General features: G+C 43.0%; 6 protein-coding genes and 1 long non-coding RNA gene across 18 annotated transcripts in view; 5 read left to right on the top strand and 2 right to left on the bottom strand.

The window, feature by feature from the left end:
- Window positions 1-2084: 2084 nt before the first annotated feature.
- Window positions 2085-13945, bottom strand: slc2a3b (solute carrier family 2 member 3b). Of its 9 annotated transcripts, none has more exons than XM_080471398.1 (12): window positions 13795-13945; window positions 13090-13234; window positions 9640-9744; window positions 8671-8831; window positions 8106-8346; window positions 7836-7998; window positions 7522-7709; window positions 6519-6623; window positions 6318-6419; window positions 6023-6226; window positions 4854-5034; window positions 2085-3392 (listed from the first exon to the last, which is right to left on the bottom strand). In XM_080471398.1, exons 2-12 carry the CDS (start codon window positions 13111-13113, stop codon window positions 3361-3363), a joined length of 1506 nt encoding a protein of 501 aa, XP_080327524.1. In that variant the 5' UTR covers window positions 13114-13234; window positions 13795-13945; the 3' UTR covers window positions 2085-3360. The 9 variants fall into 9 exon arrangements, with proteins under 9 accessions (XP_080327524.1, XP_080327523.1, XP_080327525.1 ...); XM_080471397.1 differs by lacking the exon at window positions 13795-13945 and adding an exon at window positions 13370-13450; XM_080471399.1 differs by lacking the exon at window positions 13795-13945 and adding an exon at window positions 13370-13442 and having other exon boundaries at window positions 3231-3392; window positions 13090-13209.
- LOC308114501 lies at window positions 4090-4362 on the top strand. The gene is made up of 2 exons (XR_013935616.1): window positions 4090-4230; window positions 4332-4362. It is a non-coding gene; the product is annotated as an uncharacterized lncRNA (long non-coding RNA).
- Window positions 13946-24755: 10810 nt separating the features above from the next.
- On the bottom strand, window positions 24756-27278 carry cox6b2 (cytochrome c oxidase subunit 6B2). The gene is made up of 4 exons (XM_080471863.1): window positions 27214-27278; window positions 26644-26783; window positions 25450-25550; window positions 24756-25158 (listed from the first exon to the last, which is right to left on the bottom strand). The coding sequence occupies exons 2-4, from the start codon at window positions 26747-26749 to the stop codon at window positions 25105-25107; spliced, it is 261 nt and encodes an 86-aa protein (XP_080327989.1). The 5' UTR covers window positions 26750-26783; window positions 27214-27278; the 3' UTR covers window positions 24756-25104.
- Window positions 27279-29095: 1817 nt separating this feature from the next.
- rasip1 (Ras interacting protein 1) lies at window positions 29096-39046 on the top strand. Of its 2 annotated transcripts, none has more exons than XM_080471864.1 (16): window positions 29096-29417; window positions 30807-30928; window positions 31238-31689; window positions 31866-32126; window positions 32217-32458; window positions 32540-32704; window positions 33254-33458; window positions 33565-33863; window positions 33977-34138; window positions 35488-35528; window positions 35781-35935; window positions 36108-36220; window positions 36501-36792; window positions 38055-38218; window positions 38301-38442; window positions 38538-39046. In XM_080471864.1, the coding sequence occupies exons 2-16, from the start codon at window positions 30807-30809 to the stop codon at window positions 38714-38716; spliced, it is 2994 nt and encodes a 997-aa protein (XP_080327990.1). In that variant the 5' UTR covers window positions 29096-29417; the 3' UTR covers window positions 38717-39046. The 2 variants fall into 2 exon arrangements, with proteins under 2 accessions (XP_080327990.1, XP_080327991.1); XM_080471865.1 differs by having other exon boundaries at window positions 29139-29417; window positions 32217-32428.
- A 13337-nt stretch (window positions 39047-52383) lies between these two features.
- On the top strand, window positions 52384-55980 carry il11a (interleukin 11a; the record flags this gene model as incomplete). The annotated part of the gene is made up of 4 exons (XM_080472462.1): window positions 52384-52554; window positions 55245-55340; window positions 55469-55630; window positions 55801-55980. Coding segments are annotated over 4 exons (609 nt in total), but the record flags the coding sequence as incomplete, so codon positions are not given.
- A 2193-nt stretch (window positions 55981-58173) lies between these two features.
- Window positions 58174-67161, top strand: znf628 (zinc finger protein 628). Its single transcript, XM_080472463.1, has 9 exons — window positions 58174-58297; window positions 58863-59389; window positions 59909-59981; window positions 60077-61015; window positions 63089-63259; window positions 63395-63728; window positions 63927-64081; window positions 64480-64722; window positions 64841-67161. Exons 2-9 carry the CDS (start codon window positions 59004-59006, stop codon window positions 66884-66886), a joined length of 4347 nt encoding a protein of 1448 aa, XP_080328589.1. The 5' UTR covers window positions 58174-58297; window positions 58863-59003; the 3' UTR covers window positions 66887-67161.
- A 728-nt stretch (window positions 67162-67889) lies between these two features.
- LOC308114376 (putative N-acetyltransferase 14) overlaps window positions 67890-70000 on the top strand; it is a 7890-nt gene continuing 5779 nt past the window's right edge. The window contains exons 1-5 of one of the 3 annotated variants that reach the window (XM_080471217.1): window positions 67899-68099; window positions 68324-68405; window positions 69025-69162; window positions 69288-69593; window positions 69688-70000. The exon at window positions 69688-70000 is cut by the window's right edge and continues 422 nt beyond it. In XM_080471217.1, coding sequence (XP_080327343.1) covers window positions 69082-69162; window positions 69288-69593; window positions 69688-70000 — 700 coding nt within the window. In that variant the 5' untranslated portion in view covers window positions 67899-68099; window positions 68324-68405; window positions 69025-69081. Of the gene's footprint in view, window positions 68100-68321; window positions 68406-69024; window positions 69163-69287; window positions 69594-69687 lie in introns of those variants that run through there. The other 2 variants (XM_080471218.1, XM_080471219.1) reach the window with 2 other exon arrangements.

Consider the following 70000-nt stretch of genomic DNA (forward strand, 5'->3'; position numbering starts at 1 on the left):
ACACACACTGGGCAGGCCTTCTGATCCGTGCACGCCCCTCGCTGGTCGGCCTGTGGTACTGCAGCTGCTTGTTTGGCTTTCATGCCCCAGTTCACTGCAGTGATCCAGAGCTCGCTGGACTCTTGCAGGAGATGTGCTGTATTGGCTTGACACAGTTAGATGGCCCCATTCCCAGCGGGCCAGCCGGGGGCCCTGCACTCTGCTTCAAGGGGCAGAGGTGCCCAATGAAGACTTCAAACTTGTTCTGTCGTTTGCTTGTTTTTGTTTTTTTTATCTAACAGCTGAAATGGTGCTTTCGCATTGCACACACAATTCCAATAAACAAATATGTTATTATTAGCTCCATTTGCTTCATTTTTACCTCAAATTCTTTTTTTTACATCTTCTGTCTGGAGGTAGAAACTGAAAGTACAAATACTGTTGCCTAAATTGTTCTTTAATTATAAATAAAAAATAAATCTACCGGTTAATATTGCTTCCCAATGTGTGTTTTTTTTACCTACTTCCCCTACATTAACATCAATAAGCTTTCATTTTTCTTCATCTGTCTAAAATATGTACATTCAAACTATGTAAAGATTGCACTGTGGTAAGACTGAAAGTATTTAGCAGGATTTTGTTTCCCCCATTAAAACAATAAACCTACCGGCTACATAAGAAGATGAAAGGGTTTAAACATTAGTTCACATTGTGGACAAAGTAGCAAAGAAGATTAGGCCACATGGTGTAGAATAGATTCTAGTTAAGTGTGAATGAAAGAGCTTAAAACAACAGAACCTCGAAGGAGAATGGCATTTTAGTTTCAGTGAAGCAAGTTTCAGCAGTGTGTTACTTCCTGTTTTTATTACTTTTAGGGGTTTCATTGTGATGAAAAGTAAGACCCCTCTCTCTACCCCCTAATTAATTTACCCTTCTTACTAATGAATATTATTCAGTTCTTCTTACAACCTCAATATTGAAGTTTGTATTAGATATTACAGGAAATATCAAAAGCCTTTCTATAAAAGAACACAGAGATTGTAAATGGCTTTAAGAAGGTGTTTGAAGCTTGAGGGGAGGGTGTTTCTCTTGAAAAACCTACCAGCACAAATAAAGAACGTTCAGATAACAGGAAGCCATCGAGCAGAATAAACACAAAGAAAGCAGGTTTAAGGAGTCAACGCTGAGTTAAGTTATTAACAGTGTGGGAAGAAGAAATATGTACATGGAAATCTTCTATTTCTCTTATATGTGTGTGTGTTTCTTTTTTGAATTAAAGTGTAATCTGCTCAGAAGTCTTCATTGCTCCTTGATTCACAAAAAAAAAAAAGAAATCTTTATAAACTGCCCGTGAAATGCATCATTGGATGTTTCAATTGCAGCATTTAATGATGCAACAGTGGTGGAGAAATGTGCACGAATGCTATGAAATATAAAGTAGAGGTCCCCCAATAGAAAAGAAGTTGAATGAGTGGAAATATTCTGCTGAATGTTGGACGAGTAGCTTTTTGCCTCAGATTTGTGTAAATTGACATGACTGATGAATAAAGCGTGTTTTCACTGCTTCTGGAGTCTAAATGCGTTTTACAAGAGTATTCAAGTTCACCTATATGCTCACGCAATCATGTGCACACAATCACGCACCAGTGATGACGGCTGCCGGAGGTTCAGCGTGATTCCCAAGGACACTTCGACATGTGAACGGGGCTCAATGTGAGATTGAACCGTGAACTGCAGGACGACCCACCAGCCGCTCCATTGGAGGTAGTGAACGCAATAAAGTGATGCATGATATGGATGGATGTTCAGGAGCAGCCACACAAAAACTGAACTCTTGGCTCGTAGCTCTCGTGTGCAACCGCACGACTAACTGAGGTTTTTCCACAGTACACAGAGAGAAATGAAGCAATCGCAGTGCTGAAGCGGGCACCAGGCAGAAACTCTCTCTGAGTCCTGCATTGAATATTAATGATAACAAGCTTACTGCAGTTTGGACATAACAATATGTTAATGCTCGGAAATCACGTCACACAAATTTCTTTTTAAAGCTAAAAAATATTTATACATTTGCCCCTAAAAACAAGTGACATACACACACACAGCATGACTGTACCATTGTTTATTTACACAAAATACAATCAAACAACAACAACAACAACAACAACAAAAAACAAAAAAACTGCACTTTAAAAAAATTTTATATTGTGGAGAACTGCATAGCGACATGACATTCACCCGGCCAAAGAAGAATCAGAGTGGAATTAATTCAGATTCAACAAGATCCATGTACCGTATATTTCTTACACTTGCAATATATTTACATGTAACAGAAAGCCATAATGCAATCATTAGAAGCTATCCTAAAGTGCAAACAAGACGCTGCCAAGCTCAAAGTGCTTCCTCATCAGTGTGCACACACGCACCCAGACAAAGACACAACTGTACAAACAATATTATGCAACAGCTACTACATCAGGTGATCATCGTGTAGTAACCTGCAAGTTCACACCCACGATTTCAGCCCAGTGAAAAACTGATATATTTGAGAGCTGTTTTGTGCGTTAACGATTGAAATAAATAGAATTAATTTAGTGTTTTAACTCAACACCGCCACAACACAGCGAAAGACTCATTGTATGTTGTGTTTAAATACCAGCAGATAATACCTTTATATTCAAGAGAGCAAGCACTTTAAAACTGTGTTTTAGAGATTGTAATGCATTTTTGAATGAAGATATAAGAGGGTGTTTTTAAGAAAAACACTTTGAAGTACATTATTATTGAATGTATTTTCAGTGCCGAAACAGTTTGAGTAAACTAAAAGACTGAACCACCTGGTTTTTTTTTCAATCTAATTGTTGCAACGTCAGCTATAAACAGCTGCATCGAGATGTTTTTTGTCATTCTGGTTGTTCTGTGCAGGTAAATTCTAAAACGTACAAAGGTTAGCTCATGTTTTTTAAGACAATAAAATACAGTGTGTGAGGAACTTTTATTCAGGCTGAGCAGTGCTACATGTGTCTCTCTCATCCTAATAAATAATTGCATAATAGGCAGACAGTGGAAACATACTAACCTGTCCTTGTCTTAAATCTTTATCAGTACAAACATAGTAATATCCAAACAGCACAAGACAGACACTTTCTGTACTGATTGTATTGGAGTTATGTTCTTAACACCTAACCCTTACACACTCTTCAGGTCCGGGTTATTTTAACGACAGAAGGCAGTGAAAAGACCTAAAATGTGAATATTTTACTCTGAGAGTTCATGGCTTTCCCAAAACGAACCAAAATACACAAATATTTTAACACTGAAAAAGTTTATTCTTTGCACTGGTACTACAAAGTTGTGCGCTCTTCGGCTGCTCTGGGGGGAATTTCACCCGCATCTGTCAGATTTCAGATCCACCACTGTGGGCCAAATAAGATAAAATGATTCATTTAGCTGTGCTCAAACTTTACAATTACCTGTTGTGTTTTCACATCTTATCCAAACCAGGGCACATTACAAGACGATGGTGGACGTTTTACTCCATAAACACACGTTATAAAAGCTAAAAACGGTTGACCTGATTGAATTTGCTTTGAAATGGTTCCTACCTGGACAAAGGAGAATATGCATAGACTTACCCTCGCTTTCGCAAACATTTCTTGAGGATTAATAATCTGTGATGGGCTTGTTATGATCAGAAAAGTAAACAAGATATTTGACCACTGTGGAAGAATTCTTGGCCAGTGTCAAAATTGACCTTGAAATACTGTGAAGGAGTGAAATACGAAGAGGATGTACAGTAAGGCCCCGTTTCCCCAGTTCCCCTTGATACCGGTGCTGGTCAGGTGGGGGTTGACTATCCGTAACCAGACCCGTATCAGTGCCGCGTTTCCATTACACGGGGTTCGGTTTGAAATGTAGGCAGGGTTATGAACGGTTGCGTAATCATGCAGGATGTGACGCCATAACGGGAGGACATTTTCAAAAAAGTTTCCTGATTGCTGCCGAAGAACTGATTGGAAATGGCTGCTTGCTGGGAGAACAGCGGTTGTCACGGACCAATGAGCAGACGGAAGTGTTGAAGCTCCTCCCCCTCATATCTGGCACATTGTGCCTGGTACCCCAAGTGGAGAGGTAGCGAGAAATGGTTACCAATGGTACCGGTTGGTAACGGTTCTGAGTCAGTGGAAACGCACAACAACCGGTTCCGACCTGACCCGTACCGGCACCAAGGGGCACTGTGGAAACGGTGCTTAAGTGTTGTTTGTAAGTGTTTTTCCTTGTTATGCACCTTTATCGTAGAGGGACTCAGACCCCCCCCCCCCCAGCAAAACATGGCACATTGGACCGGCAGGAAGGGCAAGTCAGTCTCTTTTTTGGGTCAAACTACCAGGCTCCAAAACCAGCTTTTCAAGCTTGACCTCAATACCCCCAAAACCCTAAATCCTGCAACCTTTTAACACTGATGGGCACTGAGGACCTGGGACTTAACACTGAACATATGTTGATCCTCTTACACGGCAAAATGAGTGGCGTTGGCACGGTGCATGTCAAAATAACATTAAGTTCTGGTAATTCATTTAAGTTTGACCCGTGTTGAAAGCAGGATTAAAGAGATTTATGTCAATTAATAAAAACCTATCTTTTTTATTTATTTTTTTTAATGGCACACTGGAAATATGAAATAAAAACTCTAAAACACGCCCTGATGCTCTTTCGTCATCGGTGAGTTATTCAACATAACTCTGACAAGTGCCGTATGCTATAAACACGTTCATTTAACTCATGTACACTGCTCTCACAACACACTCATTGTTTATCCGAAGACATATCCACCATGGAAAACTTCTCTGTGGGAGACATGGGTGCAGGCTCTTTACCGTCCGGCTGGCCAGACACAACCGAATCAGGCACCAGCGAGTGGGACGATTTAGAGACGAAGCCTTGCGCGATGTCATCAAAAGTTCTGCCTTTTGTCTCGGGAACTCGGAGGAAGGTGAAGATGAAGAAAAGGATGAGGAGCACCATGAAGATGAGGAAGACATAAGGACCACAGATTTCCTAGAAAAAGATTGAAATGTTTGTTATCGGGCAAAGATTGTAAAGGTTGCAAAGTGCGTCACTCCTCCGTAGAGGCGGAGATACAAAGAGCAGAGGTACTAATTCAAAAACTAAAATCGTGAAAGGAGTAGAAATTAGGCTTTAGAGCAGGATTCTGCAACTTGCGGCTCTAGAACCACACGTGGCTCCTCTGTAATAGAACCCCGTACATTTTTTTTTTAATATGTAATGATTAAAACATGTGTTTATCCTATGTATATTTTATTTGCACATCACGCTATTTTTTCAAAGGACTCTTGTGGCTAAAAATGCAACAACGACACTAAGAATCAAAGCAGTTAAAATGGGTCAAATTTCTAAAACAACTAAACACAGTGAATACCTTGAAATGTTAATGAGGAAAAATACAAGTAAAACTGCAAAAAAAAAAAGCCAAAATAATGAAAACTGCGAAATCGACTACAACGGCTAATGTGACTAAAACAACTAAACATGACTTTTTAAAAAAAAAAAAAAGATACAACTGATAAAACAACTATGAAGAAAATATGGCCGCCGTTCTATATTGTAGTCATCAAACATCAGGTTAAATGTTGGCTCCTCACATATCTTATTTTGTAAAAAAGAGAGCCAAAGGAGCTATTTGACCCAGAAAGGTTGCAGACTCCTGCTTTACAGTCATTTGGAAGATATAAATTATAATTATAATTATGGCAGACATTTTCACAGCAAACACCACAGTAATACTATTATGTTGAATTAATAATTGAAGACTTTGATGAGTGTGTGTGTGTTTGCTATCGAGTGAGGGCCTGCCCTGCGTTCGCCCACAATCAGCCGGGATCAGCTGCGTTGTTGTGAAAACGCAAACGGTAAATACTGTTGATATGCTTTATGATAAATAAATAAATAAATACAACAGTAACGTCCAGATATCTAAAAATGTGACACCGAAGGTGTAAAAAAATGTAAAAGTTTTTATAGTTACCGCCAGGTGGGGGAAACCAAGCCCCACCAGGAAGTTGGCGGTCCAGTTGGAGCAGCCAGAAACAGCCATGGCGGCGGGTCGAGGTCCCTGGGAGAAGAGCTCAGCCACGATGAACCAGGGTATTGGACCTGGACCCATCTCAAAGCTGGCCACAAAGCCGAACACCGCCACCATCGCCAAATAACTTAGAGAACTGTTTTGCTTCTGCTCAAAGACACAAACAAAACGAGTGCGTGAAAGAGGTGCACAGGCGTTGACGTTTCCTTCCAAACGATTTGAAAACTCATCCACTCACCACTAAAGCCAAGGAGATGGTCATGAGGAGGGCACAGACGGCCATCCCACCCAGTCCGATCAGGTGCAAAGTCCTTCGCCCGGCCCGTTCAACCAGGAAGAGCTGGTGTGCAAAAAAAAAAAAAAAAAAGACGCTTTCATTGACAACGAATGCAACGTGACACATGGACAAAGCTGCAAACTGATGTTGTCAGACACTCACAGAAACAACAGTAAACACGGTGTTGACGACCCCGGCTCCGATGGTGGCGTAGATGGGCTCAGTGACACCCGCAGTGTGAAATATGCCTGTAGAGTAGTAAAAGACCTAAAAAATAAAAAGGGGGCAAGAGGCAGAAAAGTTTAATTCTGGAAATGATTAGACTTGACGTGTATGTATTACATTTATCTTCAGACAAACGTCTAACAAATCATTTCCAGTTTAGCTATTTGTGTTTTTTTTATGGCTGCAGTTCAGTTATCACTAACTCTACATGTAAATATGTGAGTTTTTAGCAAACCCCCAGTCCCATGGGGGGGTTTCTATCTGCTCACTGGAGCTACAAACTAAAATAACTGTAGTGGTGAGAGCATAACTCTTAAAAGATGAATCATTATTTTATGGATTTGATAATAATTCACATTACAAAGTTCTTCACAGGCAACATAAGCTATATAAACTAGAGTAATATAGCACAACATTTGCAATTAAAACTATTAAAAAAAATTTTAACAATGTAAAACAAGGGACCAGCAATTTATTTCAATGTCATGTAACACATTTTAATCATATCCATAATTTTTCTGGTATATGAATACAGTGAGCTCTAGAAGACCTTATTATTCAAAGTGTATTAAGTGGAAATGTTCTCGCTGCTTGTGGGTGAGCGATATGAGCATTAATGTGGCTGTTCAATCGATGCCTGTCGCTGCAGGCTGCTGCTGCTTTACTGTGACTGTCAGGTCAGACACAGCAAGTGTTAATGAATTTATTCAGTCTGGCTTCATGACCTTATTAGCAAAATATCTATTAAATAATTCTGCACTTGTCTCGGTCTTTTGACCCCCAGAGACTTCAATTATTCCACTCAATCTAACACAAACCTGAAGCCACAGGCCATCCCCCCGGTCATAGACTTGTAAAGTCACGGCCAAATCATTTTACGGAATGCTCCTTTAAATGTTTACGTTTGAGGAGAAAAGTGTGGGTCGAGTCACGGACTCACAGCGTTGATGCCAGACAGCTGCTGAGAGAGTTGGAGGATGATGGCGATAACGATCGGCTGGCGATAGTTTGGAGAGCGGAAGAGTTCCAAGATGGTCACTTTCTTCTCCATGGCCATCTTCATCCCTTCTTCCTTCATCTCTTGGATGTCGTCGCTCACATCTTCCGTGCCGCGCAGACGCACCAGTGCTGCGAGGGAGGGGCGGGGCCGATGGATAGCGGCGAGGAGATTAATTACATTAATGTGCCAATGTAAGGACCAAGCCTCCAAAATGTCACGTAACACGGTGAGATTTTATTGAAAACATAACTAACCTTTTCTTGCCTCCTCCTCCTGGTTCAGGTTGATGAGGAGGTAACGGGGGCTCTCAGGGCAGAACGGCAGCATGACGGTCTGCAGTATGGCGGGCAGGATGGTGAGGGCGAGCAGCACAGGCCACAGAGTGTCCGAGCCAAGCAGGAACTCCAAACCAAAGATCTGCAACACGCGCCGTCCACATTATCCATTACAAATCCTCCACTTTCCCGCAACCTAAAAGGCACGTAGAAGTAATTACCATATTGTGATCGACCATGATGGTGTACCTGCGCCACCAGGATGCCAATAACCACCCCGAGCTGGTGGAGTGTGCCGAAGGCTCCTCGGACCGCCGTGGGGCTGATCTCGCCCACGTACATGGGCGTCAGACCCGTGCACATCCCGCAGAACACGCCGATGATCAACCGGCCGAGGATGACCATCTCGTAGGATCGACTCACGGTTGACAGGCCCATCAGTCCGCCGCCCAGCAGAGCCAGGACGTTAGTTATCAGCATCGACTTCCGTCTAACAGACACAACGACAGTGAAGGAACAAAAGTAGTACACAGAATAATCTGTCACTTATATTGGACAATTTAGAGAGACAAACTAATGGAAAACCCGTGATGTTGTTTTGAACTGTGTGAGGAAAGAGCCCTGACCCATTACTAAAACATTTCTTTTATCATATACGGTATGTATGTTTCAACTGGAAAATAAATCTCTCTCTCTCTTTGACAAACATTGATTATTCTCATGTTTACGATCTCAGACAGGACTCAGTTGATTTACTGCCTCATAACCTAATCTGGCCTCACGTTCTGATTTAAACAACTCTCGGTGTTCTCACCTGCCAAAGGTGTTGACCATGGTTCCAACAGAGAAGGACCCCGCCATGCCCCCGACACTGAAGATGGCCACAGCGAAGCTCCACACCATTGTGTTTGCCCCCGGGCTGAAGGGCTCCTCGTACCGCTCCATGGACACATTGTCAAAGAAGGCTCGGAGTTTCTGTCAGAAGAGGTGAAAGACTTTGTTTCGAGGGGGTTTCAGTCCAGAAAACACATGTTTCAAACTACCACTGGGGGGCACTGTTGTTTATATTATTGTCAGGAGAACAGTAGAATTTACTTTAGGCCATTCCTCCTGCATCATGAATGAAATTACAGACTGAACAGGGCAACTGGAGACACAAGATGGATGAAGATGATAAAAGTAGTGTGAAATTAAGGCAATCAAAGCATTTAACTATGTGTCTTTACCCATCACAATTCAACAGGAATGAGAAGCGTCGGTGGCAGAACTTTAGTAATCTGATTGTCATGTGCCCCATAATTTTCTTTCGCTTGAGGTGAATTCCCAGAATTAATGTGAGGGTGACACCGCATTTCATGAAAAGGAAATAAAACTAAAACCTGAAAATATTTTCAAACAGGAAGTGTGACACACGCTCACTTAGGGGAAATTTTTAGTTTTCATTCATGAAATACTGAAGTAAATGTGATAAACTATAATGCTGACACTTCGGGTTCTGTTGGGTAGTTTACTAACTGCACAGCAAGTGTAGAAGAGAATGAAATAAACAAGTCAACATATTCAACCTCACATTAATGTTAACAGAGGAAAAGGTTATATCCACCTTAAAAGCTAGAAGAAGAAATAAACTAACTTAAAAGATTGTATTTGTCCAGAGTGTAAATATCAAATGGAGGTGCCTTGTGTCTCACACACACACACACAAACACACAGAAACACACACACACACACACACACACACACACACACACACACACACACACACACACACACACACACACACCAGTTCAGGTGCGTTGATGACTCCAGTGTTGTAGCCAAACTGCAGAGAGCCGATGACGGCCGTCGAGACGCAGTAGAGAAGATAAGCCGTCACCTTCTTCTTGGGCTGTTGGAGTCAGAAGAAGACAGAGAGTCAGGACACACTGATGTGCAGGTGGAGTTTGTGTACTAATTATTCCCACAGTCTAAGCGGGGGCCGCGATCTGTTCCTGGCTGGACAAAGCCCTGGTTGTTTACAGTGACACTGACGACTTCACACAATGAGCCTTTCTACATCCACTCGTCCACTCTCGCCGCTCGTTTGCGGATTGCCGCAGCCTCGCAGAAATACTGTTGAAACCAAATGTCGCAACACTGCGCAAGAACGACGATTTTGTTGCGCGGGGGGGGATATTTTTCAGATAAAGTAACTAAAGACACACTGAGAGAATAAGTCTGGAGCCCGTTGTGAATGTTTTCTTCAGCCGGTTTCAGAATTAAAAAGGACTTAGAAGCAAGCTAATACGCTGGATGTTAATCCTTTACACGGCAGGGTTTACCGGGGAATTACATTTGCAAAAAGGTAAAGCATCCAGCCAAGCAGAATTTAATGCATTAACCGGCGCACAATGGAAATCCCCAATCAAAGTTTCACTCTGACTTAAAAAGCAGATCTAAAGGCCACGTCAGGAATTCTGTTCTGCATCTCTGAGAAACTTAGCAAAAGTTTTGCTTCAATTTGGACTCTGTTGGGCAACAATTAACATCCCACCATGCTCAGTAATGGAAGGAAATCCATTTTAATCGTCCCGTTAAACCCATTTATTTACAAACCCGGCACTGTGTGATTAGTTCGTGTTTCAACACTAACTCTACTGAAAAACATCTCAGTAACAATCAGGGTGTAAATTAATAGGCTGTTGTTTGTTCATTCCCGTTGCCCTCAAGTCAAAAACATTTTCAGACTGTTCCTGCTGAATCGCTGACTAATAGATAAAATAAATGATCATGGACTCCTCTAAAAAAAATAATAAAATCACAAATAAGCAGGTTAAGTGGGGCTTGACTTGTACCTTGCACACACACACACACACACAAACACACACACACACACACACACACACACACACACACACACACACACACACACACACACACACACACACACACACACACACACACACACACACACACGCACACACACACACACACACACACACACAGAGTGTCCTCAAACAGACTGTGAGTTCTTTCAGCCACTCCCTTTTCTTAATTAAAGAGCTCCAGAAATGCAACGTTCTTAACGGTCTCAGCAGGCTGGAAAACCAGTGAAGAATTGTTTTGACCGCTCAGTGTGTTTAGCATCCTATATATGGTCGCAGCAGTGAGAACTGAGTAAAACTGCACACAGGAGGAAGTGATGAATTCGCTGGACATGATGGCAAGAGGCTGATAACTTGACACTTGACTCGAGTTGCAGATGATAGTTGCAATCGAAAGACACTGAGTTGTTTTTTTGTTGAAGGAATGTCGGGACAAATGATAAAATGGAAGCAAAATACAGAAGTTCTACATCCACACAGCAGAGATGAGAAAGGTAACGTTACTTGAAGAAAAAAAAAAACAAAAAAAAAAACCCTTCTGAAATATTGTGGTTGTGTGAACCGCACATGGGCGTGTGCTTTGTTTTTTTGACATGGATGTTTGTGTGCATGTGTCTCTGCAGAGACGTGCTGGTATTAACTGAGATGCATTGCTAAATGATTCTCTTGCTCCAGCAGCGTGTCTCCTGAGGGAGTGGCCACCTGAGTGAGAAGCAAAGCGCGTGGGTTACAACGTTAATGTGGCTTATTCAGTTGTAACGACATGTTGCCAGGAAAGTCGTTGCACAAGCATGCAATTCACCGTCTTGAATTGTCCCGGTTGTGAGATTCACTTCTCGCACGTTTTTTTTATAGAAAATCCACAGCTTGTCTTAAAAAAGTTCCACTAACTCAGTTACATGCATCTTTTGCATAACATGTTGCATCAGTCGTTATACTAATGTGGACCCGAGACTGTGTAAACTCACTATTGCACCTGACTTCTCAACTACTCTGTTTTCCTGTACATAACAGTGGATGACACCTTGTCTCGTACACAATCCAGGACGACTGTGCCTCAAACACGCAATCAGGCTTAAAGTGAGCACAATATCAATGAGTTGTCCAGGGGCACCTCCCTTCACGTCATCAGATTAACTTACTACACTATGAGATGTCTCAACCAACCTTCACTCCACCTCTGATTTATCTGTTTCATAACACAAACACACACACACACACACACACACACACACACACACACACACACACACACACACACACACACACACACACACACACACACACACACTATTCTGTTGATCAACATTGCCAACGCTGATCAACAACCACCCAGCCACACCTCATTTCAGCACAGCTGCTAACCTTTTCGCGATTCTGGAGTTTGTAAAATATAATCAACATTAGAGGCTTTTTCTCTTCTTTCTAACAATCGATTATAGCGGTGCACTTTGAGTTAATTGTGGGCTGGCACCTTACCTCTTTTTTTTGGTGTTTTTCTTTTTTTAAACAACTTCCACATTTATGTTCTCTTGCACAGTTTCTCTCTGTAAGATTGTGTAAAAATCTGAAGAAACATGTAGGTGAGTGATGTAATTGCAACCGGCTCATTGTAAAAGACAAACCAAAAGATTTTAGAGACGCAAAAACTTTTCATTCACCTTGAAATTTTGCTGTTTGTTGGATTTATGTTGATACCTTTATCTCGCGCACAATCCCCCTACCCTTTGTGGTGCGGGCGGAAATCCACCACTTGAGTCAGTTGGAGGTTTCTTCCTGGTTTCTTTTTTCTCTCCAGTGTCACTTTTCAAATGAGTTTTACTTTTTATTTTTAGTATTTATAGTACACTCTCATAGCCATTATATAAATAAACTGAATTGTTTTTTTTACAGAAAGTGCATTTAAAGTCTGTTGTACAATAACATTGGATGAGCCGTTGTTGCAAGTTGTCACAAGTTGTCACAAGCACTGAGAGCTATTCTTCTTCATATTTTAGCTCTGAGTCGCCCTCCGCCTGCCCCCTCTCTGTCATATCAGTATTCCCTCATCCCAGCCCTTCATGGAGAATGCAATTAAACACAGGGAGCCGAGGCACACTCAAGTTCAAACATGCCAATCAGTCCCGTCTCCAACAGTTACTTTCTTAGTCATGTCCTGTATCCTAATCCAGACGTACAAGAGTGGAAAAATACAGAATCACAAAATATGTAGAGTCCATTTTCTGTCTTCTTTAGTCTATAGAAACTCGTATTACTTCTATTTGAGCATGAATAGTGTTTAACATGTGGAAGCTTGTTGTCAAGGAAAACAGTCCACATAAAGCTTACGAATGTAACCTGTCGAACAATGTCAATAGGAGAGTGCTCACCTTCTCGTCTTCCAGCTGCTGCATCTTGGTTTTTTGTGTTTTGGACAAAAAAAGATACTCTGGAGGACTGTTGTGGGAGACTTCAGACCTGGTTGTTTCTAAATCCTTACGGAGACAGCTCTGTGCAAACAGTCAGAAGATAAACCTGTAAGTCAACAAACAAAAGCATCAAATGCTGTCAATTCAAATACATTTCAAATCCCTAAAACAAATGCTCAGTTCATCTGAACAATCCAAATGGGTGAGAAAAGACAATAATATATACTGTAATACTTTTTACCTCTAAGTGCTACCAGATACGGACCCAATGGGCTTGAAGTGCTGCTACACTTACAGTTCAGACACTTCTCAGCACTCCGTGTACAACAGGAGTCAACAAAAGCGCCAAGTGACAGAAAACCCCTCCCATTGCTTCCGTATTCACCCTCCTCCTCCTCCTCCTCTTCATCTATTTGTGACATTATGAGAGGATTGTTTTGTAACTTCATTCAGATCTTTTTTTTTTTTTTAATCAATACACAACATTTAAAACAAATCAATAAGTGTCTTCTGATGATATAGAAGATGGGTTTACGACAGTTTTAATATAAGCTAAGCTTCCGGAAGCAGAAACATCACAAAAGTGATCAATAGGGGAAAAACTAATAATTACATGAATAAATTAACAAAGTGAATAAAAATATATAAACAAATAATTTTTTTTACCGTTATGCGTAGTTTCTTCCAGCCAGTGTGTCTCTGTGATCCAGCTGTGTGAGATGTGGGGGTCGCGAGGCTTTAGAGGTCTGACTACACGAGCATCTGCACGTACACACCTTTTACTCATTCGGGTTGAACTGCTGTCACGCCAGCCGCCGTGCTGTTTAGTGGTGCGCCCATACACCATGTATTACCGTAAGAGAGCTCGCAAATGGATTTCAAAATATAAGTAACATTCCAGCGAATGAGATCTGTAAATCAGTAATAAAACACTAATTGATACTTGCTGATAATAATAGGCAACAACAAAGCTAATAAATGAGTGCATTATATATACTTAAATAACCACAATAAAGATACTGCACACAGAAGCAAAAAAACAAACAAACCCAACGACCTGAGTTTCAGTCAGAAGTGTTTTAATGTTATTATAGTACTATACACATCTTCCCATTCTGATGACGCTTTTAAAATTGAAAGCCCAACAAAACAGCACATCTTGGAAAATTTCTGATTAATATCAGATTTAATTAAACCCCTCTGTTACCATAAACCCATTTAACTTTACATTGATAGTAGACCAGTTCATAATGTGACGTATCAAAATAATACCCCTCTGAAAAAGGAATATGAAGATAGGTGTTAAAAGGGAATCCCCTGTTATCATAAAGCTATTCCATGTCAGACTGATAGTAGACGACCTCAGGATGTCAACGACTGTACCCGACAAAGTACCAGCCAAATATGATGTGGCATATCAAAATAAGAGCCCGCTAAAATAGCGAGTGTAGGTTTATTTCCCACTAAATTCAGACATATTAGCAGGAAATTCCCTGTTATCATAAAGCCATTCCATGTCAGACTGAGAGTAGGTCACCTCAGGATGTCACTCACCAAGTACCAGCTCAATCTGATGTGGCATTGCAAAGTAAAGGCCAACTTTGAAAATTGAAAAGGGTTAAAATAAATGTTTGATTAATTTCAAAAGTGCTTTTATTTTGAAATAACATATCAGAATTCATTAATAATAACTGAGTGGTATTCTGGGATGGTCCACTATCACTGGAATGTGGAATGACTTCTATGATAACGGAGAATTTTTGAATTAATCCAACTTGAAATCAGGCGATATGATATTGAGTGTTTGGTGATATTCCAATTTTCAAATACCTTTTATTTTTAAATGACACATCAAACTTGGGTGGGACTTTGTGAGTGATGTCCTGAAGTGTTCTACTATCAATCTGACATGGAATGGTTTTATGATAACAGGTTATTTCCTTTAAATATCAGTCTGAAGCTAGAGGGATTGGAGTCTATATGTTCTAGAACAGAGGTCACCAACCTCGGTCCTCCAGGGTCCCCGTCCTGCATGTTTTAGTTCAATTCAATTCAATTCAATTTTATTTGTAAAGCGCTAAATCACATCAACAAACATCTCAAAGCGCTCTTACAATGATAGAGTACAACAGAACCCAACTAAACCTTCCAAAGCAGCAGATGTAACAAGCAACAGTGACCAGGAAAAACTCCCTCGCATGGAGAGAAGTTCATAAGAACTCCCTCTTCAGGAAGAAACCGTGGGGCGGACCCTAGACTCTGGAAGGTCGGCCATCCGCCTTGACCGGTTGGGGGGAGAAGTACATGGGATAGGACAGGGAGAGAGAGGACTAGAAGAGGGAGAGAGAGAGTGGCAGACAGGCCAGATAAGTACAAATACTAAGAAAAGTCTATGATGAGCGTTGGTCTGATGATGAACCAATCTCAGTCTGGAGTTTAAGGGCCGTGCCGTTGCGGTGGGGTCCCGGTGCTGTGGTGGGGTCGGGTAGTAGGACCGTCGTAACTCCACTCTGGGAGTCTTGGGTCTGATCCCCTGGATCCTGCTCCCCTCCTGTCAGGGAGAAAAAAAGACGGCGGCAGTATCTGGTGGCTACAGTAATGTTGTTACACAGAGAGAAAGAAAGACAGAAGCTCCAAATGTAGAGTTCCTCCCTTTAACGGGAGAGAGAAAATCCCCTCAGCAGTCTAGGCCTAGAGCAGCTCAACTTAGTGCTCCTATTTTATTCCTAATGAGAAGCTTTATCAAAGAGGAAGGTTTTTAGTCTACTCTTAAATAAACTAATGGTGTCGGCCCTTCGGACCGAGGCTGCTAGTTGATTCCAGAGTAAAGGAGCCATATGGCTGAAACTCCTGCCTCCTGTTTTACTTTGATGGACTTTAGGGATTACCAACAGTCCTGCATCCTCAGAGCCAAGGGCTCATGGAGGGTGATAAACTTCTAGAAGTTTCTCGATATAGGACGGAGCCTTCTGATGAAGAGTTTTATATGTGATCAGAAGGATCTTGAATTCTATTCTAGATTTAATTGGAAGCCAGTGTAAGGATGCTAAGACTGGGGGGATGTGCTCTCTTCTTCCAGTTCTGGTTGGTAAACGTGCAGCAGCGTTCTGCACTAGCTGTAAGATCCTAACAGAGGAGTTTGGACAGCCTGACATTAGGGAGTTACAATAATCTAATCTTGAAGTCACAAAGGCATGAATCATTTTTTTCTGCATCTTTGAAGGACAAGAAGTTTCTAATTTTTGCAATATTCCTTAGATGGAAGAAGGCTGTCCTGGAGACATGTTTAACATGGGAAACAAAGGACAGATCCTGATCAAAAATAACACCCAGGTTCCTAATATCACTGTTAGAGGTTAAGGTAATATTATCTCAGGTAATCAGACTATCTGAAAAGTTATCCCTGAGCTTTTTAGGACCTACGATTATAACCTCAGTCTTGGATGTGTTGGGCATTAAGAAGTTGATAGACATCCAGGACTTAACGTCCCTGAGGCAGGACTCTAATTTAACAAGTTGGTCGGCCTGATTAACTTTAATTGATAAATATAGCTGAGTATCATCTGCATAACAATGAAAGTTAATGCTGTGTTTCCTAATAATATTTCCGAGTGGTAACATATAGAGATTAAACAATATGGGTCCGAGGACGGAGCCTTGTGGTACTCCACACCGGACCCGTTCATGCATTGAAGATTTGTTATTTACATGAACAAATTGAAACCGGTCAGATAAATATGATTTAAACCAGTTTAAGGCTAAGTTTTTAATGCCAACGGCATCTTCTAATCTCCTTAAAAGTATATTATGATCGACAGTATCAAATGCGGCACTAAGGTCCAGAAGAACTAAAACAGATAGAAGACCTCTATGTGAGGCCATTAGAAGGTCATTAGTAACTTTTAGCAGTGCAGTCTCTGTACTGTGGTTCATTCTGAAGCCGGACTGAAAGTCCTCTAACAGATTATTCTCCTGCAGATAATGCTGGAGTTGTTTAGCGACTACTTGCTCCAGAACCTTTGACAGGAAAGGAAGGTTGGAGATCGGCCTGTAGTTTGAGAGAAGGCTTGTGTCTAAGTTTGGCTTCTTAATGAGAGGTTTAATAACTGCTAGTTTAAAGGATTGTGGCACATAGCCTATTGTTAGAGACTGGTTAATAATTGCGAGTATAGAATTATTGATTAGTGGCAGTGCCTCTTTCAGAATTCTAGTAGGAATTGGGTCCAACAGGCTAGTAGTTGGTTTAGCAGAAGAAATAAGGGAAATTAGTTCGACTAGTTGTATTTGCTGAAAGCATTCCTGATGACTGTTAGGTTTAACCAGTTCCTCTGTTATGGGGCTAAAGGACGGTAGGGTTTGATGGATGTTATCCCTAAGCGTTGTAATTTTATTTTGAAAGAACTTCATGAAGTCCTCACTACATATATTGATAGGAATGGTGGGCTCGAAGCTATTTTGGTTCTTGGTCAGTTTGGCTACAGTACTGAAAAGAAACCGAGGGTTGTTTTTGTTTTCCTCTATTAAGGATGAGTAGTAATTAGTTCTACTTCTACTCAGAGCTTTCTTATAAGTTTTGAAGCTATCCTTCCCGGCTATATAATCTAGGTCTGTTTTTGTTGAACGCCAAGTTCTTTCTAATCTACGGGAGCGTTGTTTAAGCTCGCGGGTTGATGAGTTAAACCATGGGGATGACTTTTCCTGTTTTTTCATTTTCATTTTTTGAGGAGCTATGTCGTCTAGCGTTGTTTTTAGCATATCTGTCAGACTGTTTGTTAGGTATTCAATATCTGAGCTAGCAACAGTATACGGGTCAGGAAGATTCACTACTGATTCTATAGCAGAGGGAATTCTTTCCTTGAATTTAGTTACTATGTTATCAGAGAGAGACCTGGTTAACACGGCTTTAGCCGGAGGTTTATAACTGTTTAGAACAAAGTCAAAGGTTATTAAGAAGTGATCTGACAGGAAATCATTGTGAGGAGAGATGGTCAGATGCTCTATATTCAAACCATAAGTTAGAATAAGGTCTAGGGTGTGTAGATGTCTATGGGTAGGCCCGTCTACTACCTGAGAGAAACCTAGAGAGTCAAGTGTAGATTTAAAGCTGGCACTGAAACTATCATTTTCTACGTCAACATGAACATTGAAGTCTCCTACCATGATAACCTTATCTTTAGTCAGGGCTAGATCTGACAAAAAGTCAGAGAATTCAGTTAAGAAAGTTGAATAAGGTCCAGGAGGACGATAAATGATTACAAATTCTACAGAATTTACTATTTTATTTGACGGGTGTCGCATGGTCATGCTCAGACTCTCAAAAGAACTAAAGTTGGATTTTGGGTTAATATTAATTAGTAACTGAGAGTTATAGATGGCTGCCACGCCCCCTCCTCGACCACTTTCACGAGCTATTTGAGTGTTCGTATGACTTGGAGTGGAGGCTTCATTTAGACTAACATACTCATCTTTACGGAGCCAGGTTTCTGTTAATCCAAAGAGCTCAATGTTGTGTTCGGTTATCAGATCATTGACTAGAAGAGCTTTGGATGATAAAGATCTAATGTTTAGGAAACCACATTTAATTTTTTTGTCTTGATTTTGTCTAGCTTAACACTTGATACGGATTAAGTTTTTGTAGTCATTAGAAGTTGTTTTCCTAGGTTTAGATAGTTTTATACTTCTGGTGGTCCGAGGGATAGACACAGTCTCTATGGGATGTTTAACTAAGTTAGCTATGGTTGGTGACTGCCGAGAGGGAAACTCAGAGAGGCGTGTAGGACTGCGACTCTGTTGCCTGGTCCCCACTCTGGTGCGTCAGGATGGAGGAGCTAAGGTTTTAACTGTGTTTCTAGATAAGAGGTACGCTCCATCCAACGTGGGATGGATGCCGTCCCTCCTGATGAGACCAGGCTTGCCCCAGAAGGACTTCCAATTATTAATGAAGCCTACCGAGTTACTGGGACACCACCCTGACAGCCAGCCGTTAAAAGATGACGTGCGGTTAAACATCTCGTCACTGATGAGGTTTGGGAGGGGGCCAGAGAAAACTACTTCGTCTGAAATGGTCCGCGCGTATGTGCACACTGACTCTACGTTAGCTTTGAGGACCTCAGACTTCTTCAGGCGAACGTCGTTTCCACCGCAGTGGATTAAAATCCGTTTAAATCTCCGTTTACTCTTGGTCATTAGCTTTAGCTGGGACTCTATGTTCTCTAAGTTCTCTAAGTTCTCTCCCTGCTTTTCTGCTTCATACCTGAATCTAATGATGATGTCATCACCAAGGTTGTGAAAAAGCCCAATAACAAGCCTCTCATTGCAATCAGGTGTGTTGCAACTGGGAGAGAGATAAAACATGCAAGACAGGGGCTCTTGAGGACCGAGGTTGAAGACCTCTATTCTTAACTGTCTTTATTGTGATTTGCCACATCAAATGGGGCTGGTACTTGTTGAGTGACATCCTTAGGTGACCTACTCTCAGTCTGACATGGAATGGGTTTATAATAATTGAATTCCCTGTTGATTTCAGTCCGAAATTAGAGTGAAACAAGCCTACACATACTATGTCAGAGGGCTCTTATTTTAATATACCACATAAGATTGGGCTGGTACTTGGTCAGTGACATCCTGAGAATTTTTACTATCAGTCTGACATGGAATGAGTGTATGATAACAGGGAATTTCGTTTTAATATCAATCTGAAGTTAGAGGAGTCGAGATGTGCTATTTCAGAGGGCTCTTATTTTGATATGCTACACGAAATTGGGCGAGTACTTGGTAAGTGACATCCTGAGATTGTCTACTATCAGTCTGACATGGCATGAAGGTATTATATTAGGTACATTCATTTTAATATCAGTCTGAAGTTAAAGGGATATGAGCCCAGATGTGCTAGTTAAGCGGGCTCTCATTTTGATATGCCTCACCAGATTGGGCGGGTTCTTGGTGAGTGGTATCCGGAGATTGTCTCATATCAGGCTGACATAGAATGAGTGTATGACAACAGGAGATTCCTTTTAATACCAGTTTCCATAGGAATGGAGCACAGGTGTGCTATTTCAGAGGGCTCTTATTTTGATATGCCACATCCTGAACTGACCTACTATCAATCTGAAGTTACATGGGTTTATGGCAACAGACGTTATATAATATAATATAATATAATATAATATAATATAATATAATATAATATAATATAATATAATATAATATAATATAATATAATATAATATAATATAATATAATATATATATAAATCTGAATTTGGCCAAGATATGCTGTTTTGGGCTGATGTTTACAGTATTAATACACCACTGATGTGTTTATGTTTTGTTTTTTGTTTCTGCAGACATTAAGTTTTATTATCATTTCATTATTAATAGTTTGTATTAAGGATGCATTCTTTCATTTCTTGTGTTTGTTGTTATGTGTTATTATTACCAGTAGAATTAAGTTGTGTTGTAATTTGTGTTGTAATGAAGGTAAGCTCTCATTCACTGGAACGTCACTTATATTTTGAAATCCGTTTGAGGGCGCTCGTACGGTAAAACATGGTGTATGGGTGCACTGGCTTGACACCGATTGGATGGAGGCATGCCGGCGTGTGTGAAACTAACGCTCGGAGAACTTCGGGTTTCCTCGGAAAGAGTCGTAATGTGGCCGGGGCGGGGAGGGGGGGGGGGGGGGTGCTCGTACCGGGGGTGGCTGAACAAACGGCCCCGGTGAAAGGGGGCTCTGTGCTGCTGCTGCTGCTGCTGCCTGCCGGCCAGCCGGCCACCGGGGGCGCGAGAACAAAAGGAGACGTAGCCGCAGTTCAGCGCACAAAGCCTGGTCATGCAGAAATCATGGGACCGGCTCAGTGGGTGGTAAACAAGCCCGGGAGACCTCCTAATTCTTTCATCAACTCTAATCTTGGCTGCCCACCTAAGTCCCACTGTGGAATCTGGCAAATTCTCCAGGAATATGTGAGAGCATTTGGTGGATTGAGTGGGCCCCGCTTATTACATTTTTACATCTTCATCTGTTTTTATCAGGAGCTACAAGTGCATTCAAATGGCATTACGGATCTGCGAAAAACTAATTGCACAAAGCATGAATGCAATTCACTTGATAGTTTCTGTTCCATCATGCATAAGAAATAAGATTAGAAATAAACAACTTTAAAAAATGTTTTTAAAAAGCCTCAGACCCCAGAAGATTAATAACATAGAAGACCATCTAGTTTGTTTCAATTGGATACCCAAATTTGACCCCAAATCTTCTTGCTGTGAGCCACAAATTTGAACTACTGCCAAACCGAGCCACGCAACAGTAGGAGATGACGTCACGAGTACATCCTGTCGACACAGAGCTCATCTCTCTGGTTCAGCGTGAAGGTGTCACCAAATGCATCACAGTTTTGTCAGCATTAACAAAAGTCTCCCTTTGAAAGTGATGAGAACATAACGCTGTGTTTTCCAGTGATTGATACGCTGATAATGATGTTCAGTGACTCACAATGTTAAAATAGTTCCCGGAAACCATCGACGACGTCACCTGATGCTGCACGTCAGTCCACGTCAGAGTTGTGGGCAGCGTGTTTCGTTTGAAGGCGTCTGAGGCTCACATATGTGTCACAATGTCTTGAAATGAAGAAAGAAAACCCACAGTCAAGAGAAGGGGAACTACAAGAAACGGAGACGTGCAAAAGTTCAGGCTCAGAGAATCTCGCGCTTCCAGTGCTTGTCACAATACTCTTCGTTCGGGTGAAGCTCTCCATCCCAGCTGCCCATCTGGACGATAATGGCCTGTGCCAGGAAAACCAGAGCAGCAGCACTTCCTGCCGTGACCTGGCCCGGGTGAAAAGAAAAGAGAAAAATCTGATTATGAGACATCTGCAGATCAAACAGATGCATAAACACAGAGTAACAGAAACATTTTCTGACATCCAAATACATCAACAGAGACTTACAGTTATTTCTTTACGCTGACAACAACTGGCTTGATTTGCACCCTTGACCAGGTTTTTACACGTTACCAGTTAAATGTTGACTTTGTGATTAAAGTTGTAGGGACCTAATTTTAATCCCTGAAAAAAAACCAATAGCCTCTTCACTTCTTTACTGCTTTTGAAGAACAAGGTGCGCAGGGAGAACTCCACTCAGAAAGATCATTCAACTGGACTTTAACCCGGGATTGTGAGGCTGATAACCCCCCCATGGACCATTACTTATATTTAGTAAAATCAGGGTTACTGATAAAATATTTCATTCAACAGACTCACACACAAAATCATGAAAGTTTTTCAACGTGTTGAAGATCTTTTTGGCACCTTGCTGGATCCACTGGCGTTGGTTGCAGAAATTTGACTTAATAATATGATATCTAACTTTAATAACTTCTCCAACGCCTGATTAATCTTTCCAGTTATTTCTTTCCATTTCAAGTCCAATGAATAGCTTGAAATGGTACAAAGGTAAATGGTGAACTGCAAAGTGCAAATTTACTCAAAACTGAAGAATACAAGATCCTTCTGATCACATATAAAACTCTTCATCAGAAGGCTCCGTCCTATATCGAGAAACTTCTAGAAGTTTATCACCCTCCATGAGCCCTTGGCTCTGAGGATGCAGGACTGTTGGTAATCCCTAAAGTCCATCAAAGTAAAACAGGAGGCAGGAGTTTCAGCCATATGGCTCCTTTACTCTGGAATCAACTAGCAGCCTCGGTCCGAAGGGCCGACACCATTAGTTTATTTAAGAGTAGACTAAACACCTTCCTCTTTGATAAAGCTTCTCATTAGGAATAAAATAGGAGCACTAAGTTGAGCTGCTCTAGGCCTAGACTGCTGAGGGGATTTTCTCTCTCCCGTTAAAGGGAGGAACTCTACATTTGGAGCTTCTGTTTCTTGTCTTTCTTTCTCTCTCTCTGTGTAACAACATTACTGTAGCCACCAGATACTGCCGCCGTCTCTTTTTCTCCCTGACAGGAGGGGAGCAGGATCCAGGGGATCAGACCCAAGACTCCCAGAGTGGAGTTACGACGGTCCTACTACCCGACCCCACCACAGCACCGGGACCCCACCGCAACGGCACGGCCCTTAAACTCCAGACTGAGATTGGTTCATCATCAGACCAACGCTCATCATAGACTTTTCTTAGTATTTGTACTTATCTGGCCTGTCTGCCACTCTCTCTCTCCCTCTTCTATTCCTCTCTCTCCCTGTCCTATCCCATGTACTTCTCCCCCCAACCGGTCAAGGTGGATGGCCGACCTTCCAGAGTCTAGGGTCCGCCCCACGGTTTCTTCCTGAAGAGGGAGTTCTTATGAACTTCTCTCCATGCGAGGGAGTTTTTCCTGGTCACTGTTGCTTGTTACATCTGCTGCTTTGGAAGGTTTAGTTGGGTTCTGTTGTACTCTATCATTGTAAGAGCGCTTTGAGATGTTTGTTGATGTGATTTAGCGCTTTACAAATAAAATTGAATTGAATATTGTACATCTCAGAATTCTACCAAAAGCCCTTTCCCAGAGAACAAGGAATGGGTTAACAACTGTAGTGCAGCAACAGAGGTTGATGAATCCTTGACAGCTGGTGCTCCGAAATCTGACAGTTTTCTGGATTACTGGTACGTACAATGTTCTCTGTCTGCATAAGAGCAGTGATGGAACACACTGTGGCACCAGACCCCCGTGATCATCATTTGATCAGTATTGTCCTGTTGACATCATTTTTGCACTGTATCTCGTGGTTTCTTTGTCTTTCTGGTATCTTTTGCACTGTGAGCGGCCGCTACAACCTACAATGCCACAGTGAAGGACTCCTACTCCTCCTCAGGTCAGCAGCCTGCAGCTGTGTGGACAGATAAGAAGTTTGGATTTGCAATATGTGGAAGTTAATGCTGCGTGGCACAAAGTATTTTCTTTCCAAGAAAGAAACTGAACAGAAACTTGTTTTAAAAGTTAATGGATGCAGCCTTTCAACGAAACATGGCCTGATGAGGTTTTCAAATCATTTTTCATTATTTCTAATCGAATGTAGTGTCTCATCTTTTAGAAATGTTGTGGTTTCTAAATGCTCTTTGTAATATTTACCAACTTAAGTCAGTTCATGTTTGGGATGAAATTCCAGAATCCAAATTCTTCTTGTGTTGCAAAGGAATTAATTTAACCATGGACGTTAGCACACACACAAACATACACAACTCTGGTGAAATAAACACACTGCTCCTTATGACTTCAAGACTTAAATATGTCAAATGTGGTGTAAAATTTACTCCCAATCAACACAACGCATCCTGTCTCGAAGATCAGCTTCCTGAGAGCAGCCGCAGAATCATTTGAAGAGCTCTTGACACTAGTTTGAAGTGAGAGCCTGATCCAAGTGTGCCATCGTGTGGCGAGTGAGGGGATTACACCAAAACCAATCGCTCCGTTCATCACTACTGCCACACTCTGGAGGAAAGAAATACTTCACCTCATACAGCCAACAGTTCATCGAGTTCATGAGGGAGAGTTTACGAAGCGACAGCTCAGTTTCTCATTGATGCCAGGAATATTTTGAAAAGGGGAAAACTGACTGCATCTGAAGGCTTTGATGACATGAAGAAGTTCCACAGTATTGAAAATATGACAGTAAATCTTTTTTTTTTTTTATAAAGCAGCAACAGAGCCAGAAAAATAATTCTTAATTCTTCTGTTGAGTGAAAACATGTAGTGGCTGGTAACCTCATTCAATTAAAACAACGTGCAAAAACTTCAGAAAAGCACTGGACTGTATTTATTGACTCAACATTTCCAAAAAAGGAGCTTACAAAGGAGGAGCGTAACAATTTCATTCTTAACACCAAAGAGATGTGCGTGGTTTTTACTTTAAGATAGTAAGATGAATGATGATGAAGTTAGAGATGTTTTTGAAGATGTCCTTAGGCACACTATAGGTAAAGGTGCAAGTAACATAAAGGTCCTGCAGTCCGCTGTCCCGCCTGGTAACAGTTGGCCATTTCAGATCTTTCCCGGGAAACTTCCATCCTCCATCTGATCGTCCCATTTAGAAACCTGCAGGAGATGTGAGAGGAAAAGTTAAGCCTGTGTGACACTGTGCAGCGATCAGGACAATCTATACATTTTAATTTGAGTAACGTGACAACAATAATATTTGATAGTCAAGGAAAACAAAAGAAGACATGCACTTTAATGTCTTAAAGAACCTCACATGACCTAGAGTTAACTAGTCATTTAACAAAATCAACTTGTATATCCTACAACAGATTTTACAGCAGCAGGATTTACTGTAAACAAGGAAAAACTTCCCCTGCAGTCAAAATGTGTGAGCAGCGCAACACTCACCCAGCTCATCGGGCAGAGGCTCTTGTAAACCCTTTGGTACCAATCGCAAGGGGCCACATCCTGGTCTTTAGCGGACAGCGCCTTGTTGCACCTGTGGTAGTCTACAACAGAAAAGTGTACTTTGAGATTGCACGACTCACATGGAAAGTACAAAGGGCAAAAAGTACCGGCATGATGATGTCCAGTCAAGACAGTCTAGTTTGTATTGCTTTTATTTACTTCTAAGTAACTAAATAAAGATTCAATGTTTAGACACCTGGTTAAAAGACTTTCAACTTTATAGATAATAGTGAACTGGGCTGCATCTGATAGTTGCTTTGATCATCAAAATGACCACTTTACTAATAAATCTTTAAAATACAAGAAAATGGAAAAATTAATGGCCAGTGTTGCTTCATAATTAAGATTCAGCTTATACGATTAAACTTTTAGGCCATTCAACAATTTACAGTAAAAAGGTGTATTGTCGTTAATAACGCAGGGATCAGAGCATTTCAACATGAAGACAAACTTAAATGATTATCTTTTTAATTAATAATCGGTTATAGCTCTTAGTACACAAGGGCAACTGCAAATTTGTGGATGCAAACAAACTCTGAATAGGCATTCATTGAGTACAGACCCTGTTGAAATTGATGTCACGGACAGTAATTAGGAATTTGAAAAGAAAAGACTTGATCTGTTGTGCCTTTCTGTCATCTTTCATCACTGTCATGAGCCATTAAAAGCTGAGACATATGCAATACAACTCAAAACGCTCTGGAATAGCAGAAACATTTTCCCTTTGTGGAAATGAAATGTTGAATAGAGATCAGTAGACGAAAAGAAAAAAAACTGAGCAAGAACTACAATACTTAGGCCTGGATAACTTAAAGCTACAATCTGAAGCACAATTTGATTTTCTTTCCAAATTAAGCTGTTCATATCTCAAGTGTGAAGAGGCAAACCTAAGGTGAGCTTTCTGGGATTGGTAATTTAAATTGATGACAACAAGCCAGAACTATTAGATTAAATGCATTGCAAATAAGATTTCAAGCAGCAGATTCTGAGCTTTGACCGTGGTTATTGTGTGATTCTAACCCTCAGATTATATTGTGTGATTCTAACACTGAGATTATATTGCGTAATTCTAACACCGAGATTATATTGTGTGATTCTAACAATGAGATTATATTGTGGGATTAGAAGACTCACCCAGGTAGTTCTGGAAACAGTTGCGTGTCTGGTTGGTGTTGGGGAATCGGGCGTCGAAGGGGGCCGTCCTGTAGTTTTTAATCTTCTCTCCAATAGTCTCAGACATGTTTGTGAGGTTCACGTAGACGTCCAAACAAACACTGAAACGGAGAAGAGTCAGGGGGAGTTTACGGGGTGAACAGAAATGTCAGATGGGAAAAATATAAACTTCGTGAGGTTAAACGAGGTGAGCGTGTCAGATTAGCCCGACGACTTAACTTTTTCAGTTAACTGATGTGTATGCCATCACTATATACAATCTTTACACTAAGAAAATAACTTTTGTTATACTTTGACGAGTATTTTTTTAATATAATAAACAGGAAATAAGTTTCTTAAACAAGTTAGCATAGTTGACGTAGCATGAGGCGGCTAGCTCGCTGCTAAACAGTTTATGTCTGTATTAGTTCATTAACAAGCGTTTTAGGACGCCGAGGTAGTGCCGGGGTTTTCAAGAACCCCCAAAGTAAAAGTATTAGGTGATGTTAATATAAATAAAAACAACACATTTCACAAACAGCCTCGGCTAACCTTGTTGCGTCCTCTCAGATAAACTGGCTTCCTGTCCGCCGCGCAAGGGCTGATGGGAAATGGGGCTGTGAAAAAAAAAAAAAAAAAAAAAACATCAGCGCATAAGCAAGTTTTTAAGTTTTAAAAATTGTTTGAGATCATATTTTGTTATAAATCATACCCATAACGATACTTAGCAACTCCTTGTAAACATTGTAAATAGTTTGTGAGAAAATGTTTTGTGTTGTGACAGAACCTGATTAAGAACTTGGTCAAGTGTTTATTGATATGCTTCTGCTTCCATGACACACACACACACACACACACACACACACACACACACACACACACACACACACACACACACACACACACACACACACACACACACACACACACACACACCACTTTTTTCAGGATGTGCAATTCAAAGACAATCAGCTCTCCCAGCTGAGCCACAGCTGTCCACACAGGTGAGGCATGGATTCCCCCTTTCGCTTCCTTTAATAAATTTAAAGTGGTCTTATGACATAGTTGATGTAATTTTCTAAGGACAGCACACATCCTGGTCATTCCCCGTTCTCACCCTGATTAAAAACAACAACAATAAAACGTTGTATTGTCTCTTTTTAGGATATTTCTTTCTAAATGTCTTTTTGATAATTTTGTGCCTCTTTGACTTCATTTTGGTTTGTGATTGCTTTCTGCCCCTCATTGTCCATTTTGCATCTGTTTGATGTTTGATGTGTTTTTCAGGTTGTGCGTGTTAATGTGTCTCTTTGTGTTTGTTTTATATTTCCTTAAGTAAGTTTTTCATCCTTTTGAGGCCATTGTATGCCTTTTTTAAGGTCTTTTTCCCATTGTGGTCATTTTCTTTTTTTGGTTATGGTTTATTTCTGGATGTGACCATTTTTACCCTTTACAGTTATTCATGTGTTCTTTGTTGGCATTTAATCCTCTTTCATTTAGTTTCTTATCGGTTGTATTGTGTGACTCCGTGGTAATTTTGTGGATATTATTGATTTCTCTGTTGTTTTTGTTATCTATTAAGATGTTGTGGTCATTTCTTTGTAGTTGTTTTGGACTCTGTGTCTCATTGTGGTCAGTTAGGCTTCAGTGGTTGCATTGTGTCAACAGGAAGGTTAACACCTGTTAAGTACAGTCAATAATCTTTTATTGGACATAGACATTTCAGTTTTGTGTATATAATTACTGGAGATACAATACCTGAATATGAGCATTTTTGTTTCTTTGTTCTTATGTTAAGCATTTTAGAGTATGTTCAGATGCAAGACGTTTGGGACAGCGATAACTGATAACTACCTTCTTTAGAAATTTCTGAAGATGTAGTTACACTTGATTTATTACGTTCTTTTTCTATTTGGTTTGTTTTAGCAATATTGTGGTTGAGCCCCTGAACTGGGACACAGTGACAGCCTGCTTTCTCTTTCCACCGACATCCTCCTGTTGAGGACCAGGTCAAAGATCACAGGTGTCTCCTTCTAACGTCCTGTCTCTCTGCGGGTGCTTCCTTCATCCTCTTTCCAGAAAAACTTCAGACTTGTAGCTTTTTTTAGTTGTGGGATCTTCTCCCTCATATTTAATCAGAGGAGTAAAATTGCCACAATCTTTCAAGTCTGATGAGGCAATTAACCACATATTTGATGTAATAAATAGTTTCTTGGATAACACTGTGTCCGGTTATTTCTTTTTCTGATTCAGAGAGCTAAATTCCTTCGTGAGCATATAGTTTCACCAAGAAGGTTTCAAACATTCCTCCATGTATGTGAATTTACCCTTGACTCACTTTCAACCAATGTCTCCTTCTCTCTCTCCCTCTCTCACTCAGTCAGGATATAGGTGTTGTCCAAAGCAAAGGAAGGAAATTCTGTCACTTGGAACAATGGGCCCGTTTCTCTATCTATAGACTGAGAGCGCCTGGGAGCCAGAGAGAGGGAGGCGGCACATCGCAACCAGTTTGGAGAATTAAGCTTAAGGGAAGATTTTTTTTTTCATTTAAAAACAGCAAGACAAAAAAAAAAATGGACAAATAAAGTTAGATATGTCTACATACATGTGTGAGTAGTTGAGGCCTATTTAAAATGGATTTTTGTATCGAGGGGAAAGAAAGGCACACGGTCATTCGGCTGCTTTGAGCTACGCATTTGCATTTTTTCTGGAGAAGGACAATCATTATACACTAGAAAGATCTGAAGTCACCGTGGGTAAGTCTTTCTAAAACATGTGTATGGAAAATTTCTTTGAGCATTTCTGAAGTTTAGAAAGTATTCTTGTGCACAAATAAGAAGACACTCAATAAAACCTTTCTGCTTGAATTGATAACGGGGCCATACGTGTAAATGTTGGTGTTGAAAATGACCTGTCAGACATCATACAGACTTTAGGTTTGGAACAAGATTATTAATAGAATGACAGAGATTGTGTTTCAATACACAATATATTTACAAACAGTACAAACAGTGACTTCTTACTTTTTTCTATTATATGAAAAAGACAAAAGAATGAATATAAAGCAGACATGGCCAACTGAAGGTGGGCAGGCCTCTTGCAGCGAACGTCCTAATTCTGTGTGGCATTCAACATGTTTAAAAGAAATGGTGATGAAAGAGAAAGAAGATTTAACCACATTTCAATCAAATGTAAAATGTCAATACTCAAAAAGTACGTTAGACTAAATGTTATAGTGAAAATATCAATCACACAGTCGTGTAGCGGCGCGGAAACACTCATACCTCATGAAGCGAAGCTATCATGGTGTCGAGTCTGGGTTGGGCTTGAAGGCCTTTCTGTGTGGAGTCATCATGTTGTCCCTGTGCAGGTGTGTGGGTTTTCTCCAGATGCACTAGTATCATCCTGCAGTCCAAAAACATGCATTTGAGGTTAATTGGGGACTATGTGAATGTGTGTATGTTTGTACAGGTGAACAGCCGACCTGTGTACTCTTCTTTTGGAAGTAATCAGGATGAATAGATGGATGGATGGATGGATGGATTTTGATTAAATAAACTTGTTTTACAGACGGAACATTCTTCATTGGAAAATTTCTAACAATATTTCCGATTTTGCCTTATGGTTGAAATGCTCTGTCACAATTTGCCCTGTAGCAGTAAGGATGGCACTTCAGCGACAGTCAAAATAATCAAAGTTATTCAAATTGATTTTAAATTTTGATGGTAATTTATTTAAATGTGTCTCATTGAGAAATGGACAGGTGACCTTTGGAGTGGGTTTTTCCCTGTCACTGCGACAGCTGGACCTGCGTCCTGCAAAACATGCTTCCTGTTTGAGAAGGGGAAATACACTCGCGGAATTGCAGGGGGGAGTGGGGGGGGGGGGAGTTTCATTTCTTTTTGTTTGTTTTCACCATGTTGACAATCTGCTGTAGGTATCCTGTTGACAATTTTGATGGTGACATCATTCTATTGTTATATTGTTTGGATCACAACACAGCTGACAATGATTTTGCAGTAAAGTCTGAGTGGAGGTTTGAGGAAACATGACTGTAATGTATATTAATAGAGTTGATCATTCAAAAGAGATAACATATAAATTTTGAAATAATGTGGGTTGATATGTGGCTTCTTCTCTGTCAGATGGAGGGGTCTGGCAGTCCTCGCTTCAGAAAGCTCCATTTCCCTGTGGGTTTATGGATAAACTCCCCCAGGAAACACTTTGCCAAGCTTGGAGGTCGATGGCCCAGTGCCGTGTCTGTCAAGTCAGTCATTGTTTTGTAACTCAAGTTTTTATCTTCTTTTCTTCCGTCATGGATGTTTATACAAGACTTTATGGTCACTGATCACACAGTTAGAATTGGATGCCTGATAAGTATTTTTTAAATAAACCGTTTGTCTTTAGATGTCTTCTTATCTTATTTCCACTGTCATTAGTATCCTTTCAACCTTGTAACCTTTCCCTGTTTTATTTTAGTCCTTGTTGTTTGTTAGTCATAATTCACAGCTGACTGGTCCCTTCCTTTCTCCTTCCGCTCTCCTCCATCTGTCTACCCCTCCTATGTTGTTCCCAGGTCGACTACCAGCTCTGACGCAGCCTCCCTCCACGAGGCCCCTTCTGCACCGTCCTCTTCCCTTTCTAACTCCACCCCATCGCTGGCTTCCCCTACCCCGTCCCCGTCCCCTTCTCCGGCCTTCTTGAGGCCGCGGCCTGCTGGTCCCCAGTCCCGTACGAAACGCCTTTCCCATCTTTTCCTCCGGGGGCGTTCTAACAGTGACCGGGACCGGGCTGTGGGAGAGAGGGAAAGAGAGGTGTGGGCTCATTCAGCTGCCCCCTCCACGCACCACTACCTGCCCCCTGCCTCTTCTTCTGCCCCAGGTCTGATCAAGATCTATGGGGATGCTCTCTCCAGTGGGGCCAACTATCGCTCCCTGCTGGCCAACATTCACTCGACAGCGAGGCAGCTCATCGCCCAGGTCATCACTCGTTACACTGAAAGAGAGAGGGAGGAGACAGATGACGCAGGTATGAACAAGGGAAATTTTCTCTCATTTTCTCTGCTGTGATCCATTAGTGGGAACTGTTTGCTCAAAAAATTTTAACCAATGGGGAATGACTTAATCTAAACATAAACTCACTGTTATGGAAAAATAATTACCCTCCCTCTCTTCCTTCTCCTTCGTTCCTCCATTACCTTCTAGTTCTCCAGAAACACAGCCCTGAGGACTTCCTGTTGTGTGATGTCATTGGAAAGCCCATCCAGCAGCCAGATGGAGCTATCAAATGGGAGACAGAGTGCCGGAGAAGTGTTGCCCCATGGGAATGTCCTTTGTTGTTAGTGGACATGTGGCGGCCTAAGGAAGGATTTGAGCGGCGCTTTGAAATCCAGAGGAAGGAAGACTATGAGAGGGAGGAGAGGGAGAGGGAGAAGGAGCGTGAGAGGGAGGGAGAGAACTACCAAGGTATGTGTAAGGCCCAAAAGACAGGTGTGGTACCATGCAAAGGTCCCGAAGCATAATAGTTGATCAATGCTGTGATTGTCTGGGAAGCAGGTGTACGCTGGCGGCGGAACAGAATTTCGTCAGGCGGAGGACCGGAGGAGGGCGAGCGTGGTCATCGTGCTAGAAACTCAGAGCTCCGAAGGAGCATCAGTGACATGAACTTGAGTCTGCGTCGTCGCCAGGGCAACCACGTCAGCAATGAGCCGCGTGGCCCTGGAAGCCGGCCGAACAACAGTGGAGGGGTGCAGGACAGGAAAAACATTGTGAGCATGATCAGCCCACAGCCAGGAGAGGTGAGAGGCTGGTGTAGTGAAAACAACGCTGAGGTAACCAGGCACTTAGTTTTCTAAACATGTGGTACAAATCTTCTATAGATCCGAGCATCAAGAGCTGAAGCAAAGGTTGGGTGGATGAACCAACCGGAGGAGGACGACAGGGACTACTCCAGCTGTGACCTGGAAGTGATGTCACAGAGCCTGATCCTTCCACCAACAGACCGGCCCTACTTTCTCTTGCTGCAGGGTTACGACCAGAGCAAGGCGAGACATGCTGACAGATTATATCACCCACACCAATGCTCACAAACAACACCCACACACATTGTGTAAACAAATAAACACATACTGACACACCACTCCAATGTGCACCTACGCTCATTTAGCAAGGTGCAAGCGCTCTGATGCGCACGTATGCAAAAGGACAAGCGTGCTGTAGTGAAGCTGCCCCATGCAAGATGCGCGCTCACACCCTGTGCATGACATCATACCTGCATGTCTGTTATCGCCACATACCATCAAGGTTTCCATAACTCTCCGAGCTTCTCCCATTCACCCACCTGCACAAAACAACTTCAGAGCAGCACAATGCCTCAACAATTTATCCACCGCAAACACACAGAACCCCTCTGTATACATCACTTCATCTCACACAATGACCTCACTCAGGTCCCCATTGTAGCAAACTGTGACACACTTCATTCCTTATCAAAGACCTTCTATCCCACCGAACATCTGATAGCAGATTGATATAAGCCATGCCACTTCAGAGATAACAGACCTCCCTGACTCTCTCCTGTGTGTTTTGTTTAGGATTTTGTTTTGTACATTATGGCGGGACATACGCATGTGTTTGGAAGAAAACCCACATTGAGGGAAAGAGAGAAGGATAGAGAGCGAGAGAGGAAGGGGAAGAGGCCTCTGAAGGTGGACACATTCCTGTCCGCTCCTGACCTCTTGGCAAGACATTTATTGATCAGGAGAGACTCTGTCATTCCAGAGATGCCCACTGGACAAGGTAACGTCAGCTGTCCACCGTTTGTGTATCAACAGCAAGTGGAAGACAATAACATTATTGCGGAGATTCCTAATACATATCCACATCGACATGAATTTTCCCCCAGCTCTCATGCGACCTTTCAGAGGCGGTGCAGTCACACACAACGGAGTGGCCTTGTACAGGGAGGCCGTCCTGAAACCTGGGGATGTGATTGGTCTCGGGAATCACTTCCTGTTCCTGTACCGTGACCCTCGTGTGACCCCGGCTCCACCACTGGCATTGACCCTACCATGGCAGGCTGATGCCTCCACCACCTGCTGCCCTTCAGGGTTGGTGGACAGACAGGAAGCGCTCAGGCAGTATCTGGGATCTACTGAGGCAGTTTTGAAATTCCACCCTCGTCACGCCGACGCCTTGTTACAGGTGAGACAGGCAGGCAGTGGACTAACATAAACTTTTACTATTTGCATGCAGCTATCTAACTGAAAAATGGTCTTGATGACATATGTTCTGTTTATCATTTACTTTCCTCCTAGGAGATAATCTCCAAAAATTCCTCTCCAGACTCTGGTGGTGGGCCTTTAGCTCCTGCTTATCTCCTGTCAATCATGATAGATCACGCCTCAAAACTTCTGGATCCAACTCTTACACCACAGATTTTACTAAAGTCAGCCAATCTCATCAAAGACATTGTGTGGGTAAGTAAAAAGAAAACAAACAAAAACTATTTTAATGAGCAATAACATCTAAGGTCCAGAAGAGCAATAGCTCACAGCCAATCCATCATCCTTCAGGCCTTTACACATCTGATAAACATAATCCTTGGATCAGTAAAACTATACAGACAAAACATGAGTGAGGAGAGCACACGGGAAAGGATCTGACCATGACAGTCAAAGAGCTACAGGATTCACTGGCTAATCAAGTCACATCAATGATTGACTGAATTAAACCAAAGTATTTGTTATTAATTCAATTTTTCCATTGTTGAGAACCTTGAAGTGGTTCAAACTGTGAACTTTGCGATAGAACTCCATGAGCACTGTGAGTACTTTATACATTACAGTCAATACGTCAGCTTGATGAAGGAGTTTGTCATGTTTACGTTACTATTGTTCAACATTCACCCACATAAATCTGAGGTATCTGAACTTCCACCAACAAATGAACATAAAACATTTCCATATAAAGTTCAGACAAAATATTTGAAAGGTCAGAAGAGAGTTATCAGGATACACGTTTTTTCAAGAGGATTAGAGTAAACCACCAACCCATCATCCACACACACCAATTATCTGCATGTCTGTTGACTGGGGGAGAAAATCTGGAGTACCTGGAAAAAAAAAAAAAGACATGAATCCTCAGAAAGACCATACCATCTCCACAGGCCCCAGAATCAGGGTCCTCAGTGCCATACTGGGTCAACCGGAGGCGAGGCCAAAAAGCAGGATCAACGGATAGCTCGATGATCATCAGCATTAAAAAAAAAACATCCCCAGAATCAAACTCAGTGATATTATGAACCATCATCACAAAATATCACAAAATGCAATTCATATTATATTTGCATACCCTTGGACCAAAGTTATGAACAAACTAATAAACAAATAAAGAGCCATGTTGCTCGAGAAAGAATGACAAAATGCAAAAAAATTAAAATAGCAATAACAATAAAAACATGCTATATATATTTATTATGACAAACATGAAATACATTGATCATTTTCTGGGATAACATTTCTTGAAAGGGCCATTTCTGCCACAGTTCCACAGACTTGGCAGAAAAACATCAGGAAGGCAGATTGACACTGCCACTTTCAGTCAGACATAAAAACCAACAGAGAGACGTTTGCCCTTCATTGTGGCCTGCTGGTTTTCAAACAGGAGCGAGGATGAGCTGAAGTCACTTCCCTCCTGCTGGAAAATGTGCTGTAATTATCCTGGCTGCAGGGCGAGACTCTGCCCCCCCCCCCCCCCCCCCCCACACACACACCCCCTCCTCCACACTAAGATGTGTCTCCTCTCTTCTGTCTCCAACTCTGCACAGGATAACATTAAGGAATTTGGGGATAAGCATCCCACGCAAAAGTAAGAACATTTTTGTTCTACGTAATGTTTCCTCTGTTTAGAAGTCTCCTGCCGAGTGATTCATGATACATTTGTCCTTGTGCTGTTATGTCTTTGGTACATTTTTGTGGCATGATGAAAGCATTATAATCCAGACTGTCGTTGGGCGACAATAAATGTAGTCTACTTTTACTCATAGACAAAGTCTTTCACTTTAACTGTATATGAAAATTACTGACGCTCACAATGACATTCCATAAATATTGTGTTCAGTTCGACAGAGCAAGAAGGAGAAATAAGCACACCCAATGTCCAGAAGCTATCGAGGGACCTCCGACCCCTCATGTTCTGGATGTCGAATGCCACAGAGCTCCTGAATTTCTTCCAGGTCAAAGTTGAAACCATGGAGAAAGAGTGGGAGTTTGAAGGTGAGAGTGATTCTGAAAACGAAGGAATCAACCACTCCTGAAAAAAAAAAAAGCCTTTAAAAGGCCCGACAATTAAAGATTAGCTCATGGGTTTGGCAATGATAGACAGAGGAATGGAAGCCGGAAGCTGACAGAGAGTCTCTAATTGATCATGATGATTGCTTCTCCGTAGCCCCCGGGGATCCCGTTTTGACAGCTGACATGGACACCTGTTCAGAAGCTCTGGCTCAGCTGGATGACGTTATCATGCACACGTTCCAGCAGTGTGTGTATCACCTCACCAAGGTAAAAGAAAACCAAGATGAAAACCCTCCGCTAAATGTTTCCAACACGTTGTACACGCTCTTCATGTTGTACTTGTAATCATTTTTAGACATTGCCATCTGAATCAATGTGCCTAAACATTGTAGGACATCTTCCTCTATGTCATCTTAATATTTCCCAGATGAAACTTTTATATTTCCTCATCTGTTCTTCCAAGGAAGGTTCCCTTCGTTTGTTGTTGTTGTTGTTTTCAGTTCATAAACAAATTATCGTGAATTTCTGCCCCTTTGTGTCCACGTAGACCCTGTACTCACTTCTTCCAGCTCTCCTGGACACCAACCCGTTCTCCAGAGAGGAGAAAGAGAAAGAGAAGGATGGAGCACTGGGAGCAGAAGGAGAGGAGAAAGGAGGAGAAGGAGAGGTGGATGACGTGTCTGCCTTACCACCCAAGGTTGCTGGTTTGGTGGAAGTCTATCGTTGTTCCCTGATGCTGTCGCGGGAGGCTTGCCTTTCTCCACCCCTCACCTCCCAAACCTTCGGCTACCTCTTCTTCTTTACCAACACCTCCTTGCTTAATACTCTGCTGGAGCGAGGTGAGAGATCAAGGGTTAAAGTGATCGAGCTAAACAGCCAGCCATCGCGGCCAATATGAGAACAAACTAGTCCCACAATAATTTGGAAAAGTATGAACACCAAAATTTGAATTTTCATTAAAAAATTTGTATAAAACAATCAAATGAATTCTGTGATAAACATCTTTTTGAATATATATTGCTCGTGAATAAGAAAAATAAATACTGAGATAACCACAAGGATTAAGGCATGTAGACACAGTCAGTACGATCTGAGGTAGTTCAAAGAAGAAAGGTGATTTATTTGACTTTAAACATTTGTTGGTACAATGTCTGAGTATTCCAAAAACAAATGAACAGTTGGGACTTTCTCACACAACCGTCTCTGGGGTTTAAAAAAAAATATCCAGTGAGCAGCACTTTTCCTGGCGGCGATGCCTTTCTGATGCCGGAGATCAGACCAGATTAGCCAGGCTGGTTAGAAAAACAACAAAAACTCAAATAGGTCCTTACAGCCAAGTAGTGCAGGAGACAATTTCTGAAAGCAAAAAATACTGAACCTTGAAGCAGATGGGTTAAAGCAGCTAAGATCAGGAAACAAAACTACAATTCACATGCAGGCTCACCAAAATACAACAATAGAAGAGTGAAACAACATCATCTGGTCTGATGACTCGATTTCTGCTATCTCAGAAATCTGCTGTCCAGATGGTAGAGTCAAATATGACGTAAACAACATGACAGCATTGATCCGTCCTGCCTTGCCCTGGTGGTGTAATGTTGTACGGGATATTTTCTTGACTCCGTTTGTGTCCCTTTACTATGAACTGAGAATCAGATAAGCCACAACTTCAAAACGAATTATTGCAGACTCTGTTAATCTCATCATGACTACGGTGTACCAATTACCTGATGGCTACTTTCAGGAAGACTTCTACGTTACACAGCTCAAATCATCTCAGACTAATTTCCTAATTAATTCCTAATTGCTCTCACTCTGATGTCATGTCAATAAGGACCAAGAGCTTCCAGCAACTCTTCAAATCTATGACACAAAGAGTGAAGGAAGATGGGTTACTTACAAATCACCTTTTTAACATAAATATTAACTCAAAAGTGTCTAAGTTCAGTGTCAACTCAAGCTTTTACTGAATTTTAAACACCAAAAACTCAAGGTGTAATTTAATTGTTTCAAATCATGAATGAAAACGTGGGATGGATTTTAATGTGACAATGAAGAATATTGTCTCTGTGTTTTCTTCAACGTGTGCCTCCACTTATAGATGGGCTGTTTTCATGGTCCAGAGCAGTCCAGATCCGCACAAACCTGGACCTGGTTCTGGACTGGCTACAGGGGGCAGGCTTAGGCGATATAGCCTCTGAGTTTATGAAGAAACTGTCAATCACAGTCAACTTCTTGTGTATTCCCAAAACCCGACTCATTCAGGTAACTTGCCTACATGTGCGTTTCATCATTTCACCCCCTTGTTAAAAAGCTAACATTTCCCTCATTAACTCCGTTTTTCCAGTCATCCTGGATCAGCCTCCAGGAGGACCATGCCCTGTTAAGTCCTTCCCAGCTGCACCACTTGCTCACCCATTACAAGCTGGGACCAACCAGAGCCCCACCAGCTTCATGGGCTCCTCCACCTGGCACTGAGCTGAGTGGAGGTAACAAATAAAACAAAGTGGTATTATTATCCAAACATTCAGCGATGTGTATGTGAATGTCATTGTATGTGTGTTTTCTTCCCCTTATCCTCAAGATATATTTGAGAGCTTTCTGGACCACCCTCCTTTAATTCTGCCGAATGAGACTCCACGCCTTGACCTCTCAAAGCCAATCCCAAGCCCTGAGCTCCAGAAGGAAGTTACACGTCTCCGCACCTTCTTGTGGGGACTTGACCAAGATGAGCTCCCTGCAAACCAGAGGACCCGGCTTTGAGGAAGCCCATATTTGTCTCACTGTTAATGTCGAATCGAAGTTTTTAAAAAGATCACATGAAATACACCAGAAAGTACAAGCCAGACACATTTACTTCTTTCATTGCCTGGTTGTTCATGGCATCTTTGTATCATTTCATTTATTCCATTAGACATGTTCTAGTTGAAAAAAAGAAGTACTTTGGTATACCTTTATAGTTTTTTTTAAATCAGGCAGAAAAACCCTGTGACCGTTGGGCTATGCAGTGTTATGCTTTACATGACTGTTTCACTTGGCTGCCATGTATGTTTTCAAACTACTTGTTTTTAATAAAATGTTGAATTCTAGTCTAAAAGACTTACAGTTTCCGTTTGGTCTTTGACAAGCTTGTTTCCCACAGCAGGGCCCCTGGGGCTTGGCACTCCCCTCTGCTTTTACAGAGAAGCATTCCACAAGGTGGCGATGCAGGACTCACTCCACCTTTGACGTTAAATGATGAGTCTGCAGGTAGAATTGCTTGACTAAGGAGGTGATCATACGACTACATTATTGTCTGCTCTAAAGGCATTCTCATTTCCTGTAATAATTGGTAGCATTCTACGCAGGGTCATGACTCAGTAGGCCAAATGAGACCGTGACGACCACACACAAAGGTTACCTTCACCAAGGTAAGCCGTCGTAAAGGCCAAAGCGGCTGACTTAGAGACAGGCGGCATTTAATTTCCCTTTTGATCGATGTGACACACTGATTGGTAGGATTTCCACTTTCATTCATGTGGCGCAAGCCACTGGTCCCATAAAAAAATGTCCAGCTTATTAGCCATAGAGTAGTGAGTAGCTGTCGTGAGCAGACGGCAGACAGGTGATATCACCACTAGGAGTGACTAACTTGAAGTAGTTTCTGGACAACTTCGTAATATCCAGTCAATTTCGCCGTCTAGTCAGGCAGGCTTATTTAGAAAAGATCACCACTTTCTTTGTTTTGACAGGGAAGCTCTATGACGTCTCAGAAAACTCAAGTTATCGTGTTCCTCCTCTGGCGGTCAGCCAAACAGCTTCCTTTCTTCCGGTCAGCTTCCCAGATGAATTCCTTTACGGTAAAAAGCTCCAAAAAAAATCTGTCCCATGAGAGCCCCCTGCTTACATCATGACTGTTGCCTCTGATCCTGTCTCCCCAATTTCTGACATCAAAAAAACATGCCATTGAGAAAGACCAGTTATAGATTATGAATCATGAGAGGAGGCTCCCTGTGGTTAGATTTATCAATTAGGTGATTGTAATCACTCTCATTTGAAATTCAATGTGGTGTATGAGTGAGAGTGAGACTGTTTGTGTGCTAATTTCAACTTTCCAGTAATGCCATACAGATGTAGTCTGTAGCTTTATAATTAAACACAGATGGGGCTCAGACTGGTATAGGTCCAAGTTGATTTTGTGATGTTACAGTAGTTGTAACACAATATGGTGACCAATGTCTGAGTGCTATTAAGTAACGTGAAAAGTTTAGTAAGCATGTGACACACACACAGTTTTCTGTGAGCTTAGTCACGGACACATACAAAATGTCATACACACTTTCACCCAGAATTACACAGTCACTCACACAAAAAACACACACATACATACATACATACAAACACACACGCACTAATAAATCTTTTTTTTTTCAGCCTCACACACACTTACATGAACTAAGAAGACTTCTTTACCCAGGTGCAGAGTCTCACACCTGTTGTTGCAGCTCTCTGTAATTAGCTTGACACAATTATCATAGGTGGATGGAGGGAGGGGGTGAAAACAATGGGGCAGTTATTCTGTCCCTATCATCTCCTTCTTTCTCCCTGCTGTCGAGTAATGAAAGATTCTTCCCTTCTTCAAAGAGATGGAGTTTCCTACAAAACAGCTGAGTCAGAGGAGAAGAGAGGGAAGGATGAAAAGAAAAGGAGAACAGTAGGGAGGCAAGCCTGGTAATGCAATGCTGCTGGTGTGAGGCCCAGTGGACCACAGTGATTGTGTTCATTGTTGTGCACACAGGAGTCATTTTCAGGAACCAGCAAAAGCCCGTGGCTCCCACACTTAACACTAACAGTTACAACCTGGCACGGCCTCAGTATCTATTTGTGATCTGGTAACACTTTACCTGCACCCTGCGTCATCCTAAAGGCTGCAGCATAAGAAGGTTTCTCAGGCTGTATGTCAGGCCAAAAGAGCCCGTTATGGTGACTACAGTGGCGGTGAAGGTTGTGACACAAATTCTGACAGTTGTGTGAGAGGGCAGAGTGTGAGGGCTTACTTCAAAAGCAGTAGTAGTTGTGTGGTTTTTAATTTTGGTTCTCAGACTCAAAATATTTAAAAACCTGGCTGTATGAGCCATAGTCACCGGGGAGTCAGTGAGTCCACTCCAGACTGAAACAAAGTGCGGGAGGAATAATGTGCTTGGCAGCAGGCGGAGTCCTGTGTTAAGACCGGAAGCAAACAAGGAAGCAGAGGAATCTTTGTCAGGTCAGACACACAAAAAGACAGACAGGGGGTGTAGGAATCTGCGTGAGGTTTGAAATGACTGAAAAGAAGGTCATAGGTGCTAGGGAAAAACTGTTCGACACAGGCAGACGATTGAGGTTAGCTGGGGTTGGAGATCAAGACATCTGTGGATGAAATGGGCAGCAGAGCCTCACTGAGGTAACGGGTAGGCCAAAAGACAAGCCTTGGTCTTCCTCAAGGGATAGATCTGTTTTCTCCATATTACGTCACCCAAATGTGAAATACACACATAAACACACAAAGTTTTCTCTTTTTTTGGGTACACAGATCCATGCACCTACACACAAATGTACACAGGCACCCGCAGAGATATAAAAGGACCCCTGTGAGGTCAGATCCACCGAGCTGAGGCTGTCCACTGTTAGTAGGGCTAGCCAACTAAGCCTCGCAGTCTCACTGGCAGCTACATCCACCACCACCAACCACTGTACCTTACCCTGCCCTGCCCCGACCTTCTCTCCACTGGCGGCTGTCTGTCCTGGCCTGCTGCTTCTGGTTCTCTGAGGCAGCAGAGCGTTAATGCGTGCGCTGTTCAATTTGGGCCTGCGCCAATGGCACCAATTTGGAACGAGTGGTCTCTTTCTCTTTTCCAATATGTCCTCATCTACCTTTTTCTTCCTTTCCTCTTCTTCCCTCTTGTTTTCCTGCTTTTCTTTCTCTCATTTTTACCCGGTATGTTTCTCTCGGGCCAGGGGGCCTGTGGGCCTGTGGGTAGGGGCCTTATTCCATCAGCCTGGGGCTTCTGTCAGAGGCTTGTTCCATTTTGCGTCATGGTGTTGACTGAGCGGACCCCACACTTAACTCCCATAGAGCTATGGGGTTGGGCGGCAGGGCGGCAGGGCCGCCCAGCACAGGGTAACGCAGCCCCGTGTTCAGCGTGGTAATCTGATGGCCATGTTTATTTTATGTAGCTCCCCTTTGATGGAGCAGAAAAAGTCTTTGGGCTTTTTGTTTCAGCACTTTCACTGCCAGGTCAGAGGTGCTCGCCGTGGTTACGCTCAGGAAGAATAATATTTGCCCTTATATTCACTCCAAACAGGCTTTTTTCCATATTAGTGTCAGGGATACTCTCTGAGTTTCTGCCTTCCACTGATTCGGCATATTGGAGGTGAAGGGTGGCGGGGGACTGCACCTCAAAAGCATCGCTACCAAGGGAATAATGAGGGTGTTCCACATGTTGTCCCCAAGGCCTGTTCCTATACCCCTGGTGAACCTCCGTTACACTCAGCTCAGGGCCCGTGAGACAGCCTCGCAGCCATATATATAAGTCCCTGTAGTGAAGGAAAACACACATATAAACACATAAAAACATTCTCCCTCCTGCTTGGCTGCCCCAGGTTCCACCTCAGCTGTCAGTAGTCCAAACTTCCCAGGGGTTCTTTTTAATGGAGTTAACCAAAAAAACTCCTTCTTTTCTGCTTGGGCCTTTCACTGCCTCACCTCAAAACTCACACACCCACCTATCTGCCTTGTGTCAGCTGTTTCACATGGGTCAAAAAGCCAGGGAACCACACCAAGTCATTATATGAATGTCTGACCTAAGCATACAAGAAAGAAGCAGAAATCTTCACGTTCGCTGGATCAAATTCAGTTTCTTCCGTACAACCACATCATTAGGCACAAAGGAAGTCTCACGCATAGGTCCTTGAATCATTGCTCAGTAGTTACTGTATCTATTTAGGTTGGTTTGTTTCTAACGTTGACTTGCCCTCGAAAAGTATTCTTTGATTTCTGACTTACAAGACCCACTTCGTCAGGTCAAGAATTGTTCTTTTTTTGTACATAAAAAAGTAGGGACATAACTTTTGAGGGACTTTGGGATCTTGTTCATCAATCAAAATTTTACAAAACTAGCCAAGAAGAAACTGGGCTTGGCCAGATATGAACAATATGCTAACATGCATAGGCACACACACACACACACACACACACACACACACACACACACACACACACACACACACACACACACACACACACACACACACACACACACACACACACACACACACACACACATTCTGACCCAAAGTCAGAAAGCCTCATGATCTTCTACATCTCTTATCTTTCCACTGAAGATGAAAAGCAAATCCCACGCACAGGAAGGACTGTTGACACTTCCTGTCCTCCTCCATAGATCCGATTATCACCTTTATGTTTTAACATACTGGACATGTTTCTGGCCTCCCATGTGACTGTGAGGTATGTGCTCACTCACAGATGAACGAGCCTCTGCTCTGATGTAATCCCGGGGAAACAGAGAAACAATGAGCGTGGGGGTTAAGGGGGCTACCTCGGTGGTAAGTAATCCAATCCCTCCTGTTGCAATTTGGCAACTCAAGACAATTACCTACTGGCCGCCTGAAAATGAGCACCAGCAGCCAGACAGAAAAGACGTAGGCTTGTTAGCAGACGGTGATGTAAAATCTGATTTAGTAGGTCACTACCAAGAGGAAGGTAATCTGGATCAGGGTATCGCAATGAGGTGTTCACTGTTCAAATTGAGCTTAAAACCCTGTGCAGATGGCATACTGTGTGGGAGACCGTAGAAAAGCCAAGTTCATGAGTCACAAAGACAATGCTGTCAGTCAAACTCAAGGATTCACAGGCCACAAATCTGCCTGTTAAGTGTGTGTCCTGCTTGTTCCCTCTTACAGTCACCCAGCCAGAGACTGATTAAAAAGTTTCACCTTTCCTGTGACATACCTTTATCTCTACGCCTTCTTCCTGTTCTCCAGTTGTCTCTTGTTCTTGTCACTACACTATCTTTTCTCAGGCATTCTCTCCCATAGCATGACTTTGTTATTTTATGATCCACTTCTGATGAAGTTCCATGTACAGTAACTTACGTCTATCCGGACATCCCAACTCATTCGGTTCTTGTTTTTTTCTAGTTGCATGCAACTGCATCTTAATCATCAGTTTCCTTGGGCCGCTACTGTTGCTGTGTTTATTGTGTCATCTATCCAGACTTCCTGTTCCATCCAACCCTTTGTCGTCAGCCCTTTCATTTCTCAATCAGTAATGTGCAAGGTCTTGTTGTTTCTGGGCTTTTTGTGAAGTTTGTTACACGGAATTTCCTTCTTATCGCTAACTGGGCCATTCTTTGGATTCCTGACCTGCTTTCCGGCCCCACAGGGGGTCCAGCCAGATGGTAGGGTGTCTGTAATACAAGGCAGGTGATGTGACAAGCAAGTACCATCATACATCCAACAGTGACCTTCCTACGAGCCTGGACAGTATGATTGATGAACAGACATTGGACGAGGAACCAAGGAAAAAAAAATCTGTAGACATAAAAAGAAAGAAACTGTGGGGGCGTAATGGGATGTGTGTGAAGTCTGTGCCGAAAATAGAAAATGTTGGATAGCTTTCATTGCTAAGTGTTGGACTCAGAGAATGTTATTGATAAAAGAAGACATGCAAGGCATTCAAATGTCTCTCAACAGAGTGGTTTATGGCTAATTGGGAACAGGGGGGGGTCATAGTGCACATAAACATTATGAACAAGAATAGAGAGATGAGAATAACTTTCATGTCATTCCTCTTAGTCACAGCACTCCAAGGATAAAGGTGGTTCTTTAACTGCTTTCTGAACAGGGCTTTTGTACTATCCCACAATGAACAAAGGTCAAGAAAATAAAACTCAGGAGATGTTTGGACTGTGAAAAGATGTGCAGAGCTACAAGTACAAGATGGCTGTCAGACATGTTGGCGAGAGATAATGGCAATGGCGGTTAGGAAAAAATGCTCACAAACACATTACTTCTGTATCTTCCTCACAGTATTCCAAAGATAAGATAACATGTCCAGGGATGAGCATTTACAGTAAATGTTTTTTTTTTTAAATGTCTAACTAAAGTATAAAATGAAAGTAATACACAGCAACAACTACAGCAATTTTAATCCAAAAAAGGAAGACAGTGTATCTTCTGTGCTGTGTTTGTGTGGCTTTAAGTCAAAGTCACTTCAAACCAAAGTTGACATTTCAGTGAACTTGAGGTCCACCTCCCCTCCCTGTGCGGTCAAAGCGCAGCCTCCTGAATGTGGAGAGAAGACTTTTTTTGATTTCCAAACATTTTCAAATGCTTTCTGCCTCTGCTGCGCTCCAGATAACTGTCCATACGCTTATTCAAAACATAAACATTGACAACATGCGGATATGAGATTCCCTTTCCGATGTTTGCTCTTTTGTTATGATGAAATTTACACACTGTATGGCTGACGCACAGGAAGTCGTCGGTGGAACGACCTGCCCATGTGCCGCGTTATAAGTTGTGTTATCTGCTATCATTGTTGTAGGAGGTTGATTTATGATTGTCAGTGTGTAATGAGCGTTAATTTAATGAATGGCCTGTGATGAAGGGGCCTGAAGTGCGTCAGCATTTACAGAAACAGCCAGACCATGTCAGCTTAAAGGAGGTAGTGGGTTATAAATTGTTTTAAATACTCGGGGGTGAACGGTCTAACAGACGTAAGCATATGTGTATTTGTGCAAGTGTGTTTGTGTGTATGTGGGTGACCATCTGTCTGCAAAAGGGCATCGTCCCAGCCCCCCACGTGACTGAGGTCATGTCACGTTGACAGAGTTGCTCCGTAGGGCAAGCCATGACGTCACGCAAGTCCTCTTCCTTTTGTCTTCCCGCTCCCCTCACTCTTTCCCCCTCGTCTCACCCAGCCCCCGCTGCCCCCCTTTCACACACCCCCCTCCCTGCTTCCCCCTGGTGTTTGTCAGCAGCTCCCAGCTTCCGTAGAATAACACGACAACGGGCTCAATGTGTGGCTGACGCAGACGCATGGCGCGTCGGCAAGTGGTGGTCAGCTCTGATACAGTGTACATCACTCACGGAGACCACAGCAAGGGTGCAAGGCTGACAAAGAGAGACAGAATGCACAAGTAATATCTCTGGGGTAACTCCGCTGCACTCTGAGGAATGCGCTAAAAATAGAACCCTCACTTTCACGCTTCTCTCTATATTCCTTTACATTCCTTTATGTTTTCAAAAAAGTCTGTTCACGGTCACCGCGGCACAGATATTCAAGCCAGATGATGACCATAAATGACGGTTTACATGCATGCTTCAACATACACACTTTGCATACTGTTTGTGCTCCATTGATCCTCCTGTGTGTCAGACTGCATCAGAGAAAACCAGAAGATCAGAAGGGAAGCAAGACAGTATGTGACAGAGAAAGTGAGCAGGAGCTGAGGGGAAGCACTTTGAAATGAGGAAGAGAGAGAGGGATGCAGACAGGACACGCAATGACAGGGGAGGAAAGAATGTTTAGGGCGACTGAGAATGGCAGTGAGAGGAGCGGGAGGGAGAACCGGAGGAGAAAGTGGGAGCTCTGAGACAGGCCTGGGCTCTCCAGTGTATTAACACCAGTCTGAGATGGAGGGAGCAAGCAGGGTAGATGGAAAGAGTGTTTGCACAGTAAAAAGTTCCTTTTGCGTGGGTTGCTTACTTCCCTGCTGAACCCCCCCCCGCTCTCCCTCCACGTCTTCTCTCACTCCGTCTGTGACCTATTGCTTCAAATAGTTCATTTAGAGATTTCCTCACTGGCAGACGTAAAACTGCTTGGAAGCAGTGAGAGTGAGAGAGAGAAAAACGTGAGCAGGTGAGCAACACAGAGTCAGAGAGGGAGAGAGAGTTTCAGTCTGCGCTCACTGTTACAAATGCATGCCCACACACACACACACACACACACACACACACACACACACACACACACACACACACACACACACACACACACACACACACACACACACACACACACACACACACACACACACACACACACAGACACACACACACACACACTGTGTTTTGTCACATACCATACCGTTTGGTTTCCAAGCAAAATGAGCCTTGTAAATGTGTGTTTAATAGAGAGCTGATTTAAACATTTTTTGCTCTCCCAGTTTGAGCCGGGAGAGACGTTTGCCTCATACTCTCTCTTTCATCCCTGTATACTGCCCTTTGCACGGCTCTGTGAGCCCAGCCAGCGGTGGAAACCTGCAATAATGATGCTGGTTAATGTCCGTCTTTAATGGTCTAATAAAAAGCCAAAGCAACAGATGCACAGCAGCCATATCTGTCTGGAGTGGGCCCCTTGCATGGAAAAGGAAGAGAGCAATTGACACGGATAATTTGTAAATCACGACCAAGGGGACTTTTCTCAACTAAAGACTCTCCAGAGGAGCAAAGATGAAGAGGAGGGTTAAAGGGAGGCTCTTCTGTTATACATCCGTCTGAAAGACGACAAGGGCATATTAGGACTTATCTTGGACAGAAGCGAATAGAGTAACCGTTAGAGACGTCACTTTATGACCCAATGACTGCAGCCCCCTCCTGTGTGTCATTATTTCCCCCCCCCCCCCCCCCCGACTGGACTTATTAACACACTCACTCACTCTCTGACGTAGGAAGAGGTATAGGGGATCGAACGGTTTGGGAATGAGGCGGGGGGGGGGGGGGGGGGGGGGGGAGCAGTGATAGAGGGAAAGATTACTATTACTACAGCACTTCTCAAGATAGGATACACTCCTGGAGCGAGATGGGGAGAATGAATCGGACACAATATGACGGAGGAGAGAGGAAGATGTGAGGAGGTCATAAGGAAACTTGAACGTTTACTGTTATAGGAGGGTAAATATTAACAGTAATAGGTCGGAGCTTTGGTTATCCCTGTGAACGTAATCTGTCCGTTTGTTTACTCAGGCCGTGCTGGAATTCCCTGGAGGAAATGAGTTTGCGACATGAAAATGATGAATTTATTACAATTGTTTCTCCCCATAATCGTTTTTAACCATCGGGGCAGTGTTGCGTCACGGCCAACCTTTTCACTGTTTACATATCGCACTGTGAGGTCAGCAGAACATGAGACTTAACTCTAAAATCCACAAGACATCTTTATCATCCACCTGGACATGGAAATTAACCCAAGGCAATAAACATTTATGGGAAAACCAATATTACCAGAAAGAACTGATTCGGTTCTCACAATAAGACTACAATCATAATCACAGTAAAGTAAACACTGAAGGAAAATTCCCAACACAACAAAATCAGTTCTTTGTCAAGTACTTCCTGGTCAGTTTAAATATATTTTGTTGGACAAACACGTTCTCGAATTTGCTTAAATCAGAGTTGCAGTTATTTTTTTAAACGAGAGTTTGGCAAATGACGAATGAATTGAGCAACTGTGTGGATTAACAGCCGAGTAAAAGGTGCATGAAGAGAGTGAGGCATTCAAGTGATTTGAAGCTGCGTAATAATGTGTGAATACATGCCATGGCGCACAGGAAACCTAGTGTAAAGCATGAGCGAATTGAGTGAAGCTTGTGTGAGTAAAGTTTGTCTGGCAATGAGGCAGGCTGGCAGGCCCTGTCACAGGTTCCCCTTCCTCTCTGATGTCTTTGAGGTCGTAGTCTGAGTGTCTCACTCTGTTTCTCCTCCTATGGTGGTTTACACAGATTGGTGATGTAATGGGTAGCATATGAAGGCCACACACAAACACACTCTCACACACAGACGCACACGCAAACACTGATGCTCATGCACGTTGCACAGACACCGCACTTATACCACCACATGCCCATAATTACACACATATACTGTACGCACACCCATTTACACAAACCCCGGATTCCCCCTTTTCCAGCAGGCAAGCACTACTGTGTGCTTGCTCTCACACACGCACACGCACACGCACGCGCGCGCACACACACACACACACACACACACACATACACCCACACACACACACACACACACACGCACGCACGCACACAACAAACAAAAAAGTCTAAACAACGCTACATAACCCTTCATATTTTTGCACACCGGTATCTGTACGTGCCCATGCACCACCACAGACCTACACACACTTAAAGGGCACCCACCCTGTGTCATAGTGTGTGAGTGATCGCTGCTGGCGGATGGCCTAACAGTGGCTGTGTGCTTCAGAACCACCCAGGAGACCCCCATCATGAGAGGCAGCCCTGAGAGGGAATGAGGGAGAGTGACTAACTTCACTCTTTCTTTTCTTCTCTCCCCAGCTGTGTCTTCAAACGTCCCTTTGATGTGGGAAATTAAAAAGAGCGAGTGTGTCAATATCTCCCTACGTCCAACCGCACTCATCTATTTCCTCTCCTTCTTCTCCTGCTCTCCTCCATTCTCTGCTTTTCTTCTCTACCGTTGACCCGAGAAAACAGCGCGTGACCCTTTTTTTTACCACAACAACTCCGCCACCCACTCGTTGCCACCAGGCCCTCATCGTTTGGAGGTTGTTTGTTTGTCTGTGTAGGCCCACCGCTGGACTGGCAACTCTGTGTGTATACGTGCATGAGTGTGCGAGTGTGTGCATACAAAGCCCACCACTAATTATTTTCTAACCACACCATGAGTGTATGTCTGTGAATGAGGGTCTCCTAATCTCACACCCAGACTCAAAAACTCTTTCTTCCTTTCCCTGTGCCATCACCCGCTCCCTCCCTTTGTGTATGTGTACATTACACTCCCTTCTGGAATACTATGCAGTTTGTGTACTGTATGATGTGGGAACTATCCGACTACGCTGGCTGGAAACTCCTTATTTTTTTTTTTGCCCTTTGCAACAGAAGTTCATGCTTTACTGCACCTGACTGTTTCCGAACGGCCTGGCTCTTGCACGTGTGTGTTTGTGTAAAAGACAAACAAACATTGAAGCCTGTGCACACAACATATAGGCTAGTGAGTTTCTCGAATGACCTATTTTGGCATGTTTTGGTTTATAAGATGTGTGTGTGTGTGTGTGTGTGTGTGTGTGTGTGTGTGTGTGTGTGTGTGTGTGTGTGTGTGTGTGTGTGTGTGTGTGTGTGTGTGTGTGTGTGTGTGTGTGTGTGTGTGTGTGTGTGTGACACAGCATGTAAGTGCACCCATGTACACGTTGACCCCACTAACCCATCCACCTTAATGTCCCGTGCTGTGTGTGTGTGTGTGTGTGTGTGTGTGTGTGTGTGTGTGTGTGTGTGTGTGTGTGTGTGTGTGTGTGTGTGTGCTCTCACTGTTTCTATGCAACACTTTCAGAGGCCCCTTCTGGTCTGGACAACACCTCTCCCCTGCTCCTATCCGTCTCTCACTCCTCACTCTTTCCTTCACCCTGGAGAGGGAGAGGAGAAGTTTAAAAAAGAGAGAGAGAGAGAGAAGGAGGTGGGTGGGGGGGCAGTGGAAATAACAGGCTGCTGTCTCAGGAGGGGCTCTGAAAAAAAAAAAAAAAGAGCAAGGGGTGAGAAAAGGAGGGAGAGAAATTTTGGAAAGAGACAAGGTGTTTGCTGAGCATTTCAGTTACATTAGAGGGAAATGTGACATGTGCAGTTCAACGCACGAGCGTTCCGCTGTGATGGTCTCGCTCCTTCAACGCAAAAACAAAACAGCTGCAAAGCCCTGAGTAAGACAAGAGAGAGCAGGTAAAACAAGTGGTTTGGAAGACACGTGGTCACAGGAGATGTGCTGATACAAATGAAAACAATGGGCTTTTTTAAATGTCTGCGGTGATAGAGAGAGGGGGGAAGAGATTTGGAGATGGAGCGATAGAAAGAGGTAGATGGGGACTGATTGGCGCAGGTAGCGGGATGCGACGGAGGAAGTGCTGGAGATAGCGGCAGGACAGGACGGGAGAAAGTGATAGAGAGAGAAAAAAAACAACGGAACATTTTTTTTTTAAGTTTCGCAAAGGGAGACAGGCAACAGGGAGGGGAGGAGGAAAGAGAGGCAGGGAGAGCGAGAGAGAGAGAGAGAGAGAGAGAGAGAGAGAGAGAGAGAGAGAGAGAGAGGGAGCGTGTGTCTGTGTGTGTGTTTTTATGAATGAAGTGAGTCACTGCCGATGTGTCATAGGCCCGACGTCTTTATAAAGGAAGTTTTAAACAAGCCTAAACACTTCACTGCGCGCAAAAATTGGACTTACCACACTCGCATCCTTCTCTCTGCATTTCTGTTGCCTCTCTCTCCCTCTCTCTCTCTCTCTCTCTCCCCAAACGGTTTAAGTGCCTCTCTGCCTTCAGCGCTCTATAAAGACTGCAGGGGCTCCTCTCAAACTTTACCAAAGACAGAAAAGTTTGACGACATTGACTTTTGCCTTGTATCTTCTGACTTTGTGTGCTGATTTGCTGCACTCATCCCTCTGCTGCTCTCTCATTCATCCCGACCTGACAACTTTCCTCCTCACTCTGACTGAAGAGTGCGAACAAGAAGAAGAAGAAGAAGAAGAAGAAGAAGAAGAAGAAGAAAAAGAAGCAGAAGAAGAAACCGGCGCACGTGACAATTTCCGGAATTCTATCTATTTATTAATTTTTATATTTATTTATTTATCTATTTATTTTGCCGCCGTTTGCCTGCTGGTTTACCTGTCGCTTGGATCCAAAATGAAATGTAAGTCATTTTATGACTACAGGTAATTTTGATTTATGTTGTTTTTAATTTATTTTTTATTTTTTTGATGTGACTAACATTTTGCATATTCTTTTTTTTTGTTTTTAACTTTATGAAGTCACTTTATCGTTTAACCATTATTTGTTTTCTGAAGTAAATTTCATATCAAAAGATGAAAATATGAAACTTTCCCTCTGGGTGAATCCTACAGTGTTGCGCTTGGACAGGGAGCTCAGATGCTCCTGCAGTGTTATTTTGGCTGTAATTCTTGTGGTTCACCTGTAATTATCAAGCATTCATCATTTCAACACCACTGTGGTTCCCTTTTAATACTTAGTCTACCTTGTATTTGAACTTGAAAGGAAAAGAATGAATGAGCTTACTGTTACAGAGTTCACTTGGCTTGGTCTATATAATTTATACCACCAAAGTCACGTACCTATCGAGTTGCAGGTGTGACAATCAGCAGCATTCATTGCCTTGCTTGTGGTAAAGAAGTGATGGGAGATATTCTGTGTCAAAGCAGGGCTTTTAATGATTTGCTGATTTGCATTCAGCCAGTGAAAACATGACTCCTGACTGTGAGGCTCTTCAGGATTCCTCCTGCCAAGTCTGGAGCCATTGTTTATATTATGGTGCGATATCTTCCCTTGGAGCTGACAGTCGTGGCCTGAGGTCATTATCATTATGGCGAGATGACAGCGCCTCTCCACTAATTGCTTCCGTTTGGTTCTCCCCCTGCAGTGCTGCTGGACTCCTCCTCGTCGCTCCTCTTCTCGCTGCTATTGGCTCAGCTGCCGGTCTTCACGTCTGCCTCCCCGGTGCCACAGCGGAGGCCCAGTGACATGGATAAACTGTCCAATCAGACCAAAAATCTAATGAAGCTCACCCAAGAACTGTTGGTAAGTGACGGTGTCGTCACCATCATTACCAGTTAGCCATTGATTGGAAGAGAGGCTGATGACACCCTGAGCATCCTTTACTAATTGAATTGTTAGCGTCAGGGTGGAAGAGGGTGATGGTCTTTGCAACAGATATTGATCTTTAACTTTTACGTCTTAACTACTTTATTCTCCATTCTGTGTTGCTGAAATACCATTTGGCTGTGCTAGTAGGTATTGTCAGGGCTCTGGAGGCTTGGTTTAAGCTGCTTTCGTTGATGACTGAAGGCTGGCTGGGGTCCACATACATGCTTAGATCAGGGCAGCAAACACCTCCAGGGAGATTTGACTGTGTGATCTCACTTTTAATCCACACTGAAATACACCAGGGGCAGGATGTCTGACTCAGCAACCTCCTCATGTGCCTTGTCACCTTGCTGGTGGAGGTTGTAGGTGTTTCCTGGTCAGTGAAGTTGCAATGAAGGTGTCAGTGAAGAAATAATGAAATGAATAGTCTTCCCATCCAAGATTGAGTTGCCAAACATGGCATCTGTGAAATGACAGCAAAGTGTATCATATGGCTGTTTACATAGAAACATGTTTGTGTTTTGCGGTGAGACAGAGGAAGTGTGTTGAGTGAGCTGGAGCAGTCTTTTGACAATGAAACGTGAATAACATGTTTATTTGCCAACACATCTACCTTTATATGCTATTTTGTTGACAGTCAAGTGGGTAGGAAAATCAGATTTGGCCAAGATATGGATCCAGCTTGAGATTGTACATCAACATCGTGTTTTAACAGGTGAAAAGAAAGTGGGATCATATCTTTGGATCTTTGGTTACACATGACTGATGTTCTATTTTTGCTTCATGCAAATCCTTGAACTCTTTTGTTCATCGGATAAAATCAAAATTAGCCACATACTCTCTCTAGTCTTGGTTAGGAGATAGTGTGTCTATGTGTGTGTGTGTGTGTGTGTGTGTGTGTGTGTGTGTGTGTGTGTGTGTGTGTGTGTGTGTGTGTGTGTGTGTGTGTGTGTGTGGGTATTATGGAAGCAGAAGCATATCAATAAACACTTGACCAAGTGTGTGTGTTTGTATTATCAAAGGCCGTCAGAAACAGCATCATACAGTGTTCAGAAACATGGAGGATCTATTTAAATTTGATTTTTCTCCTTTTTGTGAGGATTTCCACTAAAGAGAGGACAACGTTAGGAAAGATAAATAGAATGGGAATCCATGGAAAGTCCCTGTGAACAGGCAATGAAATTGACGCTTTAAAGAGAAATGTCTGCCTGTGACTTCCAGCGCGACTATGTATATGCGTGTGAGTGTGGGTCCATGTGTGTTTGCATGCATACAGTTTTGGCTACCACTGTACATCTTCATGCACTTCTACACATGCATTTTTATGGCAGTGGCTGTGAGTCAGAGCATTGATAGTTCTGTAAACAGCCATGGTAGTATAGGTGTGGTGTTTAGTGTTTTGCTTTTGGTCGCCACAGCAAAGTGACTTGATAAAAATCAAAAAGATTTATCACATTCCAGTATTTGCATTCAGGAAGAAAATGGCTCAATGTTAACTTCTGTTGAGTGAGGTCATGGTCTGCGATGGAGGGAGCAAGAAAAAGGAGGATAAGAGGGGAGAATTAAAGGCTGACAAAGATGGAGTGAAAACCACAAGAGATGAAGAGATCAGAGAGCAAACTAGATGACAAGCTAGTGGTATATGTGTGTGCATGCATGCACATGTGCATGTGATGTTGCATGTGCTTGTGCACCTGGTTATGAGACCGGAGGGGAGGGAGGGGGAGAGCAGGAGGAGAGGAGATGGGGAGGCAGTAAAGGATAGAGGGACACAAAAGCACAGAAGACAAAACATTGGACGATAAACATAAGTGAGCTCTTATGAAAGGCAGATGGAGAGACATCAGAAACAATGCAGTACAGTCATCTCTGAAAACGTCAACACAAACAACTGGAGACAAACAACACAGTGAGGAAAAAACAGCAAGACAGGTTAAGGAAGCATTAGGCGCAGTCGACCTGTTTATACAAAAATTTGCCAGGATTCATCATCCTGATGTTGCCTATGTTCCTCTGCTGATTGGAAATGACGCATGCCACATCATTCGCCTACATTTGTTCTCACTGATTACCAACTTGGGTCCACATCTTTATCACTAAATTGTGTTATGGACAGTCACATCTGCACCTATCAAATAGAGTGCCACAGACCTGCAATCAGGTTACTTATCCCCCTCTGCTGGTCATAATGAGCACTGCACGTTTTGTATGGCCGAAGTTTACAACACAACTCAAGCTGGGCAGCAGGACTGCGTCATTCTGTCTTTTTATAGCTGTGACCCTGGAGTTTCCCTACAGCCCTGTGTTGTCTGTCCCACTTGGAGCTTTCTTAGTCACTGCATATGTTGTTATCCTCACTCCCAGCAGAAAACATCCTGTGGGTTCAGGTCATTTGCTCTTATTGTTGACATTCAGGGAGGCTGAATTTGGGTGAACTCACACTGACCCAATCAACCACACTCCCCTCAGTAAGAGCTACTGTCTCTAAGCAGAGAAAACAGTCACCCAATCAAGGTGCTAGAGTAATACTTTCCTCGTGTTGCCGTGACTTGTCTTGGGATGAGTAAAATTGCGCTGATGCAAATTACTAACGGGCTGTTCCGTGCCTTGTTTTTTTCTTTCAGAGGGAGCATGCATTTGACTCAGAAGTGGAGCCCCACAGGTTCAGATCCCTGCCAGAAATGAGCAACAGATCAGCCAATGACCTCAGCAATCTTGAGGTAATGCTCTGATAAACTATTTGTGTGTATGTCCCTGCACGTGAAAAGAGAATGGGTGGCCTGTTTGTACCCGTTACATGTTGCCACACCCATGCGCATTCTCAAAAGTATGTCTGCGTTGTTTCCAGCTGAAGCCCACACTCTCTCAGCTCCACGCTGACCTGAAGCTGTATGAGCACCACTTTGAGTGGCTGAACAGAGTCTCAAAGAAGCACCACCACCCTGCAGTGCCCAAGCTGGTGGAGATGATCAAAGAAATGAAGTCTCTCATCACTCTGCTGCACCGTCAGGTAATAAACCTTCCATCTGATGCTTGGTGTTGTCATTGTTTAATCTTAGCCTGTCAACTATGGGTTTTAGTAGAGAATACAACACAGGTACCAGCTATCAATTTGTATACTTGCCTGTAATAGAGGGTTGTTGTTTTTTTTATCTGACATGTTTACCTTCTCCTCCACAGATGCTAAGAGTTGAAGCACCAAGGCTGACTCCTGCCACCCCCTCCCTCCCCCCGCACCTCCCGTACCAGTTTGATGTACTGCAGTCAAGTCACGAGCTCCTTCAACATTTCAAGCTCTTCTGTGATTGGGCATATAGAGCGTTCATCAGCCTCAAGCCCAAAGTTTCTGCAGTTCAATGATGATCTCTAACCTGGATGGCTTCAGAGCCAGCGAGGACACATGGAGGTCCACCTGAGTGGAAACAGGACCATGTCAGTGTGCACTGTAATGAATAGCGTCCCTCAAGACGCCTGCCTGTCAGCCAGTGACATTTGTTGAAGAATGTGTCTTTCCATCAGAGCCAATGGGGATGCACTATACTGCAGCCAGTTACTGCCATCAAAATACCTGCCAGTTTCACTCCAGCGATCATGTCACGATTATCCAAACTCTCTCCTAAAGGCCTTGTTCATGACCATGTTATTTATGTATTTATTTATTTATTGACTGTTAGTAATTTATTTATTCTATTTATTTGAAGTTGTAAAATGTCACTATCACCTTTGTTTCTGTACTAAGGTGAAGGTTTTGCCCACGTTTATGTATTTTTATTTCCTCTTGTGTCTCACTGATCATAAAAGAAAGAAAAAGAAAAAGAAAAACTCACAGTAGCACTTCCTGAACCTACAGCTCTGATAATGACTTCTGTTTATTACAATTCACTTTGTATTTGTGTATTTCTTCAGCCAAGACTTCTTTCAGTAGATGTAGCATACACTTGGGACAGCCAAGTTTTATTTTACTATCTTTAACACGCAGTGCCCTTAATATAAACATTTTAAACGATGTTCATATTGTTGCGACAATTGAAAACGTGACACATATTAACATTTCAATTGATTACTAAATATATTTAATTCATCCGTAAACGTCAGGTCAGTAACCAAAGAAAACCACATACTTTCTTTTGCACCACAGTTAGTTTCTGTTTTCATTGCCTGTTTCTCATATTCTGCTGGAGGAGGCATATTTAACATTGTGGTGGAGTTGTATGAATGTGCCCTGTTGCTGAGCACTGATGGTCCTGATTAGATTCTTTGCACAAACTTGTTAGGATTAGCGTCTTGGGCTGATTTTGAACCTTTGCTTTTGGGTAAAGAGTTTGTTGTTTTTAGTTAAACACCCAAAGCCTTAAAATACTATGTATTGTGACACTTTGTTCTGTACAGGTGTACATAAATGTACAAGAATGTAAAATGTTGTATACAGTGCTTTTGTGTATTTATGTTGTTTCTACAATATAATGTAGATTACCTTACCAATTGTATCACTATAATTTCTATTCATTCCTATTATAGTATGTGTCTCAGTATTGATTATTTATTTAAGTAACTTGGTGGAACTATTTATTTTGTGCTGCAGTGGAGCAAGACTCCCATCTTTTTCTACTTTTATACAGTTTTTATTCTTATTCCTTATTATTTTAATAACATCCTGTTTAAATTATTGTTGAAACATCAAGATTCCTCTTTCTCACACTGATTGGCCTCAATGTGAAATATGTGCCTTAGTGAAATAAATACTAAAGAATACACACAATGCATTTGAGTATATTTTCATGCATGCCTAAACTGCAACTGTTTTAATATTTTCTTTATCGAGTTGTGATCCGTTATGATTTTAAAAAGAAAAGGAAGAAAAAAATAGAGCTCATTAAAGAAGATGAAGATGAAAAATGGACTCACTGTCAAAATGTGGTTTGGCTTCATTCCACTTTCAGATCATTTCCATGTAATAATTTAATACCTCCTAAAATAATATGATAGTTTAAAAACAATCTTGAAGTTCAACAAGAAGTATCAACAAGCATTTCTTTTTTGTTTAAACAAATGGGCACTTTTTTCTGTGCCAGTATTAGCCTATATAAAATCCTATGGTAACTGTGAGAGCTGAAGAGAAAGCTGACTTTTTAATATATTTTTTTGAAATATAAAAAGTATAATGCATAAACATATCCTCATACCGTTTTTTTAATAATACATTATAAATAAATGTTCAATCTACAAGCATGCAGTTTGCTGTTACACAAAAATACTTGTTTCTCGCTGGTATTACAGAAGACACTACATTACCCACAAATCTGTGCGACAGACTGTAAAGCGTTTAAATATACATTGTGAGTACAATTTTATGAATTAATATAAAAGCCTTCAATACATAGATATATAAATGATACAAATATCGTGCTAAATTTTGATTTTCTATCTGTCATTTATATCGTGCTTTATAAAAATGTCAATCTGTCTGTTGCAGCTCTCGACCAATGGGAGTCGCTCATCTATTGTACCCAGCAGCCAATCAGCGTCGCGCTTCTTGGGAGGCGGCATCGGGCGGAGAGCTGCTGTTAGTCTGCGCTGTGTTTATTGTTAAGGTTGTGTGGATTAGCACTGCGGTACCCAGTTCCTTTTCATAATATAAAAAAAACTGTCACCCCGTAAGATGATTTAAAGATGTGTGGTGAGTACTGCTCCGGCCCTCCGCTACCATTATCGAGCAGTCTAACGGGGCTATTCTGCATTGAAGAGAGCACGATTAGCTTTAAAAGCAGGCCACCAACTGCTTTTGTTGATACTGTAAAATGTTGTGTTTTGCGCGGGCTGTCTGCTGCCTCGCAGCGATGCCCAGTTACCTTATAAAGTACTGTAATGTGCAACTTAGCTGTAGCTGTAGCTGTAGCTGTGTGTGTGTGTGTGTGTGTGTGTGTGTGTGTGTGTGTGTGTGTGTGTGTGTGTGTGTGTGTGTGTGTGTGTGTGTGTGTGTGTGTGTGTGTGTGTGTTGCTAGTCAGCACCGCACTGCGGGGACGGACAGAAACCCTCGACTGTCTCCAGTTTGACGGGCGAAGTGGAGACAGCAGGGAGGGGAGGACCTGCTCATACATCGGGATGTGGGAGGGGCGGAGGGAATTTAAAGGGGGCATTCTTGACCAGGAGTTGACAAGTTCTAACATTGTTTGTTTTCCACTTTTTATGCCACACCTGTCCTAATCGCCCTCTGACAGCTGGTGTTTCCATTGACTGACAGGGAAGGAATTCATCAAAGCCACAAGAAGAAAGTATGAATGAAGGGAGGCTCAAAGACAAAATCATGACACCTCACCGAAACTGATCCACACCCGCGTCCAAGGAAACCGCTCAGTTGCCTTCATCCCGGGCTGATCTGGTTATGGCTAACTCAGTGGCCCTGGTGGTCCAAGCAGAACTCCTACCACCTCAGTCCACGGCCTCACTCTCTTCTTTCCCGTCCCTCCTGGGGTCAGGAGAAGATGGAGAAGATGACAATGAAAGAGGGGAGCTGGCGGAGGGGGACAAGAGGGTAGTTGAGGGTGGAGATGAAGTGGTTCTGGATATGGTGGCTTCATCTGTGGCGGGCCCAGCACAGCAGCCCGAGCAGTCGGATCATCCATTCCAGTGTCTGGACTGCGGCAAGAGCTTCAGGTGGTCTTCCAGGTTGACCCACCACCAACGGAGCCATAACAATGAGAGACCCTACCGCTGCAACCTCTGCCCCAAGGCCTTCAAGGGCTCATCTGCTCTGCTCTACCACCAACGGTACTTACCACAGTTACATGTTACAGCAACTCAACAAAAACAATTTTGGTTGTTTCGAAAAAGTTTCATCATCAAAAGTTTCACATCACTGTACTCAACACTGTTATTGATAAATAATAAACCCTGACCATGGTTCATGCACTGGACATCCCAAATCCATATGAATACAGGACCTAGTCATGCTGATTATAATTCTACTGTACACATCCACTGATATTTTGTTTTAAAGTTAGCGTGCATAAAATAAGAAATAATTCCACCATTATAAATACACCTTTGCATCATTTGACGTTCATCACAAAAATGTCTTACAACAAGTTACAACTTCTTCTTTTGTGCAGTGTCATTTTACAAAAATAGATATCCTGTATTTATAAATCTTCTAAATCCCCTACCACACTGGTTTTGAATATCTGGAATGCAAAAGATTATTGTCTGCTTTCGGATTGTTTTTATAATATTTAGTAACTACATACAAGAATTCTTCTGTCCTCCTGAATAGTTACTTTTATTTTGCAGGTCTCACTCAGGGGAGAAGCCCTATAAATGTCAGGACTGTGGAAAAGCTTTCAAACGCTCATCTCTGCTCCAGGTGAGTTTATGAAACACGTTATGTTCTAAACAAAGTTTCTGTATGGAAAAATGCTGTCAAATGAGACTGAATCAAATGCCTATGCACGTCTCCAGGTCCACCAGAGTGTCCACACTGGAGTGCGTACCTTCTTGTGCCCCTATTGCCCCCTCACCTTTAAATGGAGCTCTCACTACCAGTACCACTTGCGCCAGCACACTGGAGAGTGCCCATACCCGTGTGACACTTGCCCCAAAGCTTTCAAGAACTCAAGCAGTCTGCGGCGACACAAGAATGTCCATTTAGGCCTGAAGCCTTACACCTGCACAGTGTGCAACAAATCCTTCACTCAGTCCACCAACCTGAGGCAGCACATGCGGATACATACAGGCGAGAGGCCTTACGTCTGCGGGGAGTGCGGACGCAGCTTCACACATTCGTCTAACCTGGCCCTACACAAGAACTCTCACTCCAACTCCAATGTCACCGGGAAGGAGGGTAAGAGGGGAGAGGACCGGGGGAAGGGAAATGAGGTAGTGGAGGTGGTGGTCGGGACAGAGGAAGTGACATCGTCAATGTTGACAGACATGGTGGGTTTTGTGAGCCAGGAAGGAACTGATGGAGTCGGGGTGGGGATGGAAGAAGTATTCCTGTCAACCACCTCCTCTGGCCAAAACCCAGGTCTTCTCCCCCAGCTAACCCTCACATCCTCTGGGGAGGATGTATGCAGATCCAGGGCCATCGGGACGGAAGTTCACCTGAGCACAGACACCGGGGCCAGTGTGCTGCTGTACAGCTGCGGAAGCTGTAGCCACACTTTTGGCACCCGGACTGAGCTTGAGGAGCACCAGGCTATTCACATGGCTCCCGAGGAGCATGGAGCCGGTGGAGAGGCGGGGCATGCATCGGGAATGGAGGTCGGGGATGGGCTGGTGGGGGCTGGGCACCTGCTGGCTGACTTTGAGGAGGTGGTTGAAACTACCACTGTGACCGAAAGTGGACACACTACAGAAGTGCTCCTTGGATTAGCAGGGGGAACAGATGGCAGCAATACAGTAAGTGATATAATCAATCATGTCCGTTCCTCCATCCATCTGCGGTACTACCTTGTCCAACTCAGGGTCGATTCAGACATTAGCTTTTCAGAAATAGATATATGACATGAACATTAAGTTTTCCTTCTTCAAATTGCTCTGGCCAATTAGACGTCAAATGACAAATGCTCATTTTGGACCCTATTATAAAGCTCTTTGACGCTACCCTCTAAACCTTATTAAGGGAGTGCATCTGGGCTTATTGAGGTTCACGTTTGCAATGTTATGGTGCAATATCACAAAGTACTGTCTGGTGTCATGGTTGCAACATCTGCCTGTCCCTTTAAGAGCCAGGAGCACTGGGACCTTTTCACTTTGCTCATGTATTGGCAGACTTGCCAAGTGCAGGAAGAGGCCTCGGGCCTGTCCACACGAGAACGCTGTTTCATGTAACCGGCCGATCATCCCTACAAGGCAGCGTTTTAGGAGCCCAAAAACAGATTTTTTTGAAAACTGACTCCAGATTGGGGAAAATTTGTAAACGCCGACTCTGTTTTGAGGTGTGGATGTGTTACACACATTTGCGGAAAACAATGATGTCATTGTCCCACTTCTCCCTGACATCAACAACAACAACAATGGTTGTGCTGCAGAAGCTACTGATGCTAGTCGCTTTAAAAAGGAGATATGTTGGATTTCTCAAATACAAAGATGAACAGGAGTATTCACTGCGTCGTCTTCTTAGTTTTGGATGTCTTCCTGTTGCAGTTACCACGCTACCTAAAGGCGTGGCGTATGTGCTATATCGTTTTGAGCTGCGTTCATAGTGACATTTGGACAAAAATGTTTTTAAGAGCCACGGGGAGAAAAAGATCATTTTGGCTCTTGTGGATAAGGCCCTAGTCTGCAGACGATTTGGTCCCTGTTGACAAGTGACAAATAATAGTTTTTCTGCACACACATGAATAGATCAACAACAGTGACAATGGCAGATTAAAGTAATATTTGTTTTGCCATTTTATTTGAATGAAACTAGTAACGCCATCACCTGGATCAGCAGACACATTTCTTGAATCCACCAGTGTGATTGACCCTATACTACTATATGATGGACGACAGCTAAAAGGATCTTGAGCACTTACAGTTGACTTTTTTTTTTTTTTTTTAAACATCTATTCTGCTCATATAAACACCCACCACCAACTAGTGGTCTAGCACACAAACCACAGCATTTTCAACATTTCTCGCATTACTCTCTCTGGTCATTGTCATCAAAAAGTTGCCATCTGCACAAGTAACTTCTCAGGAATGACAATGGAAAAACAGTAACATTTCCAGCAAATGATTCTTGTGTAACAAGGCCTTAAATTTCCTGCCGCATGAAAGTAATCTGACGCCTTGGAGCTGCTGTTTAGTAAATAAACAGGGACTTTGTGACAGCTTACCTGCTGTTAGATACTAATTAGGTAAAAAAAATTTAAAAATCATAATAATATTGAAATCAGCAATGTAACACAGAAAAATGTCATCACTTCCATTTCCATACATCAATCTTTGCCTTGAAGATGAACACATGAATCTTGCCATTCTCTGATTTTGCAGGTACCTCTTACTCAGAGGAAGGACTCCTGTAAACAGCCTGGAGGTGCTAATATAACTTTCAACGCCTGATGTACTCAATGCATGTGTATTCCACACATTGCATAACAGGCAATAGAGTACACATGTAGTGTGAGTCAGTCAGAGAAGTCAAATGGAAAAAAATCATAACTGCATCCGAATTGTTTATAATTTTAATTATAGCCTGACATATTTCATTGGTCAGCTTTGACAGATGTTTCTGCCTCTGGGTCAATGGAGGATAGTGTTAGTGCAAGGAATGGGCCTCTACTGGTAATCCCCAGAGTGAAACAAAAATAATAATTCACTCTGGCCATGTTGGGTTGTATAGTCTATACCTGTGTCATGGATCAAAATTGTCATTATAGCTACACTTCATTTGGTTTTCAGTTTTTATAAAACATTGAGGTGAATGAGTTCAGTTTGAAGGTATACATTTTATGTTATGCGTTGCTTTCTTTGGTTTGTCCGCAGAATGTCAGCACCACCCAGGCCCAGTTTGACCTGTTGCAGAGCTTCACTGAAGTGACTCAGAGCTCAGAGACCGTTCAGCCAGAGGCCAGAACCACATGGGCAGGGCTGTCATGTGGCTACTGCAATAAGAGCTTTAAGACCAGTGGAGGCCTCAATAGACATGTGTCACTGGTGAGAGAAAAAGTTTCACTTTTCTCCTTCCAATGCATTACGTCTCTCGTCAGAAATGTGCATTGGGTAACAGAACTCACATGTATTCATCTTGAACTAAGTGCTATCTCCTATGTTCCTCACTTGTCTCTGCAGATGCACTCTCTTTCATCACAGTCCCGCTCCCAGTTCAGCTGCTCCGCCTGTGACCGCTCGTTCCCTCTTCTCTCGACACTCCTCACGCACCAACACTCCCACACTCCTGAGCAGCGTCTCCTGGCCGAGGCGGAGGCTGAGATAGTGTGCCCTCCATCCCTTTCCCTGTCTCTACCCCTGCCCTCCTCCCCAAGCCAGGCGGACAAGCAGCAGGACGGCCAGAGGGAGATCCACGTCAACATCATTACTGTTAGCGAGGAACAAGATGAGCAGCCAACCAAACCGACCAAAGCCCAGAAAAAGACGGGATCCATCAAGAGCGCTCCTGTTGGAGGTATGGATCAGATGCAGCTAATTGAGTGCGAGAGAAATGTAATCCATGCTTTCTGCTCTTGTGTTCTGTTTTACCTTGAAACTATACCTGGTGTATTGAATATCGAAGTCGTTGTCATAATGCAGCTCAGTGTAAGAAGATATATTGTTCTGCATTTGAAATGCCATTTTTCACAAATCACCATTCACACATTTTCAGAGAGGCCATACCGCTGTTCAGAGTGCGGAAAAGCTTTCAAAGGCTCTTCAGGGTTAAAGTACCACATGAGGGATCACACTGGAGAAAGACCCTACCGCTGCACCGAGTGTGGCAAGAGCTTCAAGAGATCATCTCTACTTTCTATCCATCAGAGGGTAAGACTCCATTCTTGTAGGTTTAATGCCCAAATGAGAAGATCCCCATTTAGAAGCTCAAATTTCATGATTTAGGTCACTGTAAAAATTCTCCTTTGCTTCAGTTTACAAATCTTAGCTTTGAACTACTTACTTTTTACATCAGACAATTTGGAAAAGTACACAAGTCCCTCTGCTCCGCGCAAATAACATACTGTGCAAGTGTAAACTGTCATCAAAAAACAGTTGTGATCATAATATGCATTCATTGTAGCAGTCCTTGCATAACTATCCCTACTGTATGTTGATGTTTGCACTAAGGCAGGCGCCAGCTGTATGTCAAAATCTAAAAAACATTACTGCCAAAAAATGTGAAGTAACTGTATTTTTTTATTTGTATGTATCTCTGCCTCACTCAGGTACATACAGGTGTAAGAGCATTCCAGTGCCCCCACTGCCCTCTCACTTTTAAGTGGAGCTCTCACTACCAGTACCATTTGCGTCAGCACACAGGTGAGAGGCCGTATGTGTGTAAAGAGTGTGGCAAGTCGTTCAAGAACACCAGCTGCCTGCGTCGTCACAGTCAGATGCACTCTGGGCTGCGGCCTCATATATGCTCCATTTGCTCAAAGTCTTTCTCCCAGACGTCGAATCTGAAGCAGGTCAGTGCGACCCACATCGGTGGAACTCCTGGAGATTCTTGGTCATTTATTTTTAAAATATCAACTTCATGAACCGCTGTAATTTTTCTTTCCTTTCTTGTCGTTTCTCTTTGAGCAGCACGAACGTACACATTCTGGCGAAAGGCCTTTTCAGTGCACCCACTGCAGCAAAAGTTTCACCCACTCCTCGAACCTTCAGCTTCATCTGCGCACACACTCTTCACGCAAGGACTTCAAATGCCCTTACTGCTCCAAGGAGTTTGTCATGCACTCTTACTTGCAGAGGCACATTCGTACCCACGGCAGTGGAGTTTCTCTACCCTGCCCTGATGGCGGAGGTAAAGATGGCGTGGCTGTGAAAGCCAACGTTGGAGGGGTGACAACCACCACGACTCTGCTCAACCCCATCACTTTGGAAGCCTCAGGCAACAATGGCAGTCTTATTGTTTCCCAGCCGGCGCTTAATATTCCCCTAAACTCCTCCCAGAACTATTTCATGATTCAGACCGCCAGCGGTCTGCAGCTCATCCCTTTGTCAACGCCTATGCCAACTCCTCCACCTCCACCTCCACCACCACCACCACCTCTGTCCCAGCCCCAAAACTTTCTCCTCCTTCAGTGCCCCTCTAACAATGGCAGCCAGTCTAGCTTAATTCTCGTCCCCACAGGAAATAACCCTCCTCCAACTCCGGAGCCTCAGTCCCTCCCTGTGCTTCAGACTATCCAAGGATTCCAGCCGGTCCTAAACCAAACACAGACTCAGATAGCTCAGTTTCCAAGTGTATCACAGCAACAGCAGCCAACCAGGATCATAATAACTAACAATAACAACAATTCAAACACTCCTGTTGCCACACCACCACAAAATCTTTCAGCCAACTCCCTATTCACCAAGCCCATATTAGGGAAGAGCACAAGGACAGCACGGGGCAGACGGGGTCGCAAACCCAAAGTCACTCTCCAGAAAGCTGCAACAGCTCCCGTCAGTCAGGCTGTAGGTGGAGCTGTTCCAGAAACAAACTGTAACGTGCCCAGTGGCTCCCTGACGGTCACTGCTGCCAACGCCGCCACAAAGTCAACGACTCCCGTATCCATTGTTTCCAACTGCCCTCTGACAACATCCTGCAGTGCTGTCTCGACTCTTTCTACTTCCTTCACCATTGCCTCCACAGTGGGCAGCTCAGGACCCCCAACACCTGTTGCCATGGTTACACCAGCGACCACAGTAGCCACAGGATCGGATCCTGCTACTCCGGAAAGGAACCCTCAAACCACTGAGGAGCAAATGAGGACAGGGGAAGGAATGACTGGGAAACAGTTTGTGTTGTGTTTTGATGATGAGGGACAGACAAAGGAGGGGATGAATATCGAGCAGGGTGGGGAGTCGTATGTGTTGCAGTTTGAAGGGAATGCATCTGGGGAGACAGCTGATGGAGGGCTGGGTGGAGAGAGAAAGTCACTTGTGTTGCAGTTCAAGACAGATGGGCAAGGTGAAGGAGAAAAGGGGGGAGATAAGGAGAGGATGATGTCACTTCTGCATGAATGGGGTAGAGGGAAGCAGGGTGAGACACAGGCTGGAGGGGAGGGCAGCCAGGAAGAGTCGTATGTCCTTCACTTCCACACCGAAACACAGGAAAGTGGTCCATCCGGTTCTACCTTCAGCCAAGGACAAGACAACAGCCTGCAGCTTTCCTGCACACCTACCCAAACACTAGTACCACTTGATGGGCAGGAGGTGGTGTTTGAACTTGGGGGTGAGGCCAAGATGGAACAGGAAACCACTGAAGGTATGCAAATGATAGCTCTAATAGAGGGCGAAGGGGGAATGATGGAAGAACAAGGGGCAGGTTGCAATGCTGTGAGTGACACGGTCACTGAAGGTGGGGGAAGCATGGAAGGCATATTTCAGCTGGAAAATGGTGATGAAATTGTCATTATTGAGGTCAGCACCAGCAGCTTGAGAGAGGAACAAATGGAGCGAGGAGGCGATGGAGAGGTCCCACAAACTAGTGTGGTGAAATATCAAAGTGTACCAGCAGAAGCCAATGAAAAGTCTGTAAAGGAAAACAACCCAACAGACAATACAGAGGTACAACCATCAGCTGAAGACAGTCTAAGAAATGGAGCGATATCAAACTCTAAAGAGTTGCAGTTCTCAAACTGAGAATGTGTACGTGGGAGAGTGTTGGTGTAAGTTAATGCTCCACTGTTTGAGGGATGTTTGTTAGCACTTTAGTACGTCAGGTTCTCCTGAACTAAGGAGAGAACATGTGTTTAGAGGAGTACTGTGTTGCAATGCCATGGTGCCACTTATTAGAAATGTTATACATTCAAATAGGCTGTACATGGACCTCAGAATATTCATATTAGTTTGAATGATACTGTCATTGGCAGTTTGTTTATTAAGTAAATATATGGTTTTGTGAATAAATATTGTACATGGCCTACTTTCTTCATAACATTATTAGTAAATAGTAATTATTAATAAATCTCTTAATAACTTTAATCTCTTGTCTTTATTTTACAATACACACATTCATGGGCAATTTATTGGGACCAATTTACCTCAATTGCATTTTTTTCTTCTTTTTTGCGGGGGACATCTACATCAACAAGGTGGGTAGTGGGTCGTACTCTTTCCACTGGGGGGGGGCTTTCTGTGTGTAATTAGCATCTCCTTATTTCTACAGTCCAAAATATGCACATGAGGCTAATGAATAATTCATGTTAATTGGTTCGAAGTGTGAATGAGTGTGTGTAGTTTTGTCTGTTTGGTTGACTGGTATATGAGATGAATGAATGGATGGGACAGATCTTTCAATTAGACGATGTCTCAAAGTGATTAGTATTCAAATAGTGATTGCATAATTACTTCAATAACCATGGAAGATGATGCAGGTGATTTCCAAGTTATAATGATTATGTTATTAATTCATAAAAACAAACTATCTTGTTCCTGAAAGTATTTCTCATGGTCCCGAGATCGACACTTCATTGTTTTTCATTCAGTTTTGTTTTTTTTTCGATCTGTGAAATGCTTTGGACGTGTTTTTATGATATTTTCTGTCATCCCGTATATCTACACTGTACAATCAGGTCATCGCACGTAGAAAGCGCCTCTTACGTTGGGTTTGCTATTCACGCAACGTTTGCGCAGTGCGGACTTTCCGTACGCTAATGGCGTAAATTTGACATTCGAGACGTGCTCCGGGACACGGTTACAGAGTACGATTCATTCGAGAATTCCACTCGTTTCGCCAAAAGCCTGCTCATGTTCTTCCCCACAAAACGTGCCGAACGCAAACGGCGTTTAGACGGAGACAGAATAAGGTTTATTTGCCGTCTTTCTGCTTGAATTGAGCCGAACTGTGCAGGAGGTAAGCGGAGCTGGGGGCTGAGAGGAGCACTCTGTTGGTTTATATCTGCCTGGAGACCGCAGCACGTAGAAATAGAACCATATAAGGCTTTGAACCAAGGGTTGCACCTTTGATCATCGATATTAAACGTGAAGCTTGAGCTAAATGCGACGTGACAGCGACGAATAACGGTTACACACATGCAACAAAATCACCTAATCCCCATCTGTCTCTGTTTTTTGGAGCAACGCGTGGGTGTTACACTGCTGGCTCAATGGACGTCAAATCTATACTGCAATAATGTGAACGCTGCACCGCATAACTCTGGTGAGGGCAGCACAACTTTAAGTCTATCAGCTCACTACCTGATTATTATGATCTACTCTTTTATCGAACCAAATGCAGGATTGGAAATCAGAATGAATGTTTATGGGTGGCAGAGTTTGGTCTAAGATCTATTGGTTGAAGTTTTAAAGAATCTAAGTCATTTCTGGAGACAGAGAAGTAAATGTCTCTGTTACTTTGCACAGTCACTACCAGCTGTAGGTCTGAGGGGAGGCAGTGGTCTGTTTATGATGTGCTGCTCTGCCACCCACACCACCAGCTGCAGGTCCGTCATGCTCTCTTTGGTGCAGCTGAGCAGCAGTAGGTCAGAAAAGGTCTTCATGGCTGACTGATAGAAATCAATCGGCACAGATGAAGGAGCTAAGCTTGCCTCAGCTTCCTACAGTCTCGGCTGTAAATACTTATTGTCCAGGTGTGGACAGTGGAGATGCTGACACCAAGAGTATATTGAAGCTCTCTCCCTACTCTAGAATGTTACTGTATGGTGGCAACAGGATGTTCTGTGTGCTTCCATTTCCTGGAGTTTACTATCAATTCCATGGTCTTTGTGGTGTTGGCGATGGATATTGTGAATAACGATGCACGTTCCTCCTGCCTCCAGAGAACAGTAAGTCGTGGATGCTGGAGTAGAAACAGTATCTGTGCTCAAAGCCTGATCATGGTGAAGCTGGAGCTGGACCAGGTGGTGATAAGGAGGATGAAGGAGGACGACATTGAGGTGGTCAAAGCCCTCATCAAGGTTGGTGCAACATACTCATGTGAAGCTTTGGTCAAGTTAATAGTTTGTTATCCTTAGGAGTTTTGTGCATCCTGTGCATGTAAACATTATATATATATTTTGAACTTGGATTCATCTTTTTCCAGGAGGGCTGTGAGGGCACAGAAAACCGTCTCATTCTCCACATCCTCACTCGTCCCTTCTGCCTTTTCATCCTGGCTGTTTTCTCCTCAGTCCTGCGCTGCCTTGTCCACTCCTTTGTCCTTGCCCTCGCTATCCCTGTTTTCCTCCTGATTGTCTTCCTCAAGCTCACCATGCCACGGTCCACTGGGGTTTTGGGTAGCAGCAAACCGTACTGGGACTATGTGGGCAGCAGCTCCAAAGGGACGCAGGATGAGACACTGCAGAATCTCTACTGCAGGATCAGTGGAAAAACTCCTGTAACCAAAAAGGTTTGATGCATATTTTTAAAATCTTGAACAATTTTTTCATCCAACTCTAGTGAATGATCATTGCAGCCATATAATGCGTATTCTTGTGCTTCAGCCAAGGCGGAGAGTTGGAGCTAAAGACAAAGACAAAGAGGCGTCAGCAGAAAAGATCACCCCCGAAAGGGAGCAGGCGGCAGGCCATGTGTGGTTGGCAGACTGCGAAGGAGAGATCCTGGGCTGCATCTTCCGGGAGAGCGAGACGCGAGCTGGCATCAGGAGAATCTGCAGGGTGGTGACAAGCTGCTGGTACCGCCGGGAAGGCCTCGGTCGGCTGCTTGTGCAGAGTCTGGAGCAGAGAGAAAGAGAGACTGGAGCACACAGAGTGTATGCACACGTCCCCTTCCCCTCCAAGCTGGGGGAAGCCTTCT

Source organism: Lipophrys pholis, assembly GCF_963383615.2.
Source record: "Lipophrys pholis genome assembly, chromosome: 9".
Classification (NCBI taxonomy): Eukaryota; Metazoa; Chordata; class Actinopteri; order Blenniiformes; family Blenniidae; genus Lipophrys; species Lipophrys pholis.

Bases quoted from the DNA above. Each gene is read 5' to 3' on its own strand.
- slc2a3b (XM_080471392.1), bottom strand. From the start codon at position 13,113: ATGCAGCAGCTGGAAGACGAGAAG. The intron at 6,624-7,521 runs GTGAGTCCGTGA...TTTATTTTTTAG, and splicing joins AGCTGTCTGGCATCAACGCT to GTCTTTTACTACTCTACAGG. The intron at 5,035-6,022 runs GTAACTATAAAA...ATCTTTTTCTAG, and splicing joins TTGGTTTCCCCCACCTGGCG to GAAATCTGTGGTCCTTATGT.
- cox6b2 (XM_080471863.1), bottom strand. From the start codon at position 26,749: ATGTCTGAGACTATTGGAGAGAAGATTAAAAACTACAGGACGGCCCCC. The intron at 25,551-26,643 runs GTGAGTCTTCTA...TTTCTGTTGTAG, and splicing joins CTGTTTCCAGAACTACCTGG to ACTACCACAGGTGCAACAAG. The intron at 25,159-25,449 runs GTGAGTGTTGCG...CATCTCCTGCAG, and splicing joins GCCTCTGCCCGATGAGCTGG to GTTTCTAAATGGGACGATCA.
- rasip1 (XM_080471864.1), top strand. From the start codon at position 30,807: ATGGAGGGGTCTGGCAGTCCTCGCTTCAGAAAGCTCCATTTCCCTGTG. The intron at 32,705-33,253 runs GCGAGACATGCT...TGTTTTGTTTAG, and splicing joins AGGGTTACGACCAGAGCAAG to GATTTTGTTTTGTACATTAT. The intron at 36,793-38,054 runs GTGAGAGATCAA...CTCCACTTATAG, and splicing joins TAATACTCTGCTGGAGCGAG to ATGGGCTGTTTTCATGGTCC.
- znf628 (XM_080472463.1), top strand. From the start codon at position 59,004: ATGGCTAACTCAGTGGCCCTGGTGGTCCAAGCAGAACTCCTACCACCT. The intron at 63,260-63,394 runs GTGAGAGAAAAA...TTGTCTCTGCAG, and splicing joins TCAATAGACATGTGTCACTG to ATGCACTCTCTTTCATCACA. The intron at 64,082-64,479 runs GTAAGACTCCAT...TGCCTCACTCAG, and splicing joins TACTTTCTATCCATCAGAGG to GTACATACAGGTGTAAGAGC.